Source organism: Castanea sativa, chromosome 7 (genome assembly GCF_040712315.1).
Source record: "Castanea sativa cultivar Marrone di Chiusa Pesio chromosome 7, ASM4071231v1".
Classification (NCBI taxonomy): domain Eukaryota; kingdom Viridiplantae; phylum Streptophyta; class Magnoliopsida; order Fagales; family Fagaceae; genus Castanea; species Castanea sativa.
Window position 1 is genome coordinate 41,883,396 of NC_134019.1, and position 72,089 is coordinate 41,955,484.

Sequence of the window (72,089 nt, forward strand, 5' to 3'; positions counted from 1 at the left end):
AACTCAACCAATGATCCAATCAACATATTAGACTCTCAAAATCATCTCTCAACAACAATTTTAAGCACAAGGGTCTCAAAATACATACTCACACACTAAACAAGTCTAACCGATTTTATATTTCAAAAATAAGTCAAGACAGTTTGGTGAGCATACATCAACACATGTAAACTTTGTGAAGGTCAAATCACATTGTACCTGCACATGTATCAAAAGTAGCAAGGAATATTACGTTTTGTGTGTGAAAACATCGCAAGATTACACAAGTGTCTCTATGTTATGACGATTTGAGATATGAGAAAATCACTTTAACTCACACACAATCATAATTGTTCGATGGGGACTATCACCTTTGAGGTACATCCTATAACTCCACATCTCCTAGAAAACACGCTTGCAATCATATTTAAAGTATTTTTGTTCTTTTTACTTTTATTTTCTTTGCATATTTTCTTTTTATTAAGCAAACCATGCATGGGTATACAAATGAGAGAAAAGAATTACCCAATTATGTTAAGCTTTTGACATTGCACTTTTGCTATGCCGAAGCATACAGATGTCATTGACATTGCACTTTTGCTATGCCGAAGCATACAAATGTCATTTCATGATTGGTGAGTAACAGTGGTGAGATGGTTATTTATTCCTTTCTCTTAAGATTTTCTAGTCCTACCCATCAAAAAGAGTGATACGAGTGTTAAGTTTAAGAGATCACTTGACCTTACTCATCACAAACAAAGAGCCACAAAGCTCACTTGCTTAGTTGTACATAGAGATGCTCATCTAAGTTACAAGAGATACAAAGTTTACAAAACTCTGTTTCAATGGCCATTTTAAGGTTCACAAGAACCGATGTACACAAACACACACTGTTTTTATATTTTTCTAATTTTTCAATTTTTTTATTTTTATTTGAAAAGAAAAATAAATCAACAACTGAAAGTAAGCAAACAAAAACATGCTAATCAAAGCAAAACACACAAGTAATGTAAAAAAAAAAAAAGGAAAGAGAGAAAAAGTGAATAAATCACTTGGAACCCTTTTCCTTCCACACCTTGGAAGAACCTTTCCTTTTTCTAAACCCTTGAACCGTTAATGAGGGGGAAGGATTGAAACCGTTCAAGTTCAAAAGGAACATGAGGGCTTTGATAAGATCTCCAAGAGGAGTAAGAGAGGTTTGAAGCTAATTCTGGTTCCCAAATGCTATCATGCCATTGCTCTGTTGAGTGGCTAACCACTTATAGCAATTTGGTCGAGTGTGACCGGCAATACCACAATGATGACAGAGATGCTGCTTCTTCTGTTTAGGCATTTGAGAGTTAGCCTTCTTAGTCCTAGGGTTTTTAATTTCCTTCTTCTCAAGCTTAGAGGGTGCTCCTAAGATGGACTTACCCTTGTCTAGGTTTACACTAGCTAATTCAGTTTTAACATCTTTATTCTCAAAATTAAGGCTATTAGCAAGAGGAACAAAAACAGTAGTACTAGCAGAAGCAATATTAGAGGAAGAGAATTTATACCCCAATCCCGTTCGATCAAAAGTAGATTTTTGAATGCTAAGCATCTCATCCAACTTTGCACTTGAAGTCCTCTCCAATTAAGCTCTTACTTGAAACAGCTCCGCTTCAAGCTTCTTGGTCTTCTCAGCCAAGAAATTGTTCTCGAATCTCAGTACTCCAATAGTCTGATTAGCTTCATCAAACTTAGTGGAGAGCTCTTCAAGGTCTAGTTCCACATCACTAAGCTTCTTGGTGGCTAGCCTATAGAGTTTCTCATGCTTCTCAGAAAGCTTGTACAGTTTCTCATAGGCTGTATGGATATCATCTTGATCATCCATCTTTTCAAACTTGGATTCCACCAGTTCCTCTTCTTTATCCACATCTTCAACAATCCCTTCAGTGGGATTGACAGTGGCAATGAAGGCATTTAAAATTCCGTCATCTTCATTGTCAGAATCATCCTTAGGCTCTGTGTCGCTCAAAGTAGCAACAAGTGCCTTGCTCTTTCCATTGCTTTTGAGATATGTGGGACACTCCTGTTTTATGTGACCGAAACCTTGATACCCGAAACACTTAGGTCCTGCGGGAATAGTGTACTGACCGCCATCCTTAGCATCCTTCTTCCCTTTATCTTGGCTCTTGAACTAAGAAGAACTGGATTGTCTACGGTCCTTGTCAAAGCCTTTTCCATTAGCATTTTTTCATGAATTTCATGAATTGCCTGGTGATGTAGGACTTCATCTTAGAGTCTTCATCATCTGATGACTCATCTGTTTCACTGCTCTTGGCCTTCAGTGCCATACTCTTGCCTTTACCTGACTTGCCAATTCTTGTCAACCCTAACTCATAAGTTTGCAGATTACCAACAAGCTCCGTTAGAGGAATCTTGTCAATATCCTTTTATTCTTCTATCGCCGTGATCTTGGCATAGAATCTCTCGGGCAGAGATTTGAACACTTTTCTCACAATCTTGGGTTCAGGAATGATTTTCCCAAGATTGAAAACTAAGTTCACTATGTCCTTGAGCTTGGCATAGAACTCATCAAATGACTCATCCTCCTCCATCTTGATTTCTTTGAAACTTGTAGTAAGCCTCTGTAGCTTCAAATTTTTGACAGCCTTTGTTCCCTCATAGGTTGTCTGAACGATGGTCCATGCTTCCTTAGCAATTTCAGTGGAGAATATCTTCTTGAACTCCTCATTAGTGACCGCATTGAATAAGGCATTCAATGCTCTATTGTTGAAGTTTGTCGCCTTGATCTTAGCTTCATCCCAATCGATCGGCGCTTCTTTAGGCTTGGTCCAGCCTATCTCCACAGCTTGCCACACCTTCTCATCTAGACACTACAAGAAAGCTCTCGTGCATACTTTCCAATATGCATAGTTAGTACCATCAAAAAATGGAGGTATAATAGGAGACTGACCTCTATCCATGACAAACAGGGGTCAATGGATCACACACAAAGATTAAACCCTAATAGAGTGTGCCTGCCTTGATACCGCATAATAGGCCAAAAACGTATTAACCCCTTATAATGGATTAAGTTGATTAATTAGCCAAGTTATTAATTAATCAAGTTAATATGCAAATGCGTGGTAGCACAAACAAATCACCAATTAAACTAAGTATGCAGTGGAAAATAAATGACACGGTGATTTGTTTATGAATGGGGAAAACTTACATGGCAAAACCCCCACCGGGTGAATTTAAGGTGACCACTCTCGAAATTCCACTATTATCACAACAAGCGGCTACAAGTAAAGGAATCCCAAGTACCTTACTAACCTACAGTTGAACCCTTACCCCAATACCCAATTGGACTTGTTCTGTAGTGACAATTTCTCCTTTCAATGCACAGCTCCCAAGTACGTGACTAACCAATTGCGCGGATCCTAGTACACGACTTTAATCACCAACTAGAGAAGATTGTTGGTTGCAAAGTTCTTCAATTCATCCACACGATGAAGATCAAGAAGATCCTTGGTTACAAAACCCTAGTGCAAAGACACAGCAACTTCTTCACAAGAGAGGTGAACTAGGGCAAGAACTTTGTCTCAAGTCACAATTTGCATGAACAAGGATTTCTCAATACTTGTGCAACTTGCGTACTATTGACGGCCCTTAAAACAATCATTTTATATGTCTAGGGTTAGGAGAAAAGAAGGCCCAAAGACACATCCACGGATTGGAATCAAAACAGAACTTAGAATCTGTTTTTCTTAAACTTCGACAAATAGAGGTATCGAGAAGTTGTCGAGAAGATGTCAAGCCACGGGGCTGGAACAACTCTTTAAACCTCGACACATGCTAGCTGTCGAGCTTTAATGACTGTGCACTTTTCAGCTTGTTCCTTGGACAGACTTGATGACTTCAACACTTGATCTTGAAACACAGTTTCTTGAAGTATAAAACTCATCCTAATTCTACTCAATTACAAGTAAAATGCGTTTTGTCAAAGGATTAGCTAATTACATAAAATTATGACATATGTTCTAAACAGATGAAACACATATGTCCTAACACTACACTTCATGATCAGGTCCATTATCTTCTCAGGATTAAGAGTTCATGTAAATAGAAGTTGTGAGTTTTATTCATTTGACAGTCTTTAGGAGAATAATAAATCTCACACCGGTTCAGTTCAATATATTTTAACTTTTAAAACATATCAATGTACCAACTAGAAATCTCCAGTTCCATGATCAAGAAAAATCATCTTAATTGATATGGTATAGTCTTCGCAGATGAAATGCCCAATTTCATCACCGACTACAAACTAAAATTCTAAGTTTACAAAGAACTTGTGATTTATATCTTCTATGACTAAATCACATATTATGCATCTCATGGACTATATGATAATGTCTCAATATTCATGTTACCATTATTTTTAGATAATAATAAAACAACTTTATCAACCACAACATTAAGTCATACATAATGTCATACATAGTATCATACAATAGGATTTAAGGGCACACATCCTAACAATCTCCTACTTGCCCTAAAGACTATTGTGCACTAATCTAACTCTTATTTCCTCCAAATGTAACTCAAAAGTCCTTTGGGACAACGCTTTTAGTAAAGGGATCCGCTAGATTCTTTGCACTATCAATCTTTGCGACTACTACATCTCCACGAGCAACAATGTCTTGAATGATGTGGTACTTTCTTTCTATGTGCTTTCCTTTCTTGTGATTCTTTGAATCCTTGGATTGTGCAACCGCTCTACTATTGTTGCAGAAAAATGTAATAAGAACTTGCTTAATTCTTTCACCAATATCAGAAAGGAATTTCTTGAGTCAAACAGCCTCCTTTGCTACTTCACAAGCAGCAACATATTCAGCTTCCATGGTGGAGTCAGCAATGCAAGATTACTTAACACTCCTTCAACTTATAGCTCCACCTCCCAAGGTGAATACACAACCTGAAGTGGATTTTTTGAAATCAAGATCCGACTGAAAATCTGAATCTGTATAACTAATGAGAATCAAATCCTCACACCAATAAACAAGCATATAATCTCTCGTTCTCCTTAGATACTTGAGAATATGCTTTACAACTTGCCAATGTTTTGATCTTGGATTTGATTGATATCGGTTGACCATGCCAACTAAACAACAAATATCTAGTTTAGTACAAAGCATGGCATACATGAGACTTCCCACTGCAGAAGCATAAGGAACTTGTCTCATTATATTTTCTTCCTCTTGAGTCTTAGGCCTTTGGTTATCAAACAGGAGAACTCCATGTCTGAAAGGAAGTAATCCTTTTTTGGAGTTTTGTGTGCTAAACCGTTCTAAAACCTTATCTATATATCCAGTTTGTGACAAACCTAACATTCTATTCTTTTGATCTCGCCATAGCTTAATCCCTAGAATATAGTTAGCTTCGCCCAAGTCCTTCATATCAAATTGGCTTGACAACCAAACTTTAACCAACGACATTACCCCTACATCATTTCCAATGAGTAGAATATCATCGACATAAAACACTAGGAACATTACTACTTTATCTCGATGTCTTTTGTACACAAATGGTTCATCAAGATTTTCTTCAAAACCAAATGACTTGATTGCTTGATCAAATATGATCTTCCATGACCTAGATGCTTGTTTAAGTCCATAAATAGACTTTTTTAACTTGCATACCATATGCTCTTGGTTCATTGTTATGAAACCTTCTAGTTACATCATGTAGATTTCTTCTTCAAGATTGCCATTAAGAAATACAGTCTTGTCATCCATTTGTCAAATCTCATAATTGTAATGAGCAGCAATAGATAAAAGAATTCTAATAGACTTAAGCATGGCTACTGGCGAAAAAGTTTCATCATAGTCAATGCCTTCTTTTTGTATATACCCTTTCACCACTAGTTTTGCTTTAAAGGTTTCAACCTTTCCATCTATCCATTTCTTCATCTTGTAAACCCATTTGTAACCAATTGGTTTAATGTCGTTAGGAACCTTTACAAGATCCCATACATGATTGGAATACATGGAATCCAATTCAGATTTCATAGCTTGGACTCAATGATATGCATCTATATCATTCATTGCCTCCTCATATGTGTAGGAATCCGATTCAGCCTCTTCTGAGATAGCTTCATAAGTTTCTCTCACAAACCTATAAATCTTATAGGAGGCCGAACAATTCTCTCACTACGACGAGGCACCTATGTACTAAACATCTCATGAGCAGTATCTTGTGATGTATCTAATACAATCACATCATCCCTAGTTTCATCCATTGGTTGTTCAACTACAGGTTCATCTATTTCAACTAAAACAACTTTACTCCTAGAATTTAAGTTATTCACATAATCATCTTCTAAAAATTTGGCATGGGCACTAACAAACACTTTGTTATCCTTATGATTATAGAATAAATAACCCTTAGTTTCCTTTGAATGCCCTAAAAACATGCATACTTTTATTTTTGCTTCCAACTTATTAAACATCCCTTTCAACAGATGTGCTGGACATCCCCAAATGTGGAGATATTTCATACTAGGCTTGCGCCCACTCCATAATTCCTTAGGTGTGTTAGGAACAGATTTTGATGGAACCAAATTCAAAATATGTATTGCAGTTTAAAGTGCATATCCCCAAAAGGAAACTAGTAAATTTGAATAACTCATCATGGACCTAACCATTTTCAAAAGAGTCCTATTCATTCTTTTTGCTACACCATTTTGTTGAGGAGTTCCAAGTGCAGTCAATTGGAATACAATCCCCTTTTGAACTAGGTAATCCTTAAAATCCTCAAGAATGTATTCACCACCTCGATCAAATCGAATGGCCTTTATGCGTCTACCTAATTGATTCTCAACTTCAGCCCTAAACTCTTTGAACTTGTCAAAGGCTTCGGACTTTCGTCTCATTAGGTACACATAACCATATCTTAAGTAATCATCCGTAAAAGTGATGAAGTACTCATAACCTCCTTTTGCTTGGGTTAACATAGGATCACATACATCCATATGAACTAATTCAAGCAATTCTTGGGCTCTTCTACCTTTTACATTAAAAGGTCGTTTGATCATTTTACCCTCTAAACAAGATTCACAAACTGGAAATTTATCAAAGTCTATGGGCTCTAAGAGTCCATCTTTGATTAGTTTTTGAATTCTATTTGAATTAATATGACCTAAACGCAACTACCAAAGATATGCATCACTAGAAGGAAACTTTCTCTTTAATGATTTTACATGAGAGTTATTATCTAATTCAGAATTACATAATTCATGCTTATCAAGAGTAAAAATATAAAGACCATCCACAATATTGCTAGAACAGATAAACACTTTATCCTTCTTTATTACAACATTATCTTTCAGGATAACACAATACCCATGTTTACCTAAATAAGTTGCAGAAATTAAATTCTTACGAACATTAGGTACATACAGACAGTCTTCCAATATTAAAACTTTAAAATTAAAACATAAATTAAATGCTCCAACGGCTACAACTAGAATCATGCTCTCATTAGCTAAGGTAAGAAACAATTCCCCTTCATTCAACTTTCTGGTCTCCTAGAACCCCTGCAAAGAATTGCAGATATGGTTAGTACAACCTGAATCCATACGCTAGGAATCAGTGGGATTCTATACTAAACATATTTCAAGAAGGAATGTACTTATCATATATTTATTCTTGGCAGCCATGAATTTTGGATAATTCCTCTTCCAATGCCCTTTCTCACCACAATGGAAACACTTTTCTTTAGTGTACTCCTTCTTCCTTCCCTTATTGGCAACTCCCAAGGCAATTTGTTTACCATTTTGCTTGGTGTAGTCCTCCTCCTTCTTCTTCTTCTTCTTCTTACCTTTTCCTTTCAACTTAGGTTGAAAAGTAAAAGCTTCACCAATATTGGCTTCAACACTAGAATTACCAAGAATACCTTCCGTCGCCACTAACTCATTTATTAATTCAGACAAATAATAAATCTATTTGTTCATGTTATAATTTAGTCTGAATTCCTTGAATGGTTCTAGTAAAGACTAGAGTATCATATCCACTTGGGATTCTCTATTAATGTCGGCACCTAAAACTTCCAATGTATTCAGATTAGCAATGATCCTAAGACAATGCTCCCTCACTGAACTTCCTTCAGCCATTTTGGTATTATAAATTTGCCTCATAGTTTCTTGCCTTGTAGAACGACCTTGCTCACCAAACATCTCCTTCAGACTTAGCATAATTTCCGAAGCTAGTTCTACATCCTGCATTTGATGCTGTAGAACATTTGAGATAGATGCTAGGATATAGCACTTGGCCATCTCATTAGATTTCTGCCAATGATCACATCACTGTTTTTCCTCAAGAGAAGCATCTAATAAAGGAAAGATAGGACATGGTTGAGTAAGCACACATTTGTGCTCTTCAGCAGTAAGAATAATGTCTAAATTTCTTTTCCAGTCAATATAGTTGGATCCAGTCAGTTTGTTTTGATTAAGAATAGTAACAAGTGGGCTAAAAGATGCCATGATAAAATCGGAAAACAATAAACATGAATATAATAAGTGAAATGGACATTATCAATTTAGCATATAAGCATATAATATGGAACCTTAATAAAACCATAATATAATATATGCAACGACAACTCAATCCCATGTTTATAATTCCTTGGTAGCATGTTTATTATAAACACTATGATTGATTGAGAACTATTCTCAATATTAGTGTTATCATGGTAAGTTTTATCAAACACTAATAATATGCCGTAATACCTTTAGCCTCTAAGTAATAATGACATAGCTCCTTTGGGAGGTTAACATTACACTTAGTCTAGTGTACACCATTATCTAAAGGATGTTTATATAATTCTAACTGCTTAAGCCAACTAAACCCTACCACTACTATGAAAAATTCTAGTTAACCTCCTCTTGATTTGTGACCCACTACTATACAATAACAGGAACAACAACCAAGCATTAATCTCATATAGCACTCCCATGTATTATTTTTCTCCATTCTATCCTATCCAAGACCATACTCCTTGTAACCTCATTTCCTAGTTTCTTACTCATACCACTTAACAACTAAGTTAAGAACTAAATAGAATCCCCAATTCTAATAACACCAATAGAATTCTAAACATGGTAGTCTCTCATAGATGTATGAATGACAACTTGACAATGAAACAGAGCTTAAAGGAATCACATAAACAATAAAGCATCATATTTCATTAAAACAAAGAGAACCCAATATAAAAAAAACAAGTTTGAAACATATGGAAACATTCATTAATGGATTCCTAACAACTTTATGACAAAATGTACGGAATTTGAGTACAAAAAACCATAGATGTTAATACAAAAAACCATAGATGTCAATTACAAAAATTCAAATTTACATTCAATAAGTGCGGAATCAGAAAATTATAAAATAAAAGCAATGATAAAAAAAAAAAAAAAATCAAACTATATTAAATATCAATGTAAAAAATTCACACTAATTTCATAACAACAATTCACATTAATTTCTACGTTGCTAAATTTGTTCTCATATGATTAAATATCAATAAAAAAATCATTTTTTTATTCACTCATTTTTCAAACAACCAAATAAAATAATATACATTCTTCACTGAAATGACAAATGATCATTTCCTACCTAAAACCTCAATTTTTTTTTCTCGGAAACCAAACATGAATCACCAAAACCCAAAAAGATCTGAAATTGAAAAATGAAAAACCCTAGGTAACATCATGAAATTCCAAAATCTAAAATTGGAGAGAGAGAGAGAGAGAGAGAGAGAGAGAGAGAGAGAGAGAGAGATAGAGGAATCTAAGAAGCAAAAACGACAATGTATTGAGTAGAGAAAGAGAGTACCTTCAGCACGGTGGGTCAATCGGAGCAGCACTGAGAAAGGAAACAGTTTGAGTGACTGATTGAGGAAACTATTTCAGACTGAGAGTGAGTTTAAGAGGGCGGAGCGAAGTTTAAGTGAGTGAGAGTGTTTGACTCTGAGTTTTAGTGTGTTTGAACTTTGAGAGTGTGAGAGTGTGACTGTGAGTTTCAGTGCGTTTTTGGCATATAGTCTGCAAACCTCAAGTTTTAGGAACTCGATTTCTACATGGTTAAATTTGCTCCATGTGGAAAATTTGTCCATATAAGGGTATTCACAAAAACACTAAAATCGAGCTTTAGAAGCTCGAGTTCAAATATAATCTTGAGTTTTTAAAACTCGAGACGTTAGTTTCCAACTTTCTTTTTAAATCTGACAACTAATGAAAATTTTAGATATTTAATGCTAAATGAAAAAAAAAAATTCCAAAGAGGTTTACATTCATTTCCCTGGCAGGCAGCGGACAAGACTACTGAAGCTCACCTGCCTGACTAACTAGTCCTACTTCCCAAACAGACCCGAAAGAAATTGCGGGAAGCAACGGGTCATTTAGGCGGGAATCCAACGTGGCAACCAAGCACGCCTTTGCTCCTGCCCAGCTTTCCCTCCAAAGAAAAACCCTACAATACATACCTCCCCCTTCTCTCTCTCTCTCTCTCTCTCTCTCTCTCTCTTTCGCTGTGATACCAATGGAGCTTTCATCTTCATCTTCATCGAAATCCAAGAAACCCATTCATTCAAAACACTTCAACAACTCACCCGACCAGCTGAGCTCCAAAACTCCAGATAAACAGCCCACACAGCGCTTGCTGCGCAACTCCTCCGCCAGAAGGCAGATCCAATCCTGGCCAACCTCCCCAGAGCCCCATAAGTCCAAGAAACCCACTAAGCTACCAGAAAAGTATGAACTTTTTTTTTTTTTTTTTTAATTTTTTTTTTACTTTTTTGGTTTATACGGTGGGGATTTGATTTGATTGGTTTGGTTTATTATTTGTTTTAGCTTTTAATTAATGTGTTCTGGGAATTTGTTCTATTCTCTATGTGCAGGTATGAGATTCTTGCTCAGTTTTTTGATAGCTTGGATAGTTCTATTCGGTTGTTGCGGTTGAAGGGTTCCTCACCCTCTTTTACCAATATTTGCCCGAAAATTGAGTGTTTAACTGATAGGTAAAATTTTTAAATTTTTAAATTTTTTTCTTGGGTTATTGTTTGGTTTCTAAGAAAGTAAAATTTTGGTTGGGAAATGATTTGCATTCTGTGTCTTATAGCGATGGTGATTGGTAGGAAGTTATGAAATTTGTTGGTTTTGGATTAATTTTGATGGATAACATGTTTCAAATTTGTTTTCCCTCTTTTTGGTTGCTTAGAAAAATAATAGAACCTTAAACGTACGTCTGTTTGGATTTGGGAAAGGCGTGTTTTTAAAATGTAATTCCAGCACTTGAAAACAAAAATAGAAACCCATTGCCAAAAAAAGTTTTAAGAGGGAAAATGTATTCTCAAAACACAGATTGATTTTTCAGTTTTTTTTTTTTTAGATCGGTTTTCAAAATTTGCTACCACACTGCATATTTGATATTTCTTAAGCAACTCACCTGATACATTGACTACACTTATTAGCTATATGAGATTAATGAATCTTATGATTGTTTTGTATGTTTTTAGGAGGTTTACACACAGGCACTTGGCTCAATTGAAGTTTATTTTGCGCGATGCAATTGAGATAAAGAGGGTACTTGTGCTCGATGAGCGGACCAGCTGTATGAAGCCGGATCTCCATGTTTCCATCAACGTTGATGCAGTGGAAAATGATGGGAAGTTGAAATCTGAAAGCGGGAATATGCATTTGAGGAAGGTGTTAAGATCGCGGCTTGCGGATTTTTCAAAATCCTCTCCTGAGGTACTCGTGTTCTGTACTTTCTGTATGTTACATGGGATATATCCTTAAATTGTTTTTAGTTCTGTATTCACGATCACATCTAGAACAACATTAGTTGCCAATCATTTGCATTTTTTATATGTATATATAAGTTATGTTGATTCTCTGATTATAATGCCTTCCTGGCCAATTGAAAAGGTGAGTGTGCATTTGGAATATAATGCACAAAAACTGTTGGGCATATATTCTAGGACATTCTTGCAGTGAGATGCCACTGTTTCATCTGTTCCCTCCATTCCTATCTATATATAGTTGTTTTACACTTTATGTATAAACTTTAGTACAAGATTGCATCTGCCACTTGTGGCCACCTAATGAGACTGGGTTAAGATAATACCATAATCTAATATAATCTTGATTAGGGTCATATTCAATGGTTTCCATTATAGAAGTGTTCCTTTTTCATACAATTGAAAATCAACTTTATGCTCTAGCTGCTTTTGACGTCTCTTTCACTACAAATGTTAACCATAAAGGTAGCTGTCATCGTGATATTCACTACCGCTTAAAATTGTAACTAGCAATATGAAATTGAGATGAAAAAAATTGTAACTAACAACATGGATTTGAGATGAAAAATTATTGTCAGTTTACTCATATATATTCGATATGAAGATTTCTGGTAATTTTAAGCAATGCTTTAGACTGCACCTTAAGATTTTTCTTCTGCATGCAGGTGGATGAAATTCCAGAGGAACTGCTGCCTGAACCATTCAATCGTAAAGAGCTAGACGTCCATTCGAACATGAAAACACCCAACTCATCATTTCCTATTAAGACATCAGCTGTTGCACTAACAGCTCTGCAATCAGCAGTATCAGAAACCTGCATTCGGGATGATGAAATCGCAGAAGGAACAGAACAAGGTCTGAATTCAAATATAAACAATTCTCCCAACATGTCATGTTCCCTCGGGACATCAATCGAAGCGCATAGAAAACAGCAACCAGTGGTAGCATCACATCTCTCTCGATCTTTTTGCAAGCGCTTTTCACAGAAAGTAATTAGCCATGAAGTACAGAACTATCCTCTAAACTTATCAAAGACTGATCTCCAATCTTCAGTTCTTCCAGTTCCAGAGTCACCACTTAACAAAAGTTCCTGCAAAGAGAAAATTTGTTCTGCTGCTGGTGCTCCATCCCCATCAAAACTGTTGTTTGAATCAACCAGCAATGAAAAATATCTAGCAGTTCATGCTTCCCCTGCTCATTTGCCACAATCTTGGCCACCAGCAACCCCAAGAAAAGAGATAGATGCCATGAATAATGAGAATGGTTCTCCTGCAGAAATTGCTAATATCCATTTGACTCCTGCAAAACATGTTCTCTCTCCAGCTGTGCTGATGAATGTCACGCCCACATTGTATCCACCAAAGAGATGTTATATGAGCCCAGAGGATGATTCCACTAGCACACCAAACAAGTTAATAAGGCGTCCACTCCGTTCAAGATCATTAAAATTTGACACTCCCATAAAGAATGGAAACATTGGTGATGAAATGGATGACACTGGAGGTGTTTCAGTTGATAATGATGTTTTTAATATTCTTCCTGAGAATATTTTGCAATCAGTAAGCCCCATTGTGAATTCCTTATGCTTTCATCCTTACCAAGCATGGTTATATGTTCTATTTAAAACAATATACAAGCTATCATTTTTTTTTCTCCTAGTGTTATTTGACTGCAATAACCAACATATAAATTTCATTTTGCTTCAAACAGAAATTAAATCAAGGATAGGATATCAGTGTATAGTCATTATGTTTGCATTTATCATAGCCTTGTTAGTTTACAACATGAACATACCTAAATATTTGTTTGGAGGTGAACATATTGAACCTGGACAGAGACATAAAAGTTTGTTCTGATTGCATCATTAGAATTTACAACTATGTTTTCTTGCTGCAGATAATAGAGAAAGAGGGGAAGGCAGTAGAAGAGAGAAATCCGGCGATCTCACGGGCAAAACGGAGGCGACAAATGATTGCTAGCCTGCCTAAGCTCTTCAACATGATTCACTTCTTATTTCAGTCTATTAAGCGGTCTGTTATCACAAAAGAGGAGCTTATACACAAGATAATTGCAAGCCATTGTGATATTGTTGACAGAAGTAAGCATTTGTACCACACGGATATAATTCCCTTTTCTCTGGGAGCTTTTGGTGATCCTCTTCATTTGTGTTTGCAGGAGAAGTTGAAGAGCAGCTAAACCTCTTAATAGAATTAGTTCCAGAATGGATTTCAGAAAAGTTGGCATCTGGAGGGGATTTGCTCTTCTGGTGAGTCTTGTTAATATGTGATATGGTTGTGGATGGATCCATTTTAATTGTTATAGAGAACAAATGGATATTTGTCTTTAGAAGATCATAAATTATTCTTCAAGCGACAAAACTTATTCAAATTGTTTGATGTCATTATCTGTTCTTTTTTGCAGTATAAATAAAACGTCAAGTCCTGAGTCATTACGCGCACGGCTTGAAGAAGCAAAGTGAGGAGAAGCATAAAATAGATTTTTGGAAATTACTGTAAGAAGCATGTGGAGGAATGGTTTAAAATTGTCTTTGTAAATGTTAATTCTTTGTTGTTAGCTGATGATCGTATAGATTTTGGAAGTAGACTCAGGAGCTTAAGATGAAGTCTTTGTGAAATATGTTAATTACATGGAAAGATTATTAGAAAGCTTGCTTTTTGTATGATCAACTTATTGTCTTAAAGTTAATATATAAAAGTTCCTATGTAAGCAGCATCAACAAGCATTCTAAAAGTCCTTGGGAAGTTTTCCCTTGCGTAATGTCTTAGTATTTTGTGTTTTTATTGATTGGGACCAGTGTAAGCTAGATGATTCCCTAAAACCTGAGTAAATGCTTATAAGCTGACAAATGTTGTGTATGGCTATGTGAATTGTGATGTGTCTAGGTATGTTAGGAGACTAGCATTATGTATGAAAGGGGCACTATGCATTGCTCTCCCACTGAAGTCCCCGCACAATTTGAGCACCAGCTTTGGAATGGCTATTGTAGTACCATCAATTTATGTATCAGCAAAGGTTGATTTTTTTTTTTTGACTCACTTGGTACACTTTTTCATAACATTAAAACTTCATTGAATGAGAGTAATCAACTGCAAACTTTCTCCTTCCATCTGATCCATCAAATTGGCAATATCTCACAAACTCCATTTTCTTTTTCTAATTTTTGTTTCATGTGGTAGTGGACGTGTAATTGGATTTGAAGTGGCATAAAAATAATTTTTATATTTGATAATTAGCCAAATAAGCATTTTCCATCCACCACGTAATTAATGACAAATACCATTTTGATTCAATAACAAGAAGTTAGAGACTAAATTGACACATTTGAAAGGTCGGGTACCAAATTGACACACAATGTAAAAGATTAAGAACCAAATACGTAATTTACTCAAGTTTCAAATCATCTCAACATTACTTTTAAAAAAGTCACTAGTGAACAAGCACAAGTGCAGAACTACTAATTATTTGTCTATTTTGTATCATGTCGGTAAGAAGCGTTCACCTTTATAGAATTCATATATACATATGTCATAAAAAACACCCGCTCATTACTCACATTTACCTAGCATTTATTAAGGGAAAAGGGAGTATCATCTCATCATTTAGCAAATAGAAGAGTTAACATAGAGAAAGATTTAAAAGGGCCTTACAGCGAGAATAATAGAAAGAGAGGCCGTGCCTCCGCATGCTCACACGTACACTTAGAGAGAGAGAGAGAGAGATTTATTTTTTTGGAAATCTGCTAGAAATGTGATTAGATTGTAATGAAAATAAAGATTAGGGAGTATCATCTCATCACATAATATTGATCTCCCATAGCTACAAATGGTGTTGAAACCACACCATCACCCACAACTTCAATGCATATCCACTAACGTAATTGCAACTATTTTGAGGAGAAATATGGACTTGGTCCCATACTTGACATTTTTTTGAATAACAAGAAATTTCACTGTATGTGCTAGACTTTTTAGGATCGAACTTGGGATGAATTTGATTAAAGCAGACATCACAAGGTACACATTGTGTCCACACAAGGTCATTAGCTATATCGATAATGCTGTAGATGTCTATTGGTGGAGTGCCAATTGAGGCCTTCATTGACCATAGTATGGTATTAATTGTGCTTGGGGGACATTATGAGTTGTAACCAAAAGGCCTATAAGATAATATCAAAGAAGGAAGCATGGATGAAATTTGACACAGGTCCCCCCCCCCCCCCCCCTTCTTTTGGAAAGGTTAACTCTCCAAATGCTTATATTTTAAGAACAAAGTTTCTCTCCAAACTAGTTTGGAGAGAAACCTTACAAACTCATCATATATCTTTATATTGAGTGTGAATTTTGAAAATCTAACCGTTAGATTGCATGTTCTTATTACATTCTTAATGCTTACAAAATTTCTAGAAGATCAAAGATCAATTGCTATGTCATCAAATAAATGTTATAATTTCAAGTTTTTGTGATTTAAAGTTGTATATAAAAAATAAGTTAATTGATCAAATAGTAAATAATATCCAATTTGAACAAAATTTGATACGTATGTTAAAAACATAAGGAACATGAAATTCAACGGTTAGATTCTCAAAATTCACAGTAAAAAAAAAAAATATATGAGAAGTTTGAAGAGTTTCTCTCCAAACTAGTTTGGAGAGAAACTTTGTTCATATTTTAATCCTTATGTTGGGGTCAGTCCTGTTACTTCTGTTGGAGACTGAGATCCTCTTCTCACATAATAAGCAAAACTTATTTATTATATCTGTTGACTATTGAAGCATTTAAGGAATTGCCTAGTGCAGCTTATGTAATGACTTCTTATCCCCCAATCGCACCTATTCTCATTTGTGAGGCACTGACGATGTAAGAATTTGCATGCCAAGCCCACCGGAATAGCATTTCTTAAGAACTTGCAAAATAATTAATTATTAACCCAAATCAAATTAAACCAATAGGATAAAGAAAAAGAACTTGTGATTGGAAATAGGAATACCAAACTGCTTAAATATGCATAAAAGTCAATACAAATTTACCAAAAAGATAAACAAATGTGATGTGATAATTAAATCAACAATAACAAAAAAGGACCATTAGTAGGAAAAAAAATGGTTGAAACAATTAAAAAAAATCTACCAAAACAGAAAAAAAAAAAAAAAAAAAAAAAAAAAAAGGAGAAAGAGAGAGAGTATTGACCTTTTTGTCATGGATAACTTGGAAGGAATAGGGGAGAGGTGGAAATGAAGTAAGAAGAAATTTATATGAAAATTAAGATGGAAAAGGGTGGAAGTAGATGAAAAGTTGAACAAAGTGAAAAATGGAGAATATAAGAAGATATAAAGAAAAAAAAAATCTAAAGAAAATAAAATGAAAATTGAAAAAAAAATTATTGTAGGGATGAAAGATTGAACTAAAAAGACAATGGTTAAAGAAGATGAAAAGCTGAAAAAGTTAGAATTGCAAAAAAAAAAAAAAAAGATTAGGCCTGTTTATGGGTCAATCCGGGTCGGGTTTGTGCCCAACCCGGAACCGACCCGATCAGTTCGGATCTCGAAATTTGGACCCTTCGCCGACCGGTGAAGGGAGTCGGATTGGGTGGTCGAAACTCGTCGAATTCCGGTCGGTCCTCGGTTGGAGTTGAAACCTTCAGAAATCCATTGATTTTGGTCAAGATTGGGCTGAATTTGCCGAGATTAGGCCTGATCTCGACGAGATCTTGCCGGATCTCGACGAGACCTCGGTGGATCTCGAAGAAATAAGCCTAGATCTAGAATAATCGAACCAAAATGCTGGTGAAACACACCCATCGGTGGAGAACAACTACTTTTCCGGAGTTAATACGGTCGGATCGGTTGGGGATCAGTTTTTTGTGCTCAGACCAGTCATTCGACCCGATGGTATCGAATTTTGAGGACAGAGACCCGCTGCCGACCGTCACCGGCGTCGGGTCAGCCGGTTTTTAGGCCGAGTCGGTTGGGTTGGGCGGATACTGGGTCTGGTTGGACACCCCTACTTAGGATGAATGTGAAAAGTCAATAATCTATTTATATTTTTTTGTAAAAAAGGACCAAAAAGTGCGTTGAGGTGGCGCAACAATAGTTTAGTAGCAATAAATGATACACTTCAGCTTTTAGATATATATAGATATACATTGGATAAAAGAGATTAAGTTTATATTCACAGCTAGTGTTTTGAAATTTTTTTATCAGAGTGCAGACAGGTTCTGCCTGCTGTCTTTAAGTATGTGATTACAGAAGTAACAACTAGATAGAAAAAAGGGGGAATGTTTTTTGGAAGCAGTTTCAGCAGGGATAACTTCAGCATATATATTCAAAGCTTAGCCATAAATTTAACTAGGACTTGGTTAAATTTTGCTAGCCTGTTAATATTGTTTCCATGTTATAGTTTGTTATGGGCATTAGAAACTCATGTGAGGATTGCTAAAGATTACAATGTGATTAAATAGAGTTGTCAAGGCCTCTAGATACTTTTATGCATATAGTTTCCCTATCTTCTCCAATACGTTTCTAGCAAAATATCCTTTAAATCCTGCATTTTTATTGGAAACTTATTCCCCGCATGATATAAGTATTCAAGGGTATGCATTCAACCAGTTCTTTTTTTTTTTTTTGATAAGAATTCAACCAGTTCTTAAGTGAACCAGTTTGGTTCAACTTATAGATGGTTACTCACTCTGTATCACTCTATTTCATGCACACACATGCGTGCAAGCATGTTTTCCAGATTTGATCTCATGGGTGAACTGATCAATTTTAATGACACTGAGTTGTTTGTCAACCAAGGTGATGGTTTAAAAAATCTTGCCAGTTATCATATTTGTTTTGTTTGAATATTATTTCACTGCATATCTTTATTGCTTCTACATAAAAAGTTTTGAATGAAACTGAAGTCTCTTCTATACCTTGGAAACTACTATCATGAGGATATTCAATTATGTATATTGTAAATTTTCTGCAGTTCATTCTTTATTATTTTGGACTACCTATGGCATGCCCAAGTGATTATGTAGTCTTCTTTATACTTGTGCCTTCTGTCCCTCGCCCCGACACCCCCCAAATGGATCCAAAAATAAGATTCAGTAGCCTGTGGGTCTATAATTTTAATAACAACTAAATTTGCTTATTGTAGATCTTCGGGATGATGAGCAGTTCTTTGTAGAGCAGCCTGGCGCAGTGCCCATCGCCACAGCTCAGGTATATGCTTCTATTTTCAGTGCTTGTGACTACAATTTTTGAGTCGCCATTTACCATTTATCTTTCTTGTGTTACTGTTTGTATATGGTGCTCATGATCATGGCATCAACTTAACTGGTATACATCTTTTCCTTTTCTTTTTTAATAACACTTCTTGAAGGGGGAGGTTTTTGGTCTAAGGCTTAGTTGTTGTTTTTGAAGGGGGAGGATCTGAGAAAGCTGATTGGCGCTCCGATTTACATTGAATGTAGTTCAAAAACACAGCAGGTATGTAATTCTTAGTCCCATCATTTTAAATCTGTGGGGGGACATATGCTGCAGCCTCATTGTTAACAGGTTTTGTATTCTGGTAAATACAGAATGTCAAATCTATTGTTGATGCGGCCATATAGGTGGTTCTCCAGCCACCAAGGCAGAAGAAGAAAAAGAAGAGAAAGGGACAAAGGGGCTGCTCAATATTGTGATTGTGAGAAGGATAACTACTGGAGGATATCATCACAAATGGCATTACTCTCTCACAGTCACCATATATCTTACAATATAGCACCTTGAGGAAGAAGCAAGCCGGGGTTTAGTCTCAACTGACAGAAGTAGGGAGCTCTTTTTTAAACATCAAGTTGTCTGTTTCAGTTTCTTAGCCGTGTGCTGATTTGTATATTTATGATTCACTTGTCTTGGTGAAAGTGCACTCTTCTGTTTCTTGGGACTATATTTTGCTTATGTATTAACTCTAAAAACAAAATTGTTTCCTTCTGTAGACACCAATTATATTCATGTTATGTAACCTGATTTAATACATCTTAAGAAACTTTCTATATGTATATTGATTTGCATTGAATTATATATTAGATATAATCATTTCAAAAGGTGATTTCGCTGGACCAAGCTGATCTTCATCAAAGGCTCATTCCAGCATTTTCATGCTGTATGTTTCTTTTGATGGTGCACCTTGGGGGTTTGGGGGATTGTTTGTTTGAAGTCACTTATGGTTCTCGACTCTTAGGTCCTTGGTTTAGAATAAAAATAAGTCTTGTGATACAATTTTTCACAAATTTATTTTTAAGGTGACCTATTGTGATTGATATATAATAAAAGTGGACTCAAATCAATCACAACATAAGACCTTGGCAAGTTTTGAACAGGGTCATGAAAAAAGCTGTGTTTTTAGCATAAATAGAATACAAAATAAGTTGGCAAGAACCGTCCGTTTCCATTCATAACCTTTTTCATTCACCTTTTGGGAGAAATCTCTAAGGTTGGCATTCTGAGATTCTGGTTGAGCATGACATTGCCGGAAGCAATTTCCTTGCCAAAAGTGACACTGGAAAGGAATAACAATAATAACATGGAAAGTCAAGAATATGATGGGACTGTCAATATTTTTATGGTGGACAGAACATTGCATCCATTTTCCTTTTGAAGGATTTGTAAAACAAAATGGTCTGTGGTGCTTTTGTCAACTTCAATACAGCTTAGATTCTCAACAAGTGAACTGTTTGAGCTAAGCACGAATATTAATCCTTTTGGGACGTGGGTTTGTAACCACAGGCTGCTAATAGAAGTCATTCTCAATAAATGTTGTGTTGTGACAAAGAAAAGTAGTTTTGCTTTGACAAATAGAATGCATGGTTTGTTTATTTGTCTTAAGTACTATCATATTGCCAACGGCACTCATTTTAGCATCACTTTCTCTGCAAAATGAGTGATTTAGATGTGAGATGTACTGATTTCTACCTCTTATTAATCTCATGGACAACTAGGGAGAAAAAGTAAGGCCTCTAAGATATGCTTGAAAGCAATTGTTAAAAGAGGGAAGGTCAGAGATAGGCTCCTGATTGATACCTTATTATGTAATATCCTGCACTTTTTGAAAATAAAAGAAAAGCAAACCAATAGAACAAGTATTCTTTCAAAGTTTTAAAACTTTTTGATTCTTTACTTGCTACTTTTTTTCTTTCTTTCTGGAATTTATTATGTTCCCACTTCAATCGGTACATAAAGATTAAAGGACCTCTTCATTCCTACCTATCCCCCCCTCCCCCCCACATGTGCATTTCCTCCATTAAATACACCACTGCTTTTCCCTTCAGCCGTGTGCTCATAGATTGTGACTCATCCTCCTGCTGAATTCCTCAATTCTCTGTTTAAGAAATTATAATTCTGAAATCATTTGAATGGAATCAAAGCGCATATTGAAGGAGCTCAAGGACTTGCAGAGAGATCCACCAACATCATGCAGTGCAGGTTAGTGGAACTAAAGAAACTTGAAATGGGCTTTCATTACAACAGCTATATTTTTTCTTTTTTTGAATAAAGATAGTGATTGCTTTATGGTGCATTATACAGGTCCTGTGGCTGATGATATGTTCCATTGGCAAGCTACCATCATTGGTCCAAATGATAGTCCTTATGCTGGTGGTGTTTTCCTTGTGACTATCCATTTCCCACCAGACTACCCTTTCAAACCCCCAAAGGTAAGAGCAAAGCTCCAACTAATCTCTCTTGCAGCATATTGCTACATGGAAGGTTGATATGTTATTAATCTCTCAAAAATTCATTGCTTTCTCCATTAGTTACAGTTTTTTATATTGTAAACATGTCTTAGAATTTTTTTTTTTTTTTTTTTTTTTTTTTACATTATGAAAAACATTCTAAATGTTCTCTTTTATAAAATTGCTTGCAGGTTGCCTTCAGGACCAAGGTGTTCCATCCGATGCTTGGACATACTTAAGGAACAATGGAGCCCAGCACTCACCATATCCAAGGTGATATATTGAAGGACTCTAGGGTGTCCATCTTGACACTTGAGGTTTTCAGTTTTGGTTTTTGATAGCATGCATTAGTCCATCACAACATATAGAAAAAAAATTGTGTATAATGTCTAAATATGATCTTCAAAGATTGAAAAAGCCAACTAGATCTTATACCCATTATTATTTGAATGTAATAATTTATATCTATATATATCTGAAAGTTGAAGTGTAGCATTTATTGTTACTATGCTCCTGTTGAGCCACATCAGCGGCCAGGTTATCCACTTATTTCTAAAATTTTCTCTCTCCTCTTTAATTATTTTTCTCCTTTTTATTTTATGACCTTACAATTACTCTTCCTCCAACATTTTTCCCACTTTTACATTTTTATCTTCTCACTACTCTATACCTTAATCTTACAATTCCCTTATTCCTTCATCTTCCTTTTATTTTAACTCTTCATCTCCTTATTTTATTTACTATTAATATTTTCTTTTCTCTCTTTCATTCAATCCATATTTTCCCACACAAAAAGGTGAATACTCTCTCTCTCTCTCTCTCTTCATTTCTTTTGGTAAATTTTCAATTCTTTGTTGCACATCTAATTTAGGTTGATGATTTTTATTTTGTTGAACTCTACTTTGGGTTGATGCATTTGGTTTTATTTTAATTTGTTATCTTCTTTATTTTATTCTTAAATGTTATCCAATGATATTATATAATGATGTAATGTTATTCTATTACGTAGCATATCTTGGATAATTTGTTGTTTACAATTATACATTTTCTTTTGAGTATTCTTCTACTCATCTTATTTTATATAATTTTGATATTTCTCTCACACTCTCTCCTAGAATGTGAGATTAAAATATAAAAAAAAAGTGAGAGAAAATATAAATAATTTAATGATATGGATGATGTGCTGAATTTAAATGTCGAATAAAATAAGATGAGAAGAAAAAAAAGTAAAAATAAAAGATATAACAATAAATACCAAATTATTCAAATCATGCTATGTAATAGAATAATACTATATTCTTATATACTATTTTTAATTCTTTATAATGTAATTGGATAACATTTAACAATCAAAGAGAACAATTGTAATATCTAAATGTGCCTTATCAATTATTTGAGTAATATCAATTGTAAATTTGTAATAATGAGATTTGATTAACATGACAATCTCCTTAAGAGAATGGGAAATTTAAATAATTAATTGGGAACTTAAAAAAATTAGTTGTAGAAATAAAAAAGGAAAACATATCACACTATAACAAAATTTTGAAGAAATGTAGATCACTTGAAAAAAGAATAATATCTCTTATAAAAAAAATAATATCAATTAAGTACACCAATTTTGTTCCAAAAAAAACTTAAAATAATAGAATGATATATTTGTAGAAATAGAAAAATAGAAAATATTTTTAGAAAAAGTTCAATTTTTAAGAAGAACAAATTAGTTTTAGTAAATTTTAGAAAATTAATCGTACATTATACCACATTACTAAGTAACTATATATTACCATGCATAGCGTGGGTCTACGACTAGTATTACTAAAATTACTAAAAGCTGAAACGTTGCGTTTAATACTGCTACACTCACATTGAGTTACGTCAGCATCTACGTCATTATCTTTTTTCTTTTCATTTTCTTAAATTATTTTTAATATTTTTTTATTTTATATTTACATTTCTCCAACCTTTCTCTCTCTCTCTCTCTCTTACCTTTTCATCTTGACACTATTTCTCTAACCTTTCTCTATCCCTCACGTTCTCATCTCTCCACTACCCTCTACATTAATATCATTCTTCATCTTTCTCTTCATCTTCCTCTATTTTTGTCTCTTCTTATTCACACCCTCTTACTATAAATTTGTCACTATCTCTTTCATTCTATACATAGTTTTCCCTTACAAAAAAAAGTTCTCTCTCTCTCTCTCTCTCTCTCTCTCTCTCTCTCTCACACACACACACACATACACAATTTTTGGGTGGATTTTTATTTTTTATTTTTCTTGCATCTTTGCATTTTTGTTTTCCCTTACAAAAAAAAAAGTTCTTTCTCTCTCTCTCTCTCTCTCTCTCTCACACACACAATTTTTGGGTGGATTTTTACTTTTTATTTTTCTTGCATCTTTGCTTTAGGTTGATAATTTTTTTTATTCTTTAATCTACTTTAGGTTAATGCAATTCAATTTTGTTTTTTTTAATTGTTGTGTTTTTTTTTTCTCTCTTTGATTGTTAAATGTTATCCTATATTGTGTTATAATCTATATATTATTAAAAACTGAAGCGTTGCGTTTAATACTGTTGCACTCATATTGAGTCACGTCAGCATCCACGTCATTATCTTTTTTCTTTTCATTTTCTTAAATTATTTTTAATATTTTTTTTATTTCATATTTACACGTCTCCAACCTTTCTCCATCTTTTACCTTTTCATCTCCACACTACTTCTCTAACCTTTCTTCTTCCCTCACCTTCTCATCTCCCCACTACCATCTACATTAATATCATTCTTCATCTTTCTCTTCATCTTCCTCTATTTTTGTCTCTTCTTATTCACACTCTTTTACTATAAATTTGTCACTATCTCTTTCATTCTATACATAGATTTCCCTTACAAACAAAAGTTATCTCTCTCTCTCTCTCTCTCTCTCTCTCTCTCTCTCTCTCTCACACACACACACACAATTTTTGGGTGGATTTTTATTTTTTATTTTTCTTGCATCTTTGCATTTTTCTTTTCCCTTACAAAAAAATGTTCTCTCTCTCTCTCACATGCACAATTTTTAGGTGGATTTTTATTTTTATTTTTATTTTTCTTGCATCTTTGCTTTAGGTTGATAATTTTTTTATTATTTAATCTACTTTAGGTTAATGCGATTCAATTTTGTTTTTTTTTAATTGTTTTTTTTCTCTCTCTATCTTTGATTGTTAAATGTTATCCTATATTGTGTTATGATATATTACTAAAAGCTGAAGCGTTGCGTTTAATGTTGTTGCACTCACGTTGAGCCACGTTAGCATCCATGTTATTATCTTTCTTCTTTTCATTTTCTTATAATTATTTTTAATTATTTTTATTTCATTTTTACACTTCTCCAACCTTTCTCTCTCTCTTACTTTTTCATCCCCCCACTATTTCTCTAACCTTTCTCCTTCCCTCACCTTCTTATCTCCCCACTACCCTCTACATTAATATCATTTTTCATCTTTCTCTTCATCTTCCTCTATTTTTATCTCTTCTTATTCACACATTTTTACTATAAATTTGTCACTATCTCTTTCATTCTATGCATAGTTTTCCCTTACAAAAACAAAAAGGTTCTCTCTCTCTCTCTCTCTCTCTCTCTCACACACACACACACACACACAATTTTTGGGTGGATTTTTATTTTTTATTTTTCTTGCATCTTTACTTTAGGTTGATAATTTTTTATATTCCTTAATCTATTTTAGGTTAATGTGATTCAATTTTGTTTTTTTTCCCTCCCTTTGCTTGTTAAATGTTATCCTATATTGTGTTATAAAGGATTAAATATAAAAATATAATATTATTTTACTATATAGCATGATTTGGATAATTTAATTTGGTAGTTATTGTAATTTGATAGCATGATTTTTATAGTGCGCAATTTAGATGTTAAATTATGAGACTTTAATCATTTTTGTTTATTTTTTAATCCTTTGTGGTGGACAGAGTACTTGTGGGGAGTAAAAGAACCCAAGTGGGCATATGGGCCTTTGGACTGTAGCATGGAGGGCCGACCTGCTCCAGAGTTAAGAATTTGTTAACTCTGCGAATTGGCCCATACACCGAGGGTCTGAGGATACAGCCGAGGGCGAGCTTCTCCTTGGACAGATCCAAGAGAACTCAAAACTTCATTATGAAGGTCAAGGCACAGCTCTGGAAAGACTAATGGTTAAAGGGGGAAACCCTGAATCTTCGAAGTACACCGGTGTTAGAAAAATACCAAAAGAAAAGGCTGCCACCACCACATTAAAGACTCTGCACCTACCTCCCTGGCCGCATTAATGGGGAAGTAACCCCTGAACAGTAGAACTGAAACTTCTGGTCACTATTCAAAGGTACTAAGAAATGAAATATCTAGGGGGAGGGGGTTGGAGAAACACGTGGATAAAGTATCAGAAAAAGAAATATTTAAGGGGGATGAACGCCAGAGAAAGGGGGAGGTCGGTAACAAAGAAAGAAATTAAGAATTGTAACTTCTAAGAGAGAAAGAGAAATAATACAGAAGTAGTCCTCGGCTTACGTCCGAGGAGGTCTATTTGCAATTATCATTTGTTATTTACAAGTGTTTGTAACTTTTAGCTTATTATCAAGTTCTCAGTACCTCTAACCTAGATTGGAAGCCCACACTCTACAAATTTTATTGTTTAAGGCTCATTGGGCCTGAGCCCGTGATTGTTTTTGGGTCCAAGTGTAATTGTGCACTTACAGTACTGTTAATAATTGTATTAGAAGTACTCTATAGTGCCATTTATTTTAAAAAAAAAGTAAAGGTTGGCTAAACAAAAATTATTGGATGAGAGATAAATTTTATCTTTCACAATTTACTTTAATTATTAATATTATTTTATAACAATGCATATATAGAAATTTAATTCTTAGATTTTGCTAATAATTTTTTATTTGATAATATATTTTGGGTGGACGAAATTACAATTTCTGCAAAGAAATAACCTTAGTAGATTATAAACAACAAATTGTTTTCCTAATTGGTTCAATTAATCATAGTTAAGTTTTATTAATTTTTTTAGTTACTTTTTTCAGTGTTTTGGATTGTAGGCAGAAAAAATAAGTTTGAAAAAGTTTGTTTAAAACTAAAAGAATAATTTCCAAATTTTATATTCTTTTTAATGATTCACAAAATGTTATAAATAACTTTTATTAAAAAATAAATATTTTCTTTAACTTGCCTTTTGAATTTCAGAGAAAAATTGTATATTTTTTTCATTTTAGTACTACAAAAATTATTAAATTTATGATTTATGATTATTCCTATATTACATTTATAATTATCCTTATAATAAATAAAAATATAATTACAAAATACATTACTCTTTATTAAATTAGTTTAAATTGTATCAAAAAATTAATAAAACCACCATAAAAATAATTATCATGTGCAACGTGGAGGTTCGCGACTAGTTTCCATAATAATTCAACAAAGCTTACACTAATAAAAGAAGAGAAAAATATAATGAGAACTTGTACCTTAAAGGAGACTTGGGGTTGGGAAGACACAATTTCATAGGATCAATTCAAATTGATAGGGATCAAATTTAGAAATTAAGAGTATGAACGCAAGCAAGCAAGGAAAATAATTATTAGAGAATTCCAACAATGATCAAGAAAATTAATATGTACTAGAGCTGTTTTTGTTCCCAAAGGAAAGGACTTAATTTATCAAATTGCATATTAATAAGCTCATGGCCACAACATGACTTAATCATGGTTTCAATTTGCACTAAGCCGCAATAATGAAACAACTTTTAGAATACACCTAACTAACATAACTCATAGTGATAGTGAAAACAAAATCAACAAGAAAAAAAAAATGAAAAATGTAGTAAAAGAAATGTAAATATATATCCTTACAATTCCAGATTTGATTTTTTGATTTTTTTTTTTACTTCTCAATCTTCGGATCCCAACTAAGGTGCTGACCAGAGAAGTCAGGTTAAGGTATGAGAAATAAGTCTAAAAAGATAGGGGCAAAATAGGGAGCAAAGAAATCCCAACTAGCCGTTATTTTTGAATAATACAAATACAATACAAAATCCATCCCTCTGTTTTGGTCTCTCCGACTCAGATTCGGAGACTGAGACGGAGACAGCGACTCTGCTTCTATTCTCCCACTCAGAGAAGGATATATATTACAATGTTTTTAATTAATATAAATACAAATACACTCTTACTTCCATACCCAACAACAAACCCTCTCTTCCTCTCAAAGAAAAAAAGAACAAACCCTCTCTCTCTGTTTCTAGTTTTATCTCTGAAACTCACAGAGAAAACCCACTTTGTACCCCACAATTGCTTCCATTTCCTGAGTTTAGAAATAGAAGTTAAGATTCTTGGTGGCCAATTCAACTTAAGAGTTGAATTTGGAGTCTCTTTCTCGTCTCTGTTTTTTGCTTGTTGCTTTATCTCTCTGTAACTCATAGAGAATTCATCATCAAAACCATGGTGACTCCCGGTTCACTTTGTGAGTGTGATTCATTCAATGAACTCAAAAGAGAGTGCACCAGTGATGAACAATTGGACTTGGACTCGCCGCAGCCACTGACTTGGAAACCCACTAAGCTACCAGAAAAGTATGAACTTTTGGTTTATACGGTGGGGATTTGATTGGTTTGGTTTATTTTTTTTAGCTTTTCATTAATGTGTTCTGGGTATTTGTTCTATTCTATGTGCAAGTATGAGATTCTTGCTCAGTTTTTTAATAGCTTGGATAGTTCTATTCGGTTGTTGCGGTTGAAGGGTTCCTCATCCTCTTTTACCAATATTTGCCCCAAAATTGAGTGTTTAACTCATAGGTAAAATTAAATTTTTTTTTTTGGGTTTTGCTTGGTTTCTAAGAAAGTAAAATTTTGGTTGGGAAATAAATTGCATTCTGTGTCTTATAGCGATGATGATTGGTATGAAGTTATGAAATTTGTTGGCTTTGGATTAATTTTGATGGATAAGTTGTTTCAAATTTGTTTCCCCTCTTTTTGGTTGCTTAGAAAAATAATAGAACCTTAAACGTCTGTCTGTTTGGATTTGGGAAAAGCGTGTTTTTAAAATGTAATTCCAGCACTTGAGAACAAAAATAGAAACCCATTGCCAAAAAAAGTTAAAAGGGAAAATGTATTCTCAAAACACAGATTGATTTTTCAGTGTTTTTTTAGATCAGTTTTCAAAAATTGCTACCATACTGCATATTTGATATTTCTTAAGCAACTCACCTGATACACTGACTACACTTATTATTAGCTATATGAGATTAATGAATCTTATGATTGTTTTGTATGTTTTTAGGAGGTTTACACACAGGCACTTGGCTCAATTGAAGTTTATTTTGTGCGATGCAATTGAGATAAAGAGGGTACTTGTGTTCGATGCAAGGACGAGCTGTATGAAGCCGGATCTCCATGTTTCCATCAACGTTGATGCAGTGGAAAGTGATGGGAAGTTGGAATCTGAAAGCGGGAATATGCATTTGAGGAAGGTTTTACGATCGTGGCTTGCGGATTTTTCAAACTCCTCTCCTGAGGTACTCGTGTTCTGTACTTTCTGTATATTACATGGGATACATCCTTAAATTGTTGTTAGTTCTGTATTCATGATTACATCTAGAACAACATTAGTTGCCAATCATTTACATTTTATATATGTATATATAAGTTACTTTGATTCTCTGGTTAAAATGCCTTCCTGGCCAATTGAAAAAGGGAGTGTGCTTTGGAATATAATGCACAAAAAATGTTGGGCATATGTTCTCTCTTTTCTTAGGACATTCTTGCGGTGAGATTCCTCTGTTTCACCTGTTCCCTCCATTCCTATCTATATATAGTTGTTTTACACTTTATGTATAAACTTTAGTACAAGATTCCATCTGCCACTTGTGGCCACCTAATGAGACTGGGTTAAGATAATACCATAATCTAATATAATCTTGATTAGGGTCATATTCTATGGTTTCTATTATAGAAGTGTTCCTTTTTCATACAATTGAAAATCAACTTTATGCTCTAGCTGCTTTTGACGTCTCTTTTGCTCCAAATGTTAACCATAAAGGTAGCTGTCAGCGTGATATACACTACCGCTTAAAATTGTAACTAACAATATGGATTTGAGATGTAAAATTATTGTCAGTTTACTCATATATATTCAATATGAAGATTTCTGGTAGTTTTAAGCAATGCTCTAGACTGCACCTTAAGATTTTTCTTCTGCATGCAGGTGGATGAAATTCCAGAGGAACTGTTGCCTGAACCATTCAATCGTAAAGAGCTAGAAACTTGCATTCGGGATGATAAAATTGCAGAAGGAACAGAACAAGTTCTGAATTCAAACATAAACAATTCTCTCAACATGTCACTTCCCCTCAGGACATCAATTGAAGCACATAGAAAACAGCCAGTGGTAGCATCACATCTCTCTCGATCTTTCCGCAAGCGCTTTTCTCAGAAAGTCATTAGCTGAAAGCTTGCTTTTTGTATGATATTGTCTTAAAGTTAATATATAAAAGTTCCTATGTAAGCAGTATCAACAAGCATTCTGAAAGTCCTTGGGAAGTTTTCCCTTGCGTCAATGTCTTAGTATTTTGTGTTTTTATTGATTGGGACCAGTGTAAGCTAGATGATTCCCTAAAACCTGAGTAAATGCTTATAAGCTGACAAATGTTGTGTATGGCTATGTGAATTGTGATGTGTCTAGGTATGTTAGGAGACTAGCATTGCTTTCCCACTGAAGTCCCCGCACTATTTGAGATCATCTTGTCTTTAGACACAGTTCGTAGACGCTCACAACCAGGGTAGTCAAGATGCGCAACCCGCAGAAGACGAAGCACAGCGGATACCAACTCCATTGTGACTACTATGCGCGTACCTCGAACGCGAGTATGAAAGAGAGGTACTGAAGTATCAGTTCTATGAATGTTGGAGTAGAGCTCCTAGATTAGCATGGAAGGACATGTGATCGGGACGTCACATAGTGACTCCCATTCCCGTCTGTGAATGACATTGGGAAGGTCAGTATCGACGAAATCCGACAAAATAACTTGGCGTTCCGAATGAACACCTCGTTTAGAGAAGTCCTTTTGGGCTTTCTCATCACAGAACCAAACAGAAGAAGGAGTTGGAGTAGAGGATGAAGAGGCCCTAGAACGTAGAGGGTTTTGGGGCGGAGCAGACTTACGTTTTGGTGCCATTGACGCACTAACGTAAACTAGAAAGAGAGGGGGAAGAAAGAAACACTCAGAAAAGTCCTAACACATCCTAATATAACAAGTATGTTGAAAGGAAAGAACGTATGCATGAAAAATGCATGAACATGTGACATGCAATTAAAAAGACATCATGGGCTCAGCCTAATCCAATCCTACCAGCGCACCCTCAAATTGCACACATCTAAATGCACAATAATACAGTTATTATGCTCATGTAATGCAATGTATGAGATTTGAAATTCAGTTTGGTAAAAACTCGTCCCAAAAATTTCACAAAACTCAACAATTTTGAATTCACGAAAAGATCATGAGGAAAGAGAAAAAGAGAGATCATACCAAGTGATTTGAAGCAAAAGAGGCCGAAAATCACGTGGGTTGAAGGTTTTGAGAGAGAAAAGAGTGTTTGGGAGATGAATAGGTGCGGACAGATCAAGAGAATGAAGTCCAAATCACGTGAGAACCTTTATATAGAACCTCAGTAAATCTTGACAGATAGAGGTGTCTTGGTCACCCAAATCTGCTAGTGCAGTATTTGCAATATTAGTAATTGTAAAGCAGTAAATATCATATGCATGAACCGGTCGATTGAAAGTTAGTATAGGCTTTTAACTCCACATTTGTACCTTTAAAATGGACAGTCAATTTTGGTCCATTTTCATTAGTAATTTCAGTTCTATAGCAAAGCCGTGTCCCTGTTAGAGTTTCATTTTTAATGGGATCAATTGAAATCTGCTTCTTCACTTCCACCTCTAAGCAATCATAAAAATCCGGTGGCAAAGTCAATGGTGGTGATCCTGAATCGATACAAACGTTGCCCTTAGAAACCTTACCGGAAGAGTTAAAAGGGCACATGTGTCTCCAATACTGATTCCTTCTAGTGTCACATAATATTGATCTCTCTCCCACAGCTACAAATGGTGTTGAAACCACACCATCACCCACAACTTCGCTGCATATCCACTGGCATAATTGCAACTATTTTGAGGAGAACAATGGACATGGTCCCATACTTGACATTTTTTTTGACTGACAAGAAATTTCACTGTATGTGCTGGACTTTTTAGGATTGAACTTGGGATGAATTTGATTAAAGCAGACATCACAAGGTACACATTGTCTCCACACAAGGTCACTAGCTGTATCGATAATGCTGTAGATGTCTACTGGTGGAGTGCCAATTGAGGCCTTCATGAGATGCTGACCGTAGTATGGTATTAATTGTGCTTGGCGGACATTATGATCTGTAACCAAAACGCCTATAAGATAATATGAGAGAAGGAAGCATGGATGAAATTTGACACCGCTTGCCATTGAATTTAGAGAAATGAAATTGTACTGGTTATACTAAATACTTTTATAGTCTTGATTAACATTTTTGGAAAGGTTAACTCTCCAAATGCTTATATTTTAATCATTATGTTGGGGTCAATCCTGTTACTTCTGTTGGAGACTAAGATCCTCTTCTCACATAATAAGAAAAACTTATTTTATTATATCTGTTGACTATTGAAGCATTTAAGGAATTGCCTAGTGCAGCTTATGTAATGACTTCTTATCCCCCAATCGCATCTATTCTCATTTGTGAGGCACTAGCGATGTAAGAAGTTGCATGCCAAGCCCACCGGAATAGCATTTCTTAAGACCTCCGCATTCAAGGCTAACACAAATTATAATTTCTATGTTTGACACTAATACCCATTCATCATCTTTTTGGCGTAGGTCTATATAATGAACTAGTAAGTTGCCCGTGTGATGCATGGATAATATTGCAATGTTTTATGTAAGATAAATTCAGAGAATGTTGTATATATATTATACCATAATTGTCATAGAATTTTGTTAGTTATGAGTTCATTATAAAAAGTGACAAAAACAAAACAAAATAATGAAATAAAGATGAAATTTAGAATGAAAAAAAAAAAAAAAACCTTAATGAACCAAATGCTAAAATCATTGATTGATACATTATTGAAATTCATAGAAAAGAAAGCACACACAACATATAGATCATTATACAATCATCATTAAACCAAAACTCAAAAAAAAAAAAAAAACCATTAACCCAAAACTCAGTTTATTGTAGGAAAAAATTCAATATGTATTTCTTTATTGAAATATCAAGAGACTTACTAAAGAAAGAAGTTTTGGAGTCTAAAGAATGCGGATTGAATAGTCGTGTTGTTTTTCCTCTGCAAATTCAATTGCCATTGACTAAATCCCCTCCATCCTACCACTGCACACCCTTGGTGTGATGGTCACTCCACAATTATAAGTACTTGTGGGGTATGGGGTATGGGAGCAAGGGCCGAGGTTCAAGTCTCCAAGAAAAAGTTTCATACACATATACATTTATATTTGGTTAGAGTAGAATTTCTATCTTATATTAAAAAAAAAAAAAAAAAAAAACCTCCACCCTAGATGATTACTGCTTGATCCCTATAATCCAATTTATGATTTACAGTAGGTTTAGCTTTTATTTATTTTGAAAAGACCAGTCTACTCAAGTCATATGCTAAGATTAAACAATCTTGAAAGGACAATGACAATGAGACTTTTACACTAAATAAACAATTATTGACTTCTCAGTTCTAGACTTCAAGCATCTTTTAGAAATCGATATGCACAATAACACAACCTATAAAAGAAAATAACAAAATACAGAATCTCACGATCTTAACCCTACCGATTGTAAGTGAAGAAATGAATTTTTGAAAGTAACAAAAGATAGCTTGAACTCATACATGTCAAGGCCACTTAATGTGCAATGGATAGCCACTGGTACAACAAAAGGTCACAAGAGCAATAGGTTTCTTCCATTGGCCTGGTATTTTAAAAAATTGTGAGTATGGAGAGAATTTTTTTAAGAGAAAGAAAGAGAATGGATGCATATAGTCAAAGTTGAGAGGGGAAGGCAAAGCGTGAGAGAGAGGTTGGAGAGTCAAAGGTTTAGAAAATTCTACATTAATCATTATAGCAGAGTATTGATAATGTATATAATATGAAAACAAAAAGGCGAAAACCAAAATATCATTTTGGAGGCAAGCTGTGATTAATGCATCTACACAATCATAAAAGTAGAAACTTTTTATATAACTAACGTAAAAACTTGCCGTACCAAAAAAGAAAAAAGAAAAAAAAGAAGACTGTAGGACCCTTTATGTTTATGAGATGTTTGTATGTAAATTCACCACCATAAAATAAAAAGGATTCCCATAAAATAAAATAAAATAATAATGATTATAGTAAATAAAAGATATGGATTTGTGTAATTTAGGCAACAGAAATGCTAGAAGATTATCTATATCAATTTCATTAGTTATTAGTATCTTTTAAAAAAAAAAAAAGATTGAAACATTTGGTATACAAAAAAACATGAAGAAGAGAGAGAGTTGTGGTGTAAACTCAGTCAATTAATGGGAGAGTTGGATGCTTGTAGAGAAACTTCATAGGAAATGTCACTTGGCAAAAGCTTAGACCCTCGCTCAATGAAGTCTCTACTTTTATATATATATTGATTGGATAAAAGAGATTAAGTTTATATTCATATCTAGTGCTTTGAAATATTTTTATCACAGTGCAGACAGGTTCTGCCTGCTGTCTTTAAGTATGTGATTACAGAAGTAACAACTAGATAGAAAAAAGGGGGAAAGTTTTTCGGAAGCAGTTTCAGCAGGGATAACTTCAGCATATTTATTCAAAGCTTAACCATAAATTTAACTAGGACTTGGTTAAATTTTGCTAGCCTGTTAATATTGTTTCCTTGTTATAGTTGTTATGGGCATTAGAAACTCGTGTGAGGATTGCTAAAGATTATCATGTGATTAAATTGAAGTTGTCAAGGCCTCTAGAAACTTTTATGCATATAGTTTCCCTATCTTCTCCAATATGTTTCTAGCAAAATATCCTGAAAATCCTGCATGTTTTTTGGAAACTTATTCCCCGCATGATATAAGTATTCAAGGGTATGCATTCAACCAGTTCTTATATTGAACTAGTTTGGTTCAACTTATAGATGGTTACACACTCTGTATCACTCTCTTTCATGCACACACATGCGTGCAAGCATGTTTTCCGGATTTGATCTCATGGGTGAACTGATCAATTTTAATGACACTGAGTTGTTTGTCAACCAAGGTGGTGGTTTGAAAAATCTTGCCAGTTATCATATTTGTTTTGTTTGAATATTATTTCACTGCATATCTTTATTGCTTCTACATAAAAAGTTTTGAATGAAACTGAAGTCTATGCCATACCTTGGAAACTACTATCATGAGGATATTCAATTATGTATATTGTAAATTTTCGGCAGTTCATTCTTTTATTATTTTGGACTACCTATGGCAAGCCCAAGTGATTATGTAGTCTTCTTTATACTTGTGTCTTCTGTCCCTTGCCCCGACACCCCCCAACTGGATCCAAAAATAAGATTCAGTAGCCTGTGGGTCTATAATTTCAATAACAACTAAATTTGCTTATTGTAGATCTTCGGGATGATAAGCAGTTCTTTATAGACCACCCTGGCGCAGTGCCCATCGCCACAGCTCAGGTATATGCTTCTATTTTCAGTGCTTGTGACTACAATTTTTGAGTCGCCATTTACCATTTATCTTTCTTGTGTTACTGTTTGTATTTGGTGCTCATGATCATGGCATCAACTTATCTGGTATACATCTTTTCCTTTTCTTTTTTAATAACACTTCTTGAAGGGGAAGGTTTTGGGTCTAAGGCTTAGTTGTTGTTTTTGAAGGGGGAGGATCTGAGAAAGCTGATTCGCACTCCGATTTACATTGAATGTAGTTCAAAAACACAGCAGGTATGTAATTCTTAGTCACATCATTCTAAATCTGTGGGGGGACATATGCAGCAGCCTCATTGTTAATAGGTTTTGTATTCTGTTAAATACAGAATGTCAAATCTGTTTTTGATGAGGCCATAAAGGTGGTTCTCCTGCCACCAAGGCAGAAGAAGAAAAAGAAGAGAAAGGGACAAAGGGGCTGCTCTATATTGTGATTGTGAGAAGGATAACTACTGGAGGTTATCATCACAAATGGCATTAGTCTCTCACAGTCACCATATATCTTACAATATAGCACCTTGAGGAAGAAGCAAGCCGGGGTTTAGTCTCAACTGACAGAAGTAGGGAGCTCTTTTTTAAGCATCAAGTTGTCTGTTTCAATTTCTTAGCCGTGTGCTGATTTGTATATTTATGATTCACTTGTCTTGGTGCAAGTGCACTCTTCAGTTTCTTGGGACTATATTTTGCTTATGTATTAACTCTAAAAACAAAATTGTTTCCTTCTGTAGACACCAATTATATTCATGTTCTGTAACCTGATTTAGTACATCTTAAGAAACTTTCTATATGTATATTGATTTGCATTGAATTATATATTAGATATAATCATTTCAAAAGCTGATTTAGCTGAACCAAGCTGATCTTCATCAAAGGCTCATTCCAGCATTTACATGCTGTATGTTTCTTTTGATGGTGCACCTTGGGGGTTTGGGGGATTGTTCGTTTGAAGTCACTTATGGTTCTCGACTCTTAGGTCCTTGGTTTAGAATAAAAATAAGTCTTGTGATACAATTTTTTACAAATTTATTTTTAAGGTGACCTATTGTGATTGATATATAATAAAAGTGTACTCAAATCAACCACAACATAAGACCTTGGCAAGTTTTGAACAGGGTCATGAAAAAAGCTGTGTTTTTAGCATAAATAGAATACAAAATAAGTTGGCAAGCACCGTCCGTTTCCTTTCATAACCTTTTTTATTCACCTGTTGGGAGAAATCTCTAAGGTTGGCATTCTGAGAATCTGGTTGAGCATGACAGTGCCAGAAGCAATTTCCTTGCCAAAAGTGATACTGGAAAGGAATAACAAAAATAAAATGGAAAGTCAAGAATATGATGGGACAGTCAATATTTTTATGGCGGACAGAACATTGCATCCATTTTCCTTTTGAAGGATTTGTAAAACAAAATGGTCTGTGGTGCTTTTGTCAACTTCAATACAGCTTAGATTCTCAACAAGTGAACTGTTTGAGCTAAGCACGAATATTAATCCTTTGGGACGTGGGTTTGTATCCACAGGCTGCTAATAGAAGTCATTCTCAATAAATATGTTGTGTTGTGACAAAGAAAAGTAGTCTTGTTTTGACAAATAGAATGCATGGTTTGTTTATTTGTCTTAAGTACTTCCATATTGCCAACAACACTCATTTTAGCATCACTTTCTCTGCAAAATAAGTGATTTAGATAAGAGATGTACTGATTTCTACCTCTTATTAATCTCATGGACAACTAGGGAGAAAAAGTAAGGCCTCTAAGATATGCTTAAAAGCAATTATTAAAAGAGAGAACGCTCAGCGATAGACTCCTGATTGATACCTTATTATGTAATAGCCTGCAGTTTTGAAAATAAAAGAAAAGCAAACCAATAAAGCAAGTATTCTTTCAAAGTTTCAAAACTTTCTGATTCTTTACTTGCTACTTTTTTTTTTCTTTCTGGAATTTATTCTGTTCCCACTTCAATCGGTACATAAAGATTAAAGGACCTCTTCATTCCTACCTATCCCCCCCTCCCCCCCAACACGTGCATTTCCTCCATTAAATACACCACAGCTTTTCCCTTCAGCCGTGTGCTCATAGATTGTGACTCATCCTCCTGCTGAATTCCTCAATTCCCTGTTTAAGAAATTATAATTCTGAAATTTCTTGAATGGCATCAAAGCGCATATTGAAGGAGCTCAAGGACTTGCAGAGAGATCCACCAACATCATGCAGTGCAGGTTAGTGGAACTAAAGAAACTTGAAATGGGCTTTCATCACAACAGCTATAATTTTTCTTTTCTTTTTTTGAATAAAAATAGTGATTGCTTTACGGTGCATTATACAGGTCCTGTGGCTGAAGATATGTTCCATTGGCAAGCTACCATCATTGGTCCAAATGATAGTCCTTATGCTGGTGGTGTTTTCCTTGTGACTATCCATTTCCCACCAGACTACCCTTTCAAACCCCCAAAGGTAAGAGCAAAGCTCCAATTAATCTCTCTTGCAGCATATTGCTACATTGAAGGTTGATATGTAATTAATATCTCAAAAATTCATTGCTTTCTCCATTAGTTACAATTTTTTATATTGTAAACATGTCTAATGAAAAACATTCTAAACGTTCTCTTTTATAAAAATTGCTTGCAGGTTGCCTTCAGGACCAAGGTGTTCCATCCAAACATAAATAGCAATGGGAATATCTGCTTGGACATACTCAAGGAACAATGGAGCCCAGCACTCACCATATCCAAGGTGATATATTGAAGAACTCTAGGGGGTCCATCTTGACACTTAAGGATTTCAGTTTTGGTTTTTGATAGGACGCATTAGTCCATCACAAGGATTGCATCACATATAGAAAAGAAAATTGTGTATAAAGTCTAAATATGATCTTTAAAGATTGAAAAAGCCTTATTATTTATAAATCAATGATATGGAACAGAGAATGATGTAATGCTAAATGCTATAAAGAAAAATGTTATTAATTTTATCTTTGGCCTAAGAATGTTATTAATTTATTCCCTTGAGGTGTCCTATACTCCTATTGCTCAATTATGATCCCTCTTCTCTTCTTGATTTAAAATTCCTTGAACCATTTACACATGAAGTTATACTGATATAGTAGTATTGCATGCAGGTTTTACTCTCTATATGCTCCTTGCTGACTGACCCAAATCCAGATGATCCTCTTGTACCTGAAATTGCTCACATGTGCAAGACTGACAAGTTCAAATATGAGTCAACTGCTCGGAGCTGGACACAAAAGTATGCCATGGGCTAGATTCTCATGCCTATTAAAATAATAGCTTTCTTCTTGTCAATATTAAACTTTCCATTTTGCCTGTCATACTGCCTTGTTGAGGTATAAAAATGACCTATGTAAGGCTTTCTTACTTTGTACTTTGAGCATATCTTTGCTTAGAATAAATGGGTGGCAACTTTTGATCTTGTCTTTCACTCTCAATAATCTTTTCATTGTAATAAATAAACTCCAATTCACCCTCATCCTTCCTCCTCTTGGGTTATGTAGCACCACCTTCATATAGTTCAAATAATGAAGAAATTGAGCATGGAAACCTCTAAGTTGGACAAATATTTATGAGTTCTGCACTTCAAAAGAAACCCAGTGTTTCCATACTTTGCTAGCATTTGTACTTGATTTCCCAAATTGTAATTTACATCTTTATGATCTCATTGGACCCTTATGTGAAACTATTTCTTCCCAAACATTCATTAACTGAATTTCAGGAGAATATAAATTATACTTCGATAACTTTTTATAATTGAAAAACTACAAAGTTGAACCTATCCACCCTAAACTATTTGGGATTTGTAATGTGTACCCCAAACTTTTAAATTTTTGCAATCAGTTCTAATTCAAAAATAATTTTTGACATCCATCTGCCATCAAAATTTGAGTCCAAATTAGTGGTGCACATGGCAAATGCTCTTATAGATTAGGGCGCACATTACAAATACTCTCATAGTTTAGGGTGCATATTTTCTAATCCTCTCATAGTTTTGGGTGGATAATTGCTCACTAAACTATTGATTTTGCACTAATTTAGATGTAGGGATGGACGTTACAAATTAATATTGAATCAGGGTGTTGATTACAAAATTTTGAACTACAGGTTTCATATTAGTTTAGAATGGATTAATGTAATAAACCCTATAAAAAACTATCTCAATCCAAGTTTGTTATGGTAAGCCTCCATGCGTTTTCACTGCCATGCTAAAGTCATTTCGGATCAATGACTTAGAATTGAACTTAATAGCATTTTTTTTTACAGGGTTTAGGTTTGCTATGTAGATTGCATTGTTCTTTAAATTCTCCTTTTGTTTCTAAACAAAGTAAATTTTATTGGTTATGATGAATTTCCACAAAACTATAGTTGTCACTCTATTTCAAGGCAGGTTAGTATGTTCCTTGACCTACCAAATCAAAGAAGTAGATTTTTTTCCAATATATAATGATGATAATGCAATTGTTAGCTGAGATATATAGGGTACAAGCAATTGAAATGATAATTGCTCACTAAACTATTGATTTTGCGCTAATTTAGATGTAGGGATGGACATTACAAATTAATATTGAATCAGGGTGTTGATTACAAAATTTTGAACTACAGGTTTCATATTAGTTTAGAATGGATTAATGTAATAAACCCTATAAAAAACTATCTCAATCCAAGTTTGTTATGGTAAGCCTCCATGCGTTTTCACTGCCATGCTAAAGTCATTTCGGATCAATGACTTAGAATTGAACTTAATAGCATTTTTTTTTACAGGGTTTAGGTTTGCTATGTAGATTGCATTATTCTTTTTGAATTTAGGGCATTCTCCTTTTGTTTCTAAACAAAGTAAATTTTATTGGTTATGATGAATTTCCACAAAACTATAGTTGTCACTCTATTTCAAGGCAGGTTAGTATGTTCCTTGACCTACCAAATCAAAGAAGTAGATTTGTTTCCAATATAAAATGATTATAATGCAATTGTTAGCTGAGATATATAGAGTACGTACAAGCAATTGAAATGATTTTCAGTTGATTGGCCCATTAGTCCATTGCAATTTTCAACATCCAAAATATGTATTCTATAAGCCTCTGTGATCAACCTAATCATATTATAAAGTCAAGTTATTCGATTTCACTCCATGTAGGAGCTATAAGCCAAAACAAAGAGAATTTGAGTGGGGTGACCTATATCTTTAAATTACATATATAAGTACATAGCTACTAAAGTTGATGATATTCATATGGTTGGTATTATTATTGAAAAAGATGGGAGGTAGGGCATACTTAACCTAATATATATTCTCCTAACAGAAAATTTCCACACATGGCTCCATAATATGGCTGATTAATTAGCCCTTCAAATCTTCCTTAGTTTTCAGGTGATAGTCCTACATATCACAAAATGACGTATTGAAAATACCCCAATATCTTGGTACATGCTTTATAGGTTCAATAATAGGAGTAGAATACTTAAATTTAGTAAATTCTAAACAAGAGGACCAAGAGGGTAGAGTTCACGGAATAGAACATTTTATATTGACCATGATAAGACTCTCAAACTTGTCATCTGGTTAATTTTTCCTATCATCTTAGCTCTGATTACTAATGTTCTTGCTATTTGTTTTCCATTATCACCTGCACATTAAAATTTCTACTTCCATTACTTTTTTTTTTTTTTATTCCCCAAGGGACAGTTGAAAGAATTAATGGACCCCTGATTTAACCCCACAAATGGGGATGGAATGCCAATGTGGCCATTGACCTTAGAGAATAAATAAATAAATTTATCTAATTGTTCCTTGAGTTGAATTATGTTTCAAAAGTAAGCTACTGCACATGCGACTTATTTATCTCATTTCATAAACAAAATTAGAAGTAGAGATACAACTACTTTACACCCTTGGCATGATGGTTATTCCACAAATATAAGTTCTTATTGAGTGTGGATGAGGCAAGAATCAGGGTTCAAGTTTCATAAAAAGTAAAGTTAAGATACAAGAATTTAAGGAAAAATTATCATCCCAAAAAGCTTAAAAATAATCTACTTTTCATTGAAATTAAAAGGCTAAAATACTATTTTGGTTCCTAAACTTTAATAAAAGTTTGTTTTTCGTCCCTAAACTTTAAAAAGTTATTTTTTCATCTCTAAACTTTGTAAAAAGTTTTTTCAATAGTTTAGAGACAAAAATGGGGATGAAAGAAAAACTTTTTTCAATAGTTTAAAGATGAAAAACAAACTTTTAGTAAAGTTTAGAAATATAAATAAAACATTTTCAATACTTTAAGTACGAAAGATGAACTTTTCAATAGTTTAGGGATGAAAAATAAACTTTTGATAAAGTTTAAGAACCAAAATAATATTTTGCCCAAATTAAAATAATAATAATGATAATAGCCTTAAAAAACAATCAAGCTTGTTGTAGTGGTAGAGAATAGACTATAGAGACCACTCAAGTCATAACATCATATTCAAAATTATGGCACCTAATTTTATTTTGATAGATGTGAGTGCGACGGATGGTGCATTTACAACTTCACAAAATCGCCTTAATAAATCATTTTCATAACAACTAATACAAGTTGGTTACCAATAGCTTTTATTCGAGTGAGATTTAAAAAATAAAAAAATACTATGAATTTTATTCGAGCAAGATTTTTTTAACCAGAGTACAACTATAAAATGATCTAACCTTTGTAGTTGTAAATTGGAGTTATAAACAGAGAACACTGGACACACACAATCAATGTGAGATAAATATCCTTTTTTTTTTTTTTAATTCGAGCAAGATTTTGAGTTGCAATATATGTAGATTTTTATAATAAATGAATTTCAATAATGGGTTATTAATCAATTGATAATTAAATATTTCTTAAGGTTATTGTTTGAGTCGTAGAGAGCATACCACCTGCTACAGTGAATTATGTCATTGAGAGCATCCGGCACAAGTTGCATGAGTTTAGAAACGTAAAAGTCCAACATGTGGGACGACTGGGAAATAAGTCTGCCCATACTTTGGCACAACATGCAAAGGGTATTCATGGTTTTGTTACTTGGATTGAAGAAAGTCCTCCAATAATTGAATCTCTAGTACTTCAAGATGCTATGTACTTATCCCTTACCTAATAAAAGTTTTTCAGTCTTTCCTATCAAAAAAAAAAAAAAAAATCATTTTAATTAAGTCTCAAATAATTTAATAATCATAATTTTTAATTATTGTAGATTTGAATTAGCTCAATTGGTAAAGAGCACTTATCATAGAGCCGTGGTTATAGAATGAAATTCAATAATATATATTAAAAAAAAATCCCTATAACTTTGCATTCAGTTGCACCTATGAAGCAAACATTTAGCCATTGCAAAATGCAGATTAATACAACTTTAGAGCTCATCAGTACAACTGGACCCTCATGTTATCATATCCTCTCAACTTTTCCAAACATTTTTTTGTAATTAAAATGCATGTAACATTTCCATATCTACATGATAAAACTAAAAAAGTGATAAAGCCCTTTTCTCACTATTGACATTATGTTGAAAATTCACGGCCTAATTGTTTGCTCTTGATATTTTTATATATATGTCATTTCTTCTTTGTGCTCTTTTTTATATGAGTTTTTTTTTTAAATAATTTTTTTTTATAGAGATAATAATAATAATAATATTTGAGACAAAAACAAATACGTAATGGTGAAAGTGCAACCGGATGGTGACTTACATGAACATCAAAACAATATTGCTCCAATGAAATGAGTTTTCATCAAGGGACAAAAAAATAGTACATATTTATATTGTTGCTTATCATTTTAGTTTCTAATGCTACACTAAATTTAACTCTTCACTTAGTAAAATAAGATCATATATAAATCAATCTTTGACGGTTCATTGTAATTCAACATTACCACATGTTAATGACCATATAACCTAACGATATATATTTCGCAAGGTGGTTGATACCATACTGGTATCGGTCGGTATGTACCATACCGGTATCGAAACGCTAACGTTTCGTATCAGTTTAAATACCGGCCGTACCAGCCATGTATTGACCATACCAATTGATTTTGGACAATATCGGCTGGTACCAGGCGTACCAGCCAGTACATGAAAAAAAAAAGCTTTATTTATTTATTTTAGTTTTGTAATTTTTTAATTTTTGTAAGGACATAATGGTAACTTACTTACATAACTTATTAATATTATTTTTTTTCTTAGTATACAATGAATAATTAAGCTTTCAATTTTTATATTATGTTTTTCTTTTTCTTTTAATTAATGATAAAGTCTAAAATCATGAATAATTTGTTCTGAATTAAGGTAATATTTTATGGTAAACTTTTATATTTATTATAATGCACATACATACATACATACATACATACATACATACATATATATATATAACGGTAAACTTGAAACGGTATACCGGTATTGACCGGTACCGAAATATATCGTTACACTGATCAAACTGATACAACCTTTGGTACGAGATTGACTCCTTTGATATTTAGTCTCTGATGGTTGAATAAGTGATTTAAAGAGAAATCTTTTATTTTATTTTTCTTAAATGGATATTCTACATATGAAGAGAGTTGTGAATGGATTTATTGTTGTATTCATAGAAACATCAACGAAAGAGGGTTATTTATACAAATATTTAGGGAGAAGTGTTATTTCAATCTCAAAGGAGAATGACCACCGCACACTTTTGGTGCGTTGGTCAGGGTGTGCAGTGGTCACTCCATAAGTATAAGTGCTTGTGGAGTGTGGGAGCAAGAGCCGAGATTCAAGTCTCTAGGAAGAAATTTTACACACATATACACTTAGATTAGGCTACAGCAGAAATTCTTTCTTATAAAAAAAAATCTCAAAGGAGAATGAGGTAATTTTCTTTAAAAAAAAAAAGAAATAACTCACGTTGCAAAAGTTTAGCATGTGTGTAATATTTTATATATTTTTGACTCAACAGTAGTTTAGACTTTAGATAGTTACTACAAGTGGATTACTATAATTTATATTTATATTACCTATCCTCCCAAGAAGTAATATTCTTTTTCAACTTTTTCTTTGGGGCCATCTAAACTAAAAAGATTGACCTGTACAGGGTATTATTAATGTGTGTGTCCCACTCAAGTGGTTTTAAATTATAGGGTTTCATTTAAAATCACACATAAAATATAAAGTTTAAAAAGTAATTTTCCCAAGTATTTTCAATCTGAATAGGGAAAGAGAATTTGAGATTCCCTTTTACTCCTATTTGTTTCAATAAATAAATAGCCTTTTAGTTTATATTTTACTTAGGCTGCCTCATTTGAAGAGTAATAAAAAGAAATGAATTGAAACAAAAGGCTTGTTAATTATTGTTAAAAAAAATGAAAGCCTTGTATATTAACTTTAACTTTATTTTCTTTTTCCTTTCCTTGAAATTTCAGAGTTTACGAACTCAAACATATAGATTAGGATATATCTCACTATCAATTATCAACCCTATCATATTCAAAAAAAATAAATAAATAAATAATCAACACTACCAATTAAAAACACTAATTAATTTCCACCCAAAAAAAAAAAAATTTGAAGCTCAAGTTATGTGGCTATCCTTTTCCATGATTTTTGTTTAGGCGGCCAAATGAAGCAAGACCTTGTTGACCGTGATTCTTAATAGTGGTGGACACGTTTGTTTTTGTCATTATCTCACTGCCAATGTCATTGCCTAACAAGCACAAAGAGTACCATAGCTTTCGGCTATAAAAAAAGATGTCTGCGACCTTTCTATCTGGGACCATAATATTCCCACGCTAGACTTAGAAAAAAAAAAACAGGGGATGGAAACAGTCAATAAAGTGAAATTTTAATTTAAGGTAAACATGAAATATTCATTGAAATAAGAAATCTAGAAACAAGTTACTAAAGGAGGAAATGAAGTCCTTCTTGATCATCCTATGAAGTGAGGAAAATTTTTGGTAAAGAAGAGATGGGGCTCATTTCCAAGCAAAAGAGTCCAACTAGCTACATTATAGGCAACAAAACTAGCTTCCCTAAAAATATGGTTTACAAACCACTCAAATAGTTCCATCTAGATTGATGGAAAGTAGAGTAACGACCCAAAATTAGCCAGTGGCAAAATCGTGATTATAGTCTCTCCTTCGCAGATTCCATGCTTATATGGCTTTCCTAATGCTAGCCTAGTTGCTTTAGCTTCTGCTTTCAAATTTCAAAAGGCCTTGATCTTCAATACATGTTTTCTCCTCACTAATTGCTACATCAAAATTCATTTTCACAAATGGGGCGAGGGAGGGTCTCAACTCTCAAACTAATTGTACATATACTAATGATGAAAATGAATTAAACATTAAAATTAAAACAAACAGGCTATAACTATTAAATAAACTATTTTCTTTATACTCTTATGGAAGTGAGATAATGTCTATAGGCATGAAGATTTTTTTTTTCTTTCTATTTTCACTAAATAAATTTTCTTTTGAAGACTTAATTTCTACATGTGATTAAGTAGATATGCTTCGTTTGTATAATTTAAAAATGACTATTTCAAAGGGTGCATATAATGAGTGCTCTATCTCTCTTCCTTTTTCTCCTTGGTTTGTCCTCATGGTCTCCTCCATACCAATCTCCCCAATTAGAATTCATTCTACATGGTTCTAATTAATTTTGGTCATAAAAATGATGAACTATGTGTAAAAATGTCATACTCATAACACGAGGACATTGCTGAAAGACTTTTCTTCATGAAGATATCACAAAGATATATGTAAAAAAGATGAACTATGTGTAAAATGTCATACTCACAACACGAGGCATTGCTAAAATAGGCACTTTATGAAGATATCACAAAGATATTTTTCATGTACGCGGAGTTGTGTTAGAACATTTGTAACTAGTGTTTTGGTCCTTTCGGAATTTAAAGATAAAAGAAACTTTGATCTTTATAAACATTTTAATGACCTCAATAAAAAATCTTGTCTCTACCAAACACCTTGAAATTTCTAAAAACATTTGTGAAATGTGAATTTGAGTCTTGGACGTCTCTATTAAAAAAAAAAAAAATACAATACAGTAATGGAAGCTATCAATAAGTTAAGGAAACAAAAATGTGAACCATCATTTTTCATATAAAATTGGCACATTAACATTTCAAGCTTGATGACATGTTCAAAAAATACAACACGATAATGAAAGCTATCAATAAGTTAAGGAAACAAAAATGTAAACCATCTTTTTTTCATATAAAATTGGTATGATTAACATCTCGAGGTGACTTTCACACCAATTGAGCTCACCAATGTTTTATTCTATAAATCTCTACGTCAACATTTATTTTATGATTACGTATAATCACATATTCACATATCATGGTTCTTATTATTTTTTCAACTAAGATTTGAAAATGTAGTAAACAAAAACCTCAATCATAAAAGAAAGTAGTTTTGAGTCTAAAATGTCAAATCAAACAAAGATCATCACATATGGTTAAAAATTATCATTGCTTCATTGAACGTGTTTTATGACTTCACTTTGGCTTCTTGTTTTATACTATTCATTTATAAATTAAAGTGAGAAACCTTAGTGATCACGTAACAGCATGTGGCACAGCCTTGAGCTTCTCAAACCCGCAACAGCCGGTCGAATTTTCTATCCCCACATTCTCAGCACCTAGTATATGACCGGATATCATGGGTTTCCCGCGAAATTTTGCCGGTTTGTTTAACGAACTCAATCACAAATCACTCCTATTTTCACGTACCCTCAAAAATATTTGCCCACTCTTTCGGGGAATTCACTCACTTACCGACACTTGCTTCTCCACAAAATCCAAAGCCACTTAATATTTTTATTTTTCAAATTTTTTTAATGAATACCCATTTGCTTGAATAAGCTTCATCGTCACCATAACACTCATATATTTTTAAACTTCTTAAAAAAAAAAAAATAAAATTAAGAATACACTCAACACAGCATCAAATTGTTAATTTATAGTATTATTTGAGAGACTTGAAATTTTAGTTTGCAGTAGTTGGCGGTATTTTCATATTTAAAACATGTTTTGCTCCAACAACATGTGGCCACATGACATGCAACTTTTAGGTACAACTTAATTGTCTTGTTTTGTTTATATTTTTGCTACAACTTTTTTATTTTTTTGGTGGGTAAAGACTTTAATGGTCAATGAAAGATCTTGTGAGTTATCCTGTAGTTTTTTTCGGATAGTTATAATATTATCTTTGATGGGATTTTTTTTAAATTTAAAATACTGATTGAGATCTGGTTGGTTTATACTTTATATGGTAGTAATATGTTGGCCTGCACCATTTATATTAGTCTAATGAAGCATTAGCTTTGTTATTGTAGATTGAGTTGAAAATGGAAGCTTTTTATTGCAGAGATTGAAGTGGCACAACATTCAAAAATAGTGACAAGAATATATTTGCTGAAGTTCTTCAATATTCAAGATGGAATAGGATTTATAAAAAGTTTTGACAGTGTGAAAGAGATTGTTTAGAGGGAAATAAAGAAAAATGTTAGTTGAGAAGGTGGTTAATGCTGTTGGGAAGAGAAATGTATTGGTTGGTATCCGTATTGACAGCCAGAGCAGAGAGCTGCTCAGCTGGGCTATTGTGAAAGTTGCTGAGCCTGGAGATTGTGTGGTTGCAGTTCATGTTTGTAGAAGTTCTGGTAATGCATGGAATTTGAAGTTTTATGTGTGTTTATAGCAATATGATATGATTTTCATGTGCTTCTTAATTCATATTTGTTACTTCTTTTGGCTCTAACACTATTCATTTCAATACAGACCGGGCTTCAAAAAACAAGAACTTGTTGGATGGTTATTTAGAAGTTTATGAGGAGCTATGTAATGCAAATAAGGTTAGTAATGCTTTATCAATTTTCACTTTCTGTTCATTCATTGAGATATACATGTGGCTCACCGTGACTAGCCTGAAGAGGATTCATAGCTGCTCCTAAAATTTTGTGACTAAGTTTTGGTTCTTCTTGTTGTTCATTCATTGGAATATTAAGGATTGATTATCATTTGGGATACTTGGTTTCAGGTTGATCTCAGTGGTCAAATCTTGACAGGAAGTTCAGCCCGAAGGGTTTTGGTGAGAGAGGCGAAGAGCTGTGCTGCTGTGGCTGTAGTTGTAGGGATAAGCAAGCACAGTGCTCTTGGGTAAGAGGGAGAGATAGGACTATAACTTTTGGATTGATTTTAGATTGTGTGAATCTTTTTTGATTACTCTAAACAGATTAGATTTTCAGGGGTTGGGCTTCCACTGCCAAATATTGTAGCAGGAGGCTGCCTTCAACAACCGATGTTTTGGCTATCCACAATGGGAAAATTGTGTTCAGAAGGTTCACCAATAATCAACTACCAGGTTTGGTATTTCTGTCCTGCTTAAAGTTCCATCTTTTAGATTATTGAGACACATAAGAGAGACATATAACAAGTTTGCTTTCAATTATGTCAGGTCTTATACTTAATGGGGATCCAAAGCCAAGTTTTAGTCTAATAAAAGTTCCGACTTTAGAAGATTACAAATCTGAATTTGGTGACTCAGAGGCAGAAACTGCATCAACCATTTCTGAGGTGGTACAAAACTCCAGAGATGGAGTTTTCAACTTTGCCTGTGACAGCAAAAGACTTTCTTTGAGATCAAATTCTCGATATGCAAGAGACCCTTTGGATTATAGGCCCGGTTGGCCATTACTTCGTAAAGCTAGTTCATCTATTCCACAAGCACCACTTGCTAGGAACATATCTGTGGTGCAATGGGTAATGACCTTACCAGATCGTTCCCCACAGCTAAGTCCTCAATGTTCAACTATTAAGGAAACCCCATTTGAAAGTGATATCAGTGTTAGTTTGGATGAGAATCCTAAGAATTGTTTGTCTGCATACGGTGAGCTACCGAAAGGTTGCAAATGGTTCAGTCATGAGGTTCTGAAAATGTCAACTTCTCAGTTTTCCTCAGGTGAGTAACTTTTATCCTGAGATTATTCTTGAAATCGTATTTATTCTTATTCTCTGACTAAATTTTTGCTTTTGTAACAGAAAATTTGATCAGCAAAGGAGGATGTAACCGTGTATATAAGGGGATTCTTCCAGAGGGCAAGGCAGTGGCAGTAAAGATTGTGAAATCAACCAAAGAAGCATGGAAGGATTTTGCCTATGAAGTGAACATCATCTCCTCACTGAAACATAAACACATCACACCCTTGATCGGTGTCTGCATCGAAGATAATGCTTTAATCTCAGTTTATGATTTCTTGTCTGAAGGAAGCTTAGAGGAAAACTTACACGGTAATGCTCAATAAGATTTATCATTTATGCCTTCTAAATTTTTTTTTTCTTTCACTTGCTAAAGATTCACCATACTAATATGAGTTAATATGTGATATAGGTAAAAACAAAGATAAGTCTGTATTATCATGGCATGTGAGGTTTAATATAGCAGTTGGGATTGCTGAAGCTCTTAATTACCTACATAATGAATGTTCTCAGCCTGTTATTCATAGAGATGTCAAGTCTTCAAATATTCTTCTCTCCATTGGATTTGAACCACAGGTATTACTCTAGCTTTACCTTTTCTAGGTACAACCGTACTTTTACCCAGTTAATTTTTAAGCCAAATAAACCAATGAAAATAATTTATACCAGACCAGCACTGACACGTGTGGTAATTAGAAATAATAAATCGTCACAAAAGAATGATATGATTAATTGTTGTTGCTGTGTGACAGTTATCTGATTTTGGACTTTCGATGTGGGGACCAACAAATTCAACATTTGTGACTCAGAGCGATGTAGTAGGAACATTTGGTTATATTGCTCCTGAATATTTCATGTATGGGAAAGTAAGTGACAAGATTGATGTTTATGCCTTTGGTGTGGTGCTTCTTGAATTGTTATCAGGAAGAGAACCAATTGGCTTAGAAAATCCCAAAGGACAAGAGAGCTTGGTCATTTGGGTAAGAGCCTCCTCCATAAATAGAATTTTGCATGTGCTAATTATGTGAGTGTTATGCTTGTGAATAACATTTAATATGATGATTTCAGGCAAAGCCAAAGATAGAGAGTGGAGATATAAAAAGTATGTTGGATCCAAAATTGGATGGAAAATATGATGAGACTCAGGTTCAGAGAATGGTTCTTGCAGCAACCCTCTGCACCACAAGGGCAGCTCGGCTTCGCCCTAAAATGAGCCAGGTAATTATATTGCAATACTGAAGTTGTCATACCATAGATGTCGTGTATATACTATATTCTAAGGACAAGTTTTCTTTAATATTAGAGTGAGAGCTAATTGAACTTTTAACTTCCTTACTTTCCAGATACTGAAGCTGCTAAAAGGGGATATATATGTTGAAGAATGGTTGAACTCCCAAAATGGTAATCTAAAGGATTCAGAAAACCAGGACAACAATGATGATGAGGTTTATCCAAATTCTAGTCCAGAGTTACATTTGAGTCTTGCATTGCTTGATGTTGAAGATGATAACACATCTGATAGTAGTGCTGAGCGCAGCAATATTAGGTCTTTGGAAGAATACTTGAAAGGACGATGCAGCAGATCTTCCAGCTTTGACTAGCTTTAGTTATAGTCTCCCAAATAGTTTCACCTTTATCAAACACAAATTTGCTTCATACTTTTGACTTTTTCAGATGTGTAGTTTGTAATTGTACAGTTGAGGAAAAGAATGTTGGCACCCTACAGTGAGGTGTTGTAAATTGTAAAAATCCCATTTAATCGTTCTTTTGCAACAATTCCATGCTGCAAAATGTTCAGACAACATTCTGGACCTTGTGATGCTTAATAGCCAACTACATCTTGTTGAAGAAGGGCGAACTTACTTCTGTGCAAGTTTGATTAGATACAAATGGTTACAAACCTATAGTAACTATAAATGGCACCAACATATGTAAGTAAATAAGGCTTTGAGTATTTGCTTTAATGGTAACCAGAATTGGCAGTACAAAGATGCTACAAAATTGATATATGTCGGCAAAGCCAACAAAGGGATGATTGAGATTTCTTCCTTAATTTGCGGTAAATAAACTCAGATGCAAACTGCAAAGATATAAATTGCAATGGCAAAAGACAAATAACAGCAATAATAAATTCAAATCCAAAGTTAAAGAGATTTCAGGACAATGAACCACATTGTATTTTTTCTGGTTTTATGAATTCAAGTACAAGACTGGACTAAGATTTAATAAAGGTTACTCCCGCAAAATTAGCTGACCAACAGGGTAGCTGTCTCTGTGGAGGTTTTTGGTGAATTACCTGAGATCACATAAACAATGGCTCAAGTTAGCCAGTCTACACACAGAAATTGTATCCTTGACAGTGTGATGGGGAGCTCTACCATACCATGTCCATGAAATCAAATTCTGCTTCAGCATCTGTTTCCAGTTCCACAATCATGTTTCTTGTACTTGCAAGGCAATAATCAACCAGCTTAAATGGCCATAATTCTGCCATTAGAATACTGTCCTCATCAATGTTGCAAGTGTAACCATAAATCAACATCCCCGCTTCATCCCTAATTATGCTAGCAGCACCTGGAGGTTAATTTGAGCACTATGTAGTCACCTTGAAAAAAATGCAACTACAAAAAATCACATTAGAGAACACAAATGCAGGTAAGCCTGTTCTCAGTTTGATCACTTGAAAGACTGGTAGAAAGATTTCAAACCCGACCACAGACAACAAAATTTTCATATAACTCGTAGTCCGATATAATGCTTCCATTTACATTTTCAAAACAGTACTGTATATGGCAAAGCATATATGTCAACCTCAGGCAAATAGTGAGCATGAGGGTATAGGATGCAACTTCCATGACAGAAGTCATAACTGCAAGTGTTAGTTTTTTGAATCATGTCATTTCTGGGCTGCCCTCTCTGAAAGAGCCACTCTTGATCATCAAACTTAGAGTGCTCATTCTGTAAAGGAGGGGGAACCCAATTCACAATTATGACTCTATATTGTGTTTCCATCTGCAGTGACCAACTTTCAGACAAGCTCAATGCTGGAGCTGTTTCAGCCTTCTCATCAGAGACAACCTCAGTTGAAAAAGGGGAAAGGCACATCTCTCTGGTAGTTCGAGAAGCCATTTCCTGGGCAGTTGTGGGTAAACCAGATGTAGAACAAAATTTATCTTTGCTGAGTCTAGGATCCATTTCAAACTCCTGTTGGACAAGTGTATCCGTACATGTGGGAGTAGAACAAGCTGGTTTGCTGGACAATACAGCTTGATCCTCATGCTTTTGCTTTTGAAAGTTAAAATGACTTTCTGTAGTAAAAACATGGTGACAAATATAAGTATCTGAGAAAATGTGACAAACCTAAGAAGCAAATTGACTTCCTAAGAAAGGACTAATGTATACAGACATACCATGGTTATGGCTGGCATTGGGAGAACATTTGACCCTTTTCCTCTTAATGTTATTGCTATTGTCAGAGGAATCATAGATGAACTCAGAAATCGTGGGCTGTTCAAGCTCTTCAGTAAGACTGCTAGTCTCCAATCCTTGTGCTTCATATTTCCTTCCCTTTTCATTGTCACCCTTTTCCCAACTTCTCTTTTTACTGCCGTCTTTGTTCCTATTTTGCTGATTCTGCATTTCCTGCCCAACCTCACCATCTTCCCTTCTTCTCTTCTCCTCTTTCTTCCTCCTCCTCTTCTCCCTCTTCCTCCTTCTCTTCTCCTTCTTTCTCCTCCTCTTCTCTTTCTTCCTTTCCTTCTCAGCCTCTACCCTTTCTCTGTTGAGCTTCAGAGTAGAAAAGAAAAATAATCATTTTGGGATAAGCTAAACAAGTAGTCAAGAAAAAAAGCAGTATCATGCTAATTCATTGATTCCCATAATTTAGTGACTCCAATGACATGTATTGGCAATAGTTTCATAAATATTCCTTAATTTAAAAACAACAACATATGCTTCCTTTTCTGAACATGCATTCCCTCTTAAACAATATTCATTATTCAGTTTTCTCCCTGTCACCTCTGAACGATATTTCTGCAATCAACTAAATAGTTTCCAAAAAATCCTTAAGCATAACAGTCTCCTGATTTAGGACTAGTTACTATTACTTCAAATTCAAGAACATCAACTGTACAACTTTCTGCCATTATTCATGCTATAAATGAAAAATCTTTAAAAGCATAGAGATCATGGTAATATTTAAATTTGAGAAGTCCGATTGACTAAACTAAAACAAAGATGTAATTTATCTCATGTTGAAGGTTACAAGAAACTGCATGGTGTTTTAGAGGAAATATGACCCTATAGAGGGCAAAATTTTCATGTGAAGGGGGGAGCACATTCCGAGATCATTCAGAATCTAATTTGGGCATAACCTTAGTAAATATATTCCCTCTTTGATAAAATGCAACAATTGCTCCCTCAACTACCAAGAAATGCAGCACACAGTTACATTTGGGCCCAAACAACCAAACTCAAATCACAAGACAGAAAACCATATGCATTATCCCCGCATAGAATCCCATCAAACCATTTATAGAACAAAACATGAGCCTCTTTCCTTCTCCATATTAACACATTGTCACATGATCACAATTCATTAATATAACTTAGAACTATCTTCAATCACAAATAACACCAAATCAAACATCAAGCAAGAACAAAAAAAAAAGGTACTATTATTCATGGGCTCCTCTACTTCACGCACTCTTATTCATTAAAAAAAAGGGTACTATTTCACCATATACACATGCCATGAAAGATAATTAACTCCCCATTTAGCTCAAGATATGAAGTGACAATATAGCAGTAGTAACAGAATATAAATTGCTCAAACAAACAAACCTTAATCAGTTCCATAAGAGCCTCGCCACTCTCACCGTTCCACACATACCCTGGTGGAGGAAAGGGTATGCACCGAGACATTGGTCTTAAAACTCGAAGAATAAAACAAACCCCCCTTCAAGCTCTTAGTTTTCAAAGACTACAAAACAAAAAACTGTTATGTTCACAACCCAAAAATGTCCAAACACTACGTTTTTCAACAGAAACAACAACAAAAAACCAAGTCTCTTTGCCCCCTCTTCTCTGGGTGTGATATTTTTGTCTCCAAAGTTCACCAAGTTTTTGTCTTTTCTCGTTTTCAAATTCTGGGTTGCCTTTGTTTTCAACTATGGCAGAAGAGATAAACCAAGAACCATAAAAACTAGAGTTCTGATTGTTCCGGAGGTTTTGGTATGGTTGAAGGGACTGAGAGAGAGAGGAGGGGGACAGTTTAGGAGGGTGGATTTGCCTGAATCTTTTCTGGTTGATGTAGTTCCCGCGTTGTGGATTCTTTACTTTCTGGTCCTCTTCTTCTCTATATTAACAAATTTGTCTCTCCTATATGTATGTACACATAAACTCAATTAAAAAAAAAAAAAATTCAACACAATAAATTTTTATTTAATGATTATTTTGAAAATTCTAGAATTTGGATTAAATTTTTCTTTCTATATTTTTCATACTTACAAAATTTAAAATATTAGATATTCTAGATAATTATCCTATCTATAAATGGTTTAAATTTTAGGTTTTTTTTTTTTTTTAGAAGTGTAATATCACTTTTACTACATGCACCACTAATATAACTTATCTTATGCACCAATTAAAAAAAGAGCAACATCATTATCGTATTTTTTTTTTTTTTGAGAAGAACATCACTATCATAATTAGAATATCAATTTTACTAGTTATATCACATATTTCATTTTAATTATGCACCAATCAAAATGAATGGATATATATATTCAAAAAATATATATATATAAAGCATGAGTGTATAGACATTCAAATTTGGTTTGAATAGCTAAATTTTAGTGATTTATATTTTTATTTATTCTAAAACTTCATTTTAAACCCTATAGAGTGTAATAAATTAAATCCTAAAATTTTCAAAATAAATTAAATTTTGAAGTTTTAAAAAGTATCAAATTTAATTATATAGTTTCAAAAGCAACATATTAAATCCTAGATATTATATATCCACTTAAGTTTGCTGGAATTTTATTTGTTACTTTTTTTACGCAGTTATTTTTATAAGATTTAATTTATTACTTTTAAACTGATTTAAAATGATTTTTCCCTTATTGTATTTATATGTTATGTGATAGATATGTTGTTGTATATGACTGATAAGAGGACAAAAATTTACTTTTCTAGACAAAATATTGCTCAAATATATAATATACGAGAGAATGGTCTAATTTACAACAAAACTTTACCATTATACACCCAAAAAAAAAAAAATATTGTGATCGGTCAACTTTATTGGACACTACACTCTTTCATTTATAGGGAGAATGTCTATGCATTACCAAGTAATTTGAAGGAATCTTCTCAAAAAATATAAATAATAATTTCAAGGAATGAGGCGAATAAATAATTTTCTTAATGTATAACTAAAAGGGGAAAAAATATGCATTACCAAACTAACCTTTAATTTTATATGATGAATGGTTTATGATCCTTTCGACTACATTTGTTTTTATCTTTGAAGAGATATTTTATAAATATTATCCTAATTTCACTTTCCCATCACATTGAAGTTGTGACTACATCACATTTAAATTTTGGGATCGAGTTTTGTTTAAAAGACCCATTCATGGACCCCTTCATGAAAGTGCCACATTAATTGGAGGTCATGCTATTTGCATAGGAAACAAATGGGACAGATGAGAGTAATTAATTTTTATTTTTATTTTTCTATATTAAACTATAGCATGTTAATTGGGGGTCATGCTATTTATATAGAAAATAAATGTGGAACAAATGTGAGGAATAATTGGTTTATCCTATAAGAAAGTTTGGCATGATTCACCAAGCATTTTGGAAGAGGTTCATTGGTTTGAGGTAGAGTTGCTTCTTTAACAGAATTTGGACTTGTCAAAATGGATAAACACCAAAGATTTTGTAATCTGCATTAGCACAAGAAGGTGCTTAGAATTTAGATGGATAAGAACCAAGAATTAAGTGATGCAGATGGGAAGGGTACATTATTTTTAATAAAAAAAAATTGAGAACCATATATTTCTATGTTTGGCTATTACACGTATCTCAGCCTAACTATTAACCAAGCAAGAAGATAAACCAAACTATATGTTTCCAATTTAATGGTGATGACAATGTTACTTAACCAATTAGAGAATCATAATTTTTATGCCTCTCTGATCCCCAAATTAAAAAGAAAAAAAAAATGCCATGTTTTTTAATAATATGGTTGAGTTGTTGACAAATCAGTCATCTTTCATACGTGACACAATGATCCATTCTTGAAGCAAACCGCCATTATGATCTTATTCCTTTAGCTTGTAGATTAGCGTTCTTTCCAAGCAACTAAAAAAACATGAATGGTTGAACTTGAATTCATGTTGGTACTTGCCGTTTGGGACAAGTTTGCTTTTTAGTCAAGTTTAAGAGTTTAAGAGGCCCAAACCCAAAACTTCACTTGTTAAATGATTTGGACTAGTAGGGACTTGGAATTTCATTTGTTAATTTCATTAAGCTCAACGTAAAATTTATATCTACAAGTAGCTCCTTAAATCCACAAGAAAAAACTCTAGAATCTACTAGAATTTTTTTAACGAAAAAAAATCAATTTAATTATTGGAAGGGAATTGTTTATTTCGGCTTTACAAATTGCAAACTTATTTAAAGGCTTAAAAAAAAAACGTTTTCCTAAGTAAAGGTCTAAACTGATTTTAATGGATAATATAATAGTATCATAAATTCATAATATATATATATATATATATATATATATATATATATATATATATATATAAAGCTAAAGTTGAAAGAAAATTTAATTATATTTTCAATTAGAGTCTAATTTTGCATCATATGTCCATATAATTTTTTTATAAACTTTTGTGCCAAGTAAATTATTAATGCAAAAGCCAAAATGTAAAAAATTAAAAGGTTTGGTTTGACTTTAAAAAAATAAAAGAAAGGTTTAAAGAATTTTTTATTAAGTGAACTTCACAATAAATTGTTTATTTCGGCTTTACAAATTGCAAACTTATTTAAAGGCTTAAAAAAAACATTTTCCTAAGTAAAGGTCTAAAACTGATTTTAATGGATAATATAATAGTATCATAAATTCATAATATATATATATATATATATATATATATATATATAAAAGCTAAAGTTGAAAGAAAATTTAATTATATTTTCAATTAGAGTCTAATTTTGCATCATATGTCCATATAATTTTTTTATAAACTTTTGTGCTAAGTAAAAAATTAATGCAAAAGCTAAAATGTAAAAAATTAAAAGGTTTGGTTTGACTTTGACAAGAAAAGAGAAAAGAAAAGAAAGGTTTAAAGAATTTTTTATTAAGTGAACTTCACAATAAATCATTTTTAACGGTTACCTTACATTACCCGAAAGAAAAAACTTATATTTTATTTCCCATAAGATATTATTCAGGTAAAATTTGCTGAATAGTATATTTTTAGAAAATTTTTAGATAAATAACATGCATTTTAAGTTATTTAGACATATAAACTGTTTTTACAACTCTCAAAATCAAGTTTATCAAACTCGAATTCCAATTTGATACGATGAAGATTGATTAAGAAAAAAGAAAAAAAGGAAAAGGAAGCCATCATAATCATGCCCCATGTTTGCATCATTCAAGATTCTGCAATATATTTCCACGTGTTAGTCCAATAAAGAAGAGAACTAAAACAACTCAAATTCTTGTTCATGATAACAAGTATGGATGAGCACCTGTAGTGTTCTTTATTGGACTGACACGTGGGAATATATTGGAGAATTTTGAATGATGCAAACAAACAAATACACTCTAAAAAGTTTTCTATCCCATTTTTTCTCTAAAGTTTTTCATCTACCCTATTTCACCTTTAAACAAACACATCTTTAAATAATAATACTAGAAATTTCTAACCAAACGGACTCCAAAGGTTTGGAATTGGGATTTGGAATGCGTGCTAGTGAGAGATTTAAGGGTTTGTTTGGATACCGTTTATTTTGCCGAAAACTGAAAACACTGTAGCAAAGTAATTTTTAAATTTATAAATAGTATTATGGGATCTAATTTTAAAGTTTTTTTTTTCTTTTTCTGAATAAAGTACTTGTGGGTTCGTTCTAAAAAAAGTACTTGTAGATCTCGTGAAAAGTGTACGGGACCCACTGAACAATGCATAGTCCCACGTGAAGTTCTTCTTTAAAAAAATAATAATAATAAAAATAAGGCCAAAACGCAGAAGCGCTGATAAATAACAGCTGTATCCAAATGAGTACTCAGACTTCGGATTGTTAAGTTTGGTCATACGGGCTATTCTATTAGCTTAAATTTCTCTACCTGATTTGGGGTGGGCTTCAACCTTTGGGTCATTACTCATTAGTTCAACAGAAGCCAATCCATCCATAATTTTTTTTAATAATCTTCTACTATATACTAAAACATTTTCAAATAAAAATAAGAGAGAGAGACCTGCAAAGGAAGATCTAAACCTGTGCATGTGGATATGGGTTCTAATTAGTTCAACTGGTAAAGTCTCTGATGGTTGTATAAAAGATCTGGGGTTCAACTCCTACTTACACCAAAAACTGATTGGTGTCTTGGTCTGATGATAAAGAGCTATCATCAGAAGAGGACGTCATATGTTAAAACTCTCTAAAAAAACTTGTGCATGTGGATTCTGAACTTCTACCCCGTTGGACTTATGAGATGAAAGTTTCAAGAACACTCATCAAGGTCTTTATGTGTTTCACAGACCCTCAAGAAAATTCCCTCATATCCAGTGATGCCGCCCAACCCAGGCATCAACAACAGCCATCTGTTTCCAGCATATACCAAAAAAGAAAATGTGACTTTTAAAGAATGTGAAGTATGAAGAAATCAGCTACAAGTTGTCACCAAATTGAAGACAATTCTTAAGAGATCAGTGACTTACCATGCTTTATCAGTTATTCTAAAACTGTTAAGAAAAGAGAAGGGTGGGTTGCAATATGAACAAAATGGACGCTGGGCTAATAGGCTTTTTTTTTTTTTGTTTGCTTCAGAGCTTAGATGCTCCTTGTTATGATATATTGATTCATGCTGGTTTCTTATTCAAAATTCTATAATTTGTTAAAAAGTTTATAGTGTAAAGTATTGTCCATCATATTTATTTCTTGTTAGACTAAAACTAATCATACAGTAATATAGATGCAAATTGACACCTTGCAGTGATTGTAGTTTGAGATTCTTATAGTAATTAAGAACTAATTCCCACCACTGACATGTTGATTAACTAAAAGATTATTTTCGATGACATTTTCTTGCATTTGACTCATGGATTTTTTTTTAAATGTCTTTTTTTTCTTCTTTTGCTGGGATGAGACCAGTGTTCTTGTTTTGAAAAGGGTTGCCTATTACAGCATAAGTAATTATTATATTTTACGTGTATGTGGGGCAAATGCTACGTTTATGTGCAATTAGATATAAATAGTTCTAATACCACATAATTTGTCATAATTTTTGCCACAACTATCTTACATGTCAAATTGTGACTAGCTGCCTTTCGCATTTACATGAACCCACCACTTTTTCTCTACTATTCACTGTCTGCCACTTGGACAGGTGTAGCACAAGCTGTGCCATTTTATGTAGTCTTATAAATTCCTTGATGAAGTACTTAAAACTTGGTCTATTTGAAATCATTGTGGATATCAAGTGATGTAAGGCTACATTGAAATCTTCTACTTTTTTTTAATATGTTTAAAGTTTATTGAACTATCTAGTGATGTGAAGCTACGATGAATTGAATTAGAAGCTATCTTTATTTAGTGGCTAGTTTATGTTTGCAGGGGTTTTAATTTTTTTGTAAGTACTATTTATGCATCTAAACTATTTCTGAAGCCATATTGAATTGTTTATAGATGAAAATTTGTCCATCTTATTTTCCCCCATGTTGAGTTTTGTTCCATGTTTGGGGGCATTCTTAATTTAATGAATGTATTACCTAGGCAAGTGTAAATTGTACGATGGATCGAATCATCACAGTAGTCTTGAAGATTGTGATGTGTTGTTAAGTGGAGGGTTTAGCAGGTATGGAAGAAACTAACGTATCAGCCTAAGCTCATTGAAAAGAGAATCAAAGGCCCGATTTGGTCAATCTTGGGATTGCAGAAGATATGAGAATATGATGATATGATGATACCCTTTTGAATATGAAGTTATAAGATATATATTCTCATAAAAAATAAGGATATATATTACTGGATAAACAACAACTAAATGAATTATTAAGTAATTTAAGAAACTTACTTAATGTCTCATGCCTACATTTGTGGTTGTTTGTAATGTCTGCATATGATTTATTTTATATTTATATTATTTGAACTAGACCATTTGATCATTTAAATATAAAAAATAAGGCTTTTTACACTTAAAAACGTGTTGAACTACTCTTAATCAACTCAAAACATTATGGGATGGATTTGCCAAAGTGCTCCCTTCCTCTCTCTCTCTCTCTCTCTATATATATGTGTGTGTGTGTGCGCGCGCGCACGTGTGTCTCAAAAAAAAAAAAAATCAAAACAAAGAAAAGCTAGCCCAACATTGTAAAAATGACCCAAAACAAAGTAAATATCCAGCTTTGAATTAGGCCAAACCAGTCCAAAAATTTAAATGGCTCTCCTCAGTTTAAGTAACATAGGCTCACCTCAATCCATCTATATCTATATATTATATTTAAAAGTTGAAGCCTAATATTTATTGCTGCTAAGCTCTTGTTGCACCACCTCATCACCACATCATTGTCACATAATTATTATTTTTCTTATTTATTTTTTTGGTCCTATTTTTTTACAAAAAAATATAAATAGATTATTGACTTTACACATTCATTTTGAGCGGTCTTACGTAACATATAGTTTTACCTTTTGATATTCATCTACTTTAATTTAGGATTTATTTGTATTCATTTTTTTAACAAAAAAAATATAAATAAATTATTGACTTTACGCGTTCATCTTGAGTGGTTTTAGGTTACATATAGTTTTACCTTTTGATATTCATCTACTTTAATTTAGAATTTATTTGTATTCATTTTTTTTAACAAAAAAATATAAATAAATTATTGACTTTACACATTCATCTTTGACGGTTTTAACATTATATAAATAGATTATTGACTTTATACATTCATCTTGGATGGTTTTAATATTATATATAATTTTGCCTTTACACATTTATCTACTTTAATTTAGATGTTTATAACTAAATATTGAAATCAATGAAGAATAATAAACAAAAAATAATGTCTACACATATTTATACTATATATAAAAATGGAAGTTTTGTAATAAATTTTATAAAGTTCTTTATGCACTACATCTTAAGAATCTTTTCTTATTTTTTGTTTTTTGTTTTGTTTTTTGCAATTCTAACTTTTTCAATTTTTCATCTTCTTCAACCATTATCTTTTTAGTTCAATCTTTCATTCCTACAATAATTTTTTTTTTCCAGTTTTCATTTGATTTTCTTTAGATTTTATTTTATTTTTCTTTATATCTTCTTATATTCTACAAGTTTCACTTTGTTCAACCTTTCATCTACTTCCACCATTCATTTTCCATCTTAATTTTCATATAAATTTCTTCTTACTTCATTTCCACCTCTCCCCTATTCCTTCCAAGTTATCCACGACAAAAAGGTCAATACTCTCTCTCTCTTTCTCCATTTTTTTTCCTGTTTTGGTAGTTTTTTTTTTATTGTTTCAACCTCTCTCTTTTTTTTTTTTTCTTTTTTTTTCTACTAATGGTTCTTTTTGTTATTGTTGATTTAATTATCACATCACATTTGTTTATCTTTTTGGTAAATTTGTATCGACTTTTATGCATATTTAGGCAGTTTGATATTCCTATTTCCAATCACAAGTTTTTTTTCTTTATCCCATTGGTTTAATTTGATTTGGGTTAATAATTAATTATTTTGCAAGTTAAATTTGATTTTTTTTAATAGTTATCAATTTAGATATTAAACCATGAGACTTTACTAATTTTTGTTTATTTTTTAATCTGTTGGAGGTGGACAAAGTACTCTTAAAAGTTGTACTAAAAGTACTCTATAATGCTTTTTATTCAGATAATAGTAAAGGTTAATCAAACGAAAACAATTGAATGGGTGAAATATTTAAGCTTTTACAATTGTATTTTAATTATTATTAATATTTTATGACAATACATACATACATATATATATATATAGAAATTTAATTATTAGATTTTGCTAATAATTTTTTATTTGATAATATGTTTTGGGTGGACGAAATTGCAATTTTTGTAAAGAAAATAAAGTTAATAGATTATCAACAATAAATTATTTTCTTAATTGGTCCCGTAGGGAGGATTGGCCCAGTGGTATATATTGGGACGGAGGCCCGGTTCGAGGATGCCTAATTGTCCAAGGCCGGGTAAATATTGCTATGGAGGTCGGCATTAATGAATGAAAAAAGGGGTCTAGTTGTGATGATCTGAGAAATGGGTCCAAGGAGAGATGCCTCCTCGGCTGAGCGAAGTAGAGGTCATAAGGTATGGACTGCCATCCAGGAGCAACGTTCTAGGAGATTTTATTGATAAGGATATACATCACGAGAGCACAGGACAAAAAAAAGCTATGAAATATCTAAGAGAAAGCTGCTACCATCGCATTGAATGTTTTGTAGCTAACTCTCTAGCCGCATTAATGAGGAAGTGATACCTGAATAGTGGTTTTCAGCCTTGCAGCTACTCCTAAAGACTTTAGGAAGGTGCTGATGGAACAAAAATCAACACCAACAATTTGATTTACACGTGGAGGGTAGAGATAAAATGGGGAAGGTAGTATAACACCAAAATGAGGACTTTGAGGGAAGGGGATTAGAAAGAAAAAGAAGGGAATAACCCTGTAGAGTCAAAAACAATACTGGTAATCAATCTCAAAAGAAATAGAGATAAGAATCAACCTCTTTGGATTGTGTCCGAGGATGTTTTCCTTTAAATAAACTCAGTTCATCTTTATTCTAGTGTGATCTTTACTCACTATAATCATTGTCTAAGCTTATTAGAACCTAATTTTCTAATCAATTATCTACAAATTCATTGTATTGAGCTCTTTGGGCCCACTCCCTCTCTTACTTTGGGCTTAGGTACAAAAATTGTGGCTTTATAGGCCCAATTAATCATTGTTAAGTTTTATTAATTTTTTAGTTACAATTTTCGATGTTTTGGATTGTTGGGCAGAAAAAAAAAAAAAAGTTTGAGAAATTTTGTTTAAAACTAAAAGAATAATTTTCAAATTTTATATTCTTTTTAATGATTCACAAGACGTTATTAGTAATTTTTATTAAAAAATAAATATTTTCATTAACTTGCCTTTCGAATTTATGAGAAAAATTATATTGTTTTCATTTTGGTACGACAAAATTTATATTTAAAATTTATGATTGTTCTTATAATAAATAAAAATATGAATTTCCAAATTAATATTTATGATTTATGATTGTTCATGTATTACATTTATAATTATGAAATACATTACTCTTTATTAAATTAGTTCAAATTGTAAAAAATAAATTTAATGAGACCACTCTAAAACGATTATTACGTGCAACGCGCAGTTTCGCAACTAGTTAACATAATACTCAAAACTTTGAGTATATTTTGCTAAGAAGCGGACTGACTAGTTATCATTCTTCTTGTGCGTGAGATTTGAAACTTTTGGAGTTCACGTGACAAGGAATATCACCCTGCACAATAGTTAAAGAAATAGATAAAAATACATTTTCATTGGTCTTAAAACTTCCTAAATAAATATTCCAAAAGGAATACAATGTTCCAAAAAGAAATTTCCCATAAACTTCCTAAATGCCAATCAATCAATGTCAATATATACCTTCTTCTAAAAGTTACACATTTTTTCACAATTTTTATCACAATTTAATAAAAATTTTAATTGTGAAAAGTAAATCATCACTTTTACACGAATTTATATATTTCTTTTCTTATTATTCATAACATTAGATGTAACATTATGATAATAATTATGACACAAATTGTGTCTATATACTGTGGATAGTAAAAAGACCCTGATGGGGATGTGGGCCTTTGGGCCATGCTAAGGAAGGCCGACTTGCTCTTGGGTTTAGAACTTGTTAGTACTACGAGTCGGCCCATACGCCGAGGATCCGAGGATCCAGTCAAGGGTGAATTTCCCTTCGGACGGACACCGGAGAACCCAGGACTTCATGGTAAAGGTTAGTGAATGACACGGTTAAGACCAATGGTTAAAGGGGGTGAACCCTTGAATGTCCTAGAAGTACCGATGTTAGAGAAATACCAAAGATAAAGGCTGCCACCTCCACATTAAAGACCCTGCACCTACCACCTTGGCCGCATTAATGGGGAAGTGACACCTGAACAATGGAAGGGAAACTTCTGGTTACTATTCAAAGGCACTGAGAAAAGAAATATCTAGGCTAAGGGGGAGTTGGGGCAACACGTGTACAAAGTATCAAAAAGATGAGTATTTAAGAAGCAACCTAGAACAGGAATGGGGGGCTCCCTTTTTTGTAATCTAAAAGAAAAAGAAAAAAGAGAAAGAGATAATATAAGAACAGCTCTCGGCTTACGTCTGAGCAGGTTGATTTACAATATTCCTTGTTGTTTTCAAGTGTTTGCAATCTTTGGCTTGTCATTTAATCTTCAGACACTTCTAACCTGGGTTTCAAGCCCACGCTCTACAAATTCATATTGTTTAAGGCTCATTGGGCCTAAGCCCGTAACTGTTCTTGGGGTCAGGTGCAATTGTGCACTTACATATACCATCCACCAAAATGATTCTTTTCTTTTTGGTGAATAAAATTAATCATTAACATGTATGACTTGTATCCTCTAATCTCCATAGATGCCACAAAGAGATCTATATTAGTAGGTCTCACATGGGATGTCATTTGATATTGACATTAGAATCTCGGTTGGCAATCATATCATGTAACTAGCTACACAAACAAACTGCATGCACTTCCATAGGAATACTTTTTGCCGACGAATCTTGACATGTACAAGTTAATATGGAACACACGATCAAGATCAAAACAATAAAAGTATACAACAAAAATTCATATATTCCTAAATTAGCTTAATATTTTGTATATGTACCTACTAAAATTTGTAGTTTAAGTTCTTTTTTAATGATCCATATATAAAGGGAAAAGCTGATTTAAGAATAATGTAAAATTATTGTGAATTTTATTTTAATAAAAAAATCAAAATTGGTTCCCTTGTGGTAAAATGTTTTAGTCTATAGAAGATTAAGAAATCATGGATTCTTTTTACGATTGGGATGAAATAATGAAGTTGCCTTACATAAAAAAGAAAAAAGAAAAAAGAAAATCATCATGACTTTGACTTGAAAATAAAAATAATATTACAGACACAACTTAATTTACAACATTTTTACAAACATGTATCAAATTCTTATTAGTTCTAATATGAGTCTATTAGTAACATCATATTTTTACTTACAATAAATATTTAAAAATATTAAAACTACATTAACAGTTTGTAAAAATATTGTAAAATAATTTATCTTAGTAGCATTATTCAATAAATAATAGATTGAAGATAACCAAAGCTAGATGCCATAATTTTTTTTTTTGAAAAGTAATTTTCTTTTTGAATAAAAGGTAAATAATTGGACCCACAAATACATATGTGTAGTACCATTGCCAAAGTCTCTCATAATGTCCCTTCAATTTTAATATTACCTATAAAAGTATTAGTTGGAATTTGGGATCTTTTGCTCTTCAATTTTAATAATAAAGACTTTTATTGACTTTTGCCACTTTGAGAAACCGCCTTTGGAATCTCTGACTCTCAGCCAATCGTGGTAGTCTCTATTATCTTTGTAATTTTTTCTGGTTCGTTCACTTTTATGGGTTTTTCTCGATCAAAAAATGTGGGCTAAGTAAAAAAAACATTATAAGACTATCACTGTCTTTCATTATTATCAGCTCCTACCTAGGGTTACATATATTAGAGTCCACCTCGGACTCATTAGGGTTTCAATATTTTATTCAAAGCTAGGATCTTTCTTCAATTCTCATAGAGTTTTTTCAATCCCCATAACCTTAATCGCTTCAAATTATTTGATTAGGCTCATGATTTGAATCATGGGTATAGCTCGTTTGGTTTAAGGTTGTCTTGGTAACCGGTAAGCATTTTTCTTTTCTTGATGAAAAATCTGTGTTTTTTTTTTTTTTGGTTGCCTTGAATTTATTACCTGTTAGTGTTTGTTGCTATGAAATCTCATCTGGGTTTCGACTGAAATGGTGGAATTCATTGTGGTTGTCTGTTTTGGTTTGTAGGGTTTTTGATTGATTTCTTGTTTTAGTTGTGGAAAATGGTATTTGGGTATTCCTTAGTCGATTGATTGTGGTGATTTATATCTGTTCAGAACTGAAATTGCCATCTGGGTATTTGCTAATTGACATCAAGAAGGAAAATTGGGCTAAAAAATTCATCTGGGTCAAGTTCAAAAATAATAAATTGGGAACCTTTTGACTAGGTTTAGCATCTCTAAAGTGGTGGTTTGTTAGCAATTTCGATATGGTAATGGACGACGGAGAGCTTGATTTCTCGAACAACCAAGATGTGTTGGACATGGGGGAGCTTCCAAGCAGTTGCTCAATGGATAGTTTCTTTGATGATTTACTTAAGGAAACTCATGCTTGCACTCACACTCACACTTGCAATCCACCAGGTCCTGATTTTTCTCAGCATACGCATACTTGCTTTCATGTGCACACTAAAATTTTGCCTTCTCAAAGTGAGGAAAAGGTTGCTTCAGATGATACCGCGGAGTCCACTGAAAAGAAAGGGAAGAAACGTCCGTTAGGTAACCGGGAAGCAGTTCGTAAGTACCGTGAGAAGAAGAAGGCCCGAACTGCGTCACTGGAGGATGAAGTTGTAAGATTGAGAGCTTTGAATCAGCAGTTGGTGAAGAGGTTGCAGGGTCAAGCTGCATTGGAAGCAGAGATTGCAAGGCTGAAGTGTTTGCTTGTGGACATTCGGGGAAGGATTGAAGGCGAGATTGGATCATTTCCTTATCAAAAACCAGTCAATCCAAACTTGCCTGGTTCAAACATGCCCAACGCATATGTGATGAACTCCTGTAACGTGCAATGTGATGAACAAGTCTATTGTCTTCATCCAGGTGTGGATGGCAATAGTGGAGAAGGTGTATCATTCAACGGGCAAGGCTATAGTGGTTGTGAATTTGAGAATCTTCAGTGTTTAGTGAATCAGAATCCGGTATCCAAGGAGCTTCCTGATTCTGGTGTTGGAAATGTGGCATCCGATGTCAATTCTTCTGGTACAAATAAGAGGAAAGGTGAATTTTGAGTGCTGTGCATCTTTTGTTTATTTGAAATTGAATATAGTGATTAATTGGCACTTTATGTCATTTATTTATTGATTAATTTTTTTTAGCGAAGTGTTTGTGATGTGGAACTTGTTGCTTGTGTCATTAGCAGGTTTGTCATGATGCAAATTAGTAACTATGATAGCAATATAGCATTTCTGTTTTATGTGGGCATGCTTTTTTTTCCTTGTTAGGAGTATTGAGCTTATTATTGTGGCAATGATTGGCGGTTAAGTTATATAGCTGTATTGGATTTATGCCTTTGCCATAAAATAAGTTGTATTCTAAGTGGTTGCTTTGATATGGGACTGTGAATAAGTACTACTGGTCTTGTTTCAACTTAGTAGTTCATCATATTGTTTTCTTTCATTTGTTGGAATGTATTATGGTTGCATTAGGAGATATGTTCTGAGGTAGTGTTTGGCATTACAAGAATTCATAACCAAAGGCAATGCTCCTCTTCCTCCCCCCCCCCCCCCCCCCCCCCCCTCCCCCACACATGAACCAAAAAAAAAGCATGTTTGTCATTACAAACTAGCAAATGATACATGGTTGGACTAGCCTGTCCCCAGGTAGATTGGGTCTATCCTAAGAGTGTTTGAGGATATTTTTTTGTGAGAATGAGATTGTGATACACACAAAATGCAGCCCCTGCAATGATGAACTATCCAGGTTAGCTACATGAGCCCTTTCTGCCATTTAGCGATCTCTGGGGTTAGATTCTCTATGTTATTTTATTGGAAACTGTAGGACTGGGCTTGGTTGAAGAAGTTAAGAAGTAAGTCATAACATGAGCCTCACTTGATATATATGTGTACTTTTATACTTAATTGATATGTCAATTGCAATATAGTTTTGTTTACTTTATTTAACAAAAAATAAAAAGTAGTTTTGTTTACTTTGAAATTCTTGTAGTTGGTTTTGAACTTCGACAAGATTTAAACTTGAAAGAGTATTTCTGTGCACAAAGTCACGTTCTCAATTTTTTATATTTATATTTCATAATTTTTTTTCCCCTTTGTATGCATTATTAAAATTTTGAAGTCGTCTTTCGTGCATGTCTTACCATGTAGTAAAACATTGTACCTCATACACTTAAAAAAAGAAGTATCTATGTGATGTCTCATCCAAACTCAAGCAACCACATGACCTATAACACACTCACGTTGTGGCATTGACATTTGGGGGAATTGGATTTATTGCAGATAGTTTGCTTAAATTTTTTTTAGTATTGTACTTGGGTCAAAATCCATTGAACATACCTAGTTTAAGCCTAGGAAGTAGGAAGAGAAGGCCCATTTGTTTAAGTTCATGTGAAAATGAGAAAAAGGTGTGGAGGCTATAACAGGTTTTATAATATTGTTTCTAGTGGAGATTGACAAAGTGCAGACATATTGGAGATCAGCTTATCTTAATGATAGTATATGTTCATATGTATAATGAACATATACTATGAACATCATTCCCTTCTTTTATTGATTTCCTAGATTCTTACAATTTTTGTATTTGATGTGTTGACCCCTTGTACACTCCCTGTGTACTAGGGTGTTCTTTTTTTATATCAATAAAACTTATTACTTATCAAAAAAGTATATGTTCATATGTATAAATATATGTATGAGATTGCAGTGTTTTCAATCATATAATCTAGGTTTTTTGCATTGCTTATGATCCTGTTTTTTCCGTATTGATCAGCAAATTAATGCACTTTAACACAATGTTAGGATTTGTACAACTTATTGCTTTTTAGCATTTTATGACCCTGATTATTATGGTGTTTATTTTATTAGGAGGGGCTCGCAAAGCAACAGCAAATTGAAGAGCTGATTAGTTGGCAATGTCTTTATGCTCGGGTACATATAGTGTTCCAATAAGTATTTTTGTTGAACTGCAGCACCAACTCTTCCTCAGGTCGTTTTGATCTTTTGTTATTTTAATTCTTCTTTAAAAAGAATATGTTTTATCTTAACCCACTGTTGGGTTTGTGGAGCTACCATGGGTTATCTATATCAAGCACAAGTTTTTCTGTACTTGCTGCTATCTGAGCTGGTGTGTCAGTTTATGACATATAGTCTATTTTAATGTTTTGTAAAGCGAAGTGCTTAGTTGATGTGTAGTTGGTGGAACTTATGGCAGAGCCCAACTTTATGGTTTTCTATGAAGTTGAAATGCCTTTTAGTCTCAACCTTCATATTCTATACTGCTAAACATAAACCAGTTTAATGAACTGCCATCATTTCATGTTACGCCTTTTCTTTTGATTTTCGTTGTCGTTGTTCCTTTGGGTGGATGTTTACAGCAATTTCCTTCATATCTAAACCTTTTGAATTCTTGATTGCTGAATTACAGAAATTAGGGAGATGGGATGCCTTTCATCTTTCAATACTATGAGCTGTGAACAGGTGAGAGAACATATCTCACTTTGTGTGATCCATACTCATGATTTGTGTGGAAGGGTAGAATCATCATGCAATGTTTCCAGTATTTGTTATTCTGGTTTTAACTTTGCAACTTTATAACATAAGAAGTTTTTTCCTGACAAAAGAATGCCAGATTTCCATCGAAGGAAGCATTGTCTTCTAACTGAAGTTTTGAAAAGATGTTAATGTCGTCCATGAGTTGTGACAAACTATTGGGTAAATTGCTCAGTATGCTGTCTTTAATTGATGCAACTGGCCTCTGCAACTACCAACCAATGGGACTCTCTTTCACATCATTAGGGTGAGAAATGAAGATGGCAAGGACGATATCTACAGGCTCATCACCTTTTGATGGTCATCTCCTTAAATGAAGGGCCCGTTTGGTAATGTTGTTCTAATAACGTTGTTTAAGTATTGTGGGAATACATGTAGGTGAAAAAGTGTTGGAGAAATATGTGTTGTGTTTTTTAAACAATGAAAACTGTTGTTTAAATAATACAACTAGACAGGCCCGAAATATCTTTAAGGTTGCAAACTTTTTGAACAGATCTTGAATTCATCTAGCAAATTTCAGCTTGGTTTTTCTAGTCCTACTTAAGGGGGCAAGAGAGTAGAACATACATGTTGGTAGGATGAGTTCTTTCCCGTTTGTACCTTTTTATGGTTAACTATTGCGTACCCATAATAAGAACTCCAAGTTACAACTACTTTTGATACATTAGGTATGAATATCTGGTTGTGGATTTCATGTCGATTGAGTCATGAGGGAAGCCCTTCTTCTAACTATTGCTAAATAGTCAGTTTGAAGCCATAACAAACTAGAACTATAAGAAACCTTTCTATTGAGGGTCTGTTTGAGATTTGTTTCTTTTGCTAAAACTGAAATTTTTTTGCTGAAAGTACTGTAGATAAAAGTTAGCTGAAGTAATATAATGAGACTCATGAATAGTACAAAAAAGTGCAGTAGGATCCTTAAATAATATAAAAAATAAGTTGAATAATAAAATAAGTTGGCAAAAAATAAGCAATCTAAACGGACAATAAGTTTGAAGCCATAGATAATATATGTACAAATGCATAAAATAATTATTGTTTTTTTAATAAGAATTTACTAATAATCGCTGGAGAAAGAAAAAAAAAAAGCCTTAAAACGATCCCAATGGGAGCACTAGGGCACTGCAAAAACCCATAACAAGAGGATGTAAATCTAAAGAGTTGTCCTCAGTTTGGAAACCCAAGATGTTCTGACCAAAAAGACAACATCCAAGATGGTTCCAAACTAACAATGTTATCACATGACAATTTATATATTAGGATCCCAGAATCTACAAGATTTTCAAGTCTGGTGATTATTTCAAGCAAAAAGTTGACTATGATTTCCTCCTAAACCTCATAACTTAAGGTGAAAGATTGCCTATTCCACCTAAACCTCAAGGAGTCAAGGTGAAAGATTGACTTTGGAGCAATGGACCACATCCACGGTTAGTCATCAGCAGCATGCATGTCATCATCGTCTTCTCAATATATACTCAGCTATTTGCCAGACCTGAACAGTCTTGTCATCACCTACACTTGCAATGACCCATGGCTGATATTTGTTCCACGAGAAATCTGATTTTTTTTGCCTTGTGATCCCTCGGGAAAATAGAAGCTCTGGAGGACCATCATCAGCATCTCCCTCTAACTGTTCATCTCCAATCCTAAAGGCATTACGTAAACAATTAGACAAGGCAAAACATTCATTGTGTGCAAAAGTCTAACAAATATATAAATCTAAACTTATACTTCAAAAATAAGGGGACACCATAACTTTAATGCTTTTCTGTAAAATCCCTATCGAGAAATAGCTTCCCAATGTTTCATTTAAGTTTTGGAAATGGACGAAGTTTT

General features: G+C 33.5%; 5 protein-coding genes, 1 long non-coding RNA gene and 1 pseudogene across 9 annotated transcripts; 6 read left to right on the forward strand and 1 right to left on the reverse strand.

The window, feature by feature from the left end:
• The first annotated feature begins 10,489 nt into the window (after positions 1–10,489).
• Positions 10,490–14,556, forward strand: LOC142643791 (CDT1-like protein a, chloroplastic). Its single transcript, XM_075818506.1, has 7 exons — positions 10,490–10,756; positions 10,903–11,022; positions 11,521–11,755; positions 12,471–13,364; positions 13,702–13,903; positions 13,981–14,071; positions 14,227–14,556. Exons 1-7 carry the CDS (start codon positions 10,545–10,547, stop codon positions 14,282–14,284), a joined length of 1,812 nt encoding a protein of 603 aa, XP_075674621.1. The 5' UTR covers positions 10,490–10,544; the 3' UTR covers positions 14,285–14,556.
• A 6,627-nt stretch (positions 14,557–21,183) lies between these two features.
• Positions 21,184–30,051, forward strand: LOC142644480 (uncharacterized; annotated as a pseudogene).
• Positions 30,052–34,626: 4,575 nt separating this feature from the next.
• LOC142643792 (uncharacterized) lies at positions 34,627–36,194 on the forward strand. The gene is made up of 2 exons (XR_012845919.1): positions 34,627–35,562; positions 35,655–36,194. It is a non-coding gene; the product is annotated as an uncharacterized LOC142643792 (long non-coding RNA).
• A 1,064-nt stretch (positions 36,195–37,258) lies between these two features.
• LOC142643793 (ubiquitin-conjugating enzyme E2 10-like) lies at positions 37,259–38,766 on the forward strand. Its single transcript, XM_075818507.1, has 4 exons — positions 37,259–37,540; positions 37,648–37,775; positions 37,950–38,054; positions 38,440–38,766. The coding sequence occupies exons 1-4, from the start codon at positions 37,471–37,473 to the stop codon at positions 38,581–38,583; spliced, it is 447 nt and encodes a 148-aa protein (XP_075674622.1). The 5' UTR covers positions 37,259–37,470; the 3' UTR covers positions 38,584–38,766.
• An 8,707-nt stretch (positions 38,767–47,473) lies between these two features.
• LOC142644618 (protein kinase STUNTED) lies at positions 47,474–51,215 on the forward strand. The gene is made up of 10 exons (XM_075819197.1): positions 47,474–48,010; positions 48,129–48,202; positions 48,388–48,506; positions 48,596–48,711; positions 48,805–49,308; positions 49,389–49,637; positions 49,738–49,901; positions 50,078–50,305; positions 50,394–50,543; positions 50,669–51,215. The coding sequence occupies exons 1-10, from the start codon at positions 47,854–47,856 to the stop codon at positions 50,924–50,926; spliced, it is 2,019 nt and encodes a 672-aa protein (XP_075675312.1). The 5' UTR covers positions 47,474–47,853; the 3' UTR covers positions 50,927–51,215.
• A 739-nt stretch (positions 51,216–51,954) lies between these two features.
• Positions 51,955–54,674, reverse strand: LOC142644619 (uncharacterized). The gene is made up of 3 exons (XM_075819198.1): positions 54,168–54,674; positions 52,736–53,111; positions 51,955–52,633 (listed from the first exon to the last, which is right to left on the reverse strand). Exons 1-3 carry the CDS (start codon positions 54,246–54,248, stop codon positions 52,098–52,100), a joined length of 993 nt encoding a protein of 330 aa, XP_075675313.1. The 5' UTR covers positions 54,249–54,674; the 3' UTR covers positions 51,955–52,097.
• An 11,542-nt stretch (positions 54,675–66,216) lies between these two features.
• LOC142643306 (basic leucine zipper 23-like) lies at positions 66,217–70,917 on the forward strand. 4 transcript variants are annotated; one of them, XR_012845834.1, is made up of 4 exons: positions 66,733–67,749; positions 69,570–69,690; positions 70,129–70,181; positions 70,325–70,917. XR_012845834.1 is itself a non-coding variant. In XM_075817872.1 (3 exons), exons 2-3 carry the CDS (start codon positions 66,966–66,968, stop codon positions 69,596–69,598), a joined length of 813 nt encoding a protein of 270 aa, XP_075673987.1. In that variant the 5' UTR covers positions 66,217–66,570; positions 66,814–66,965; the 3' UTR covers positions 69,599–70,025. The 4 variants fall into 4 exon arrangements, 2 of the variants coding, with proteins under 2 accessions (XP_075673987.1, XP_075673986.1); XR_012845835.1 differs by having other exon boundaries at positions 69,570–69,632; XM_075817872.1 differs by lacking the exons at positions 70,129–70,181; positions 70,325–70,917 and adding an exon at positions 66,217–66,570 and having other exon boundaries at positions 66,814–67,749; positions 69,570–70,025.
• The last annotated feature ends 1,172 nt before the right edge of the window (positions 70,918–72,089 follow it).

Excerpts from the sequence above, each read along its gene's own strand:
- LOC142643791 (XM_075818506.1), top strand. The coding sequence starts at position 10,545 with ATGGAGCTTTCATCTTCATCTTCATCGAAATCCAAGAAACCCATTCAT. Across the intron at positions 10,757-10,902 it reads CCCACTAAGCTACCAGAAAA|GTATGAGATTCTTGCTCAGT; the intron begins GTATGAACTTTT and ends CTCTATGTGCAG. Across the intron at positions 13,904-13,980 it reads TTGTGATATTGTTGACAGAA|GAGAAGTTGAAGAGCAGCTA; the intron begins GTAAGCATTTGT and ends TTGTGTTTGCAG.
- LOC142644619 (XM_075819198.1), bottom strand. The coding sequence starts at position 54,248 with ATGTCTCGGTGCATACCCTTTCCTCCACCAGGGTATGTGTGGAACGGT. Across the intron at positions 53,112-54,167 it reads CTCTTATGGAACTGATTAAG|CTCAACAGAGAAAGGGTAGA; the intron begins GTTTGTTTGTTT and ends TCTACTCTGAAG. Across the intron at positions 52,634-52,735 it reads CAATGCCAGCCATAACCATG|AAAGTCATTTTAACTTTCAA; the intron begins GTATGTCTGTAT and ends TTTTTACTACAG.
- LOC142643306 (XM_075817872.1), top strand. The coding sequence starts at position 66,966 with ATGGTAATGGACGACGGAGAGCTTGATTTCTCGAACAACCAAGATGTG. Across the intron at positions 67,750-69,569 it reads TGGTACAAATAAGAGGAAAG|GAGGGGCTCGCAAAGCAACA; the intron begins GTGAATTTTGAG and ends TTATTTTATTAG.
- LOC142643793 (XM_075818507.1), top strand. The coding sequence starts at position 37,471 with ATGGCATCAAAGCGCATATTGAAGGAGCTCAAGGACTTGCAGAGAGAT. Across the intron at positions 37,776-37,949 it reads ACCCTTTCAAACCCCCAAAG|GTTGCCTTCAGGACCAAGGT; the intron begins GTAAGAGCAAAG and ends AATTGCTTGCAG. Across the intron at positions 38,055-38,439 it reads CAGCACTCACCATATCCAAG|GTTTTACTCTCTATATGCTC; the intron begins GTGATATATTGA and ends TATTGCATGCAG.
- LOC142644618 (XM_075819197.1), top strand. The coding sequence starts at position 47,854 with ATGTTAGTTGAGAAGGTGGTTAATGCTGTTGGGAAGAGAAATGTATTG. Across the intron at positions 49,902-50,077 it reads CCATTGGATTTGAACCACAG|TTATCTGATTTTGGACTTTC; the intron begins GTATTACTCTAG and ends GCTGTGTGACAG. Across the intron at positions 50,306-50,393 it reads AAGAGAGCTTGGTCATTTGG|GCAAAGCCAAAGATAGAGAG; the intron begins GTAAGAGCCTCC and ends TGATGATTTCAG.